Below are 72,089 nucleotides of genomic sequence, written 5' to 3'. Positions count from 1 at the left end.
GATCACATTTGTCAGGCACTGTAATTATGTTTACTTCGTTTTACTGGGTGGTGACAGTGTAATACATGGTGACTCTATGCACTGTGATAATTCAGCAAATATACCCCATAATCCATATTTCAATGCAATACCTTTACAAGTAGGAACTAGATACTAAATGAATGGGACCTTGAACATTTGGAAGGAGATGTATTTTCCACATGCACATATTAATTGTCCTTATAATGGCTGGATTACTGTAATGTCATCCACATTTATTCCCCATTTGCATGTGTTTCTTGTTGATCCTCTTCAACTTGGAAGGTTAGGCTACTTTCTTAACAAAGGGCCAACAGAGCTAAGGGCAACCATCTCTGTCTTTCTCTCTATCTATGTGTGCCCCAGCTAGTCCTACTTTGTCACTGCGTGTCACTAACATAACACAAAAAAAGCATACACAAACAACATAGAGGTCAAACTCCATCACAGAACTCCACTGAGATGTGTTTTTACATACACATGCATTCTCATCTGCCATCCTGCACCAGCACACCCTCATGAAATTAAACCACATCACCCTACATACTCCAGACATGTTCATTCTCACAAAGAGATTACACAAATCTTACCACACGCCTATCATCTCTGGTATGCTCTCCCACAATGCCTCATCCACACCCAGACAGCCCAAACAAAACAGGTGGTGGGATTGCCATCATATACAAAGGCTCACTCACACTCAGCAACCCCACACACCTAACATACACATAATTTGTCCACTCTCTCAGTTTCTCCCCCACAGCACACCCACAAACCAAATCCATCCACCCTCACCAAGTGCATCTGGGCAAGTGCTGTTTGCTGTCCTTGCTGTTCTTGTTGCTGTGCTGCCGTGCTGAAGGAAGAAGTGCAATTTTACAAAATTACTGGTGCTATACTTGGCTCTGCCCCTGACCCCAGGGACACAATTAAAGGCACAGCCCGCACGCATTTGCCTGCGCACATTTGAGGAAGTGCTTTTGGGCCAGTGGTGTTTGCTGTTCGCTGGCTTGCTGCCCTGCTAGCTGCGGCATAATATTAGGTAAAACATTAGGCACATATAATTAACTATGGATGCCCAACTACAAGGCCTCTATAAAAGAATGTCCCTACTTGTAAGGTAATGTTTTATGTTGCTTGTGCTGACTGATGCTTACAACTGGAGTATATTATAGAGAGTGGAGATTCCCACTGTGTTGGTAGTGTACTGTGTTATTAATGTGACTACTGTTTGCCTTATCGCAGATATTTTTATATATTGTATTTATTTGTTATTTCCCCTCACCACTTATTTTTTGCTATTGCTTCTACACATGCTTTGTATAACTGCGGGCCTTGACGCCTTTGAACTCTGTTCTTAAATATACCTATGGTCTCCTTTGGACAAAACAAAGGATAAGAGAACAACCTGCCATTTGACCTCAATACATATCAGTAATTGACTGTAGAGCAACTGTGGGCCTTGAGCCTGGAGCTCTGCTTGCTAGTTCCAACTAATACATTCAGCTGTGCTGCTGAAACACACGGTTTACCACCATAAAATTACTAGTGTCTACGGATCCTCAGTGGCGTGCAGCTGAGTGTTCAGGTCTGTTGACTGGATTGCCTTATTCCATCATTTACTACTATCATGTAACAGGACTATTAGAATGATGCTGCAAAAAGACAAAAATTATCGGGCCTGAGGAGCGAAGCCACGTGGCGTGGTAAGAGGTTGCAGAGCCCTTCTACACCTCTTGATAAACTGAAAATTGCCCCGAAAGTAAAAAAGGACAGAAATGATACGAAAGAGACAAAGCAAGGCACTGATAACCTGTTTCGTCCTATTGCAGGTTTTTTCAATCTTAAAATGCCATCAGTAACTGTCATCTCTGAACAGATGGGAATCAATATGCAGAATATCACCCTGAGCAAAGTAACCATGAGCGACACTTTACACTCTTTTACCATTGACAATAATGTCTCACTACTCAACCTTTGTAATAATTTAAAAAGGAACTCACTATGTCCACATTATATGGACTTGGACTATATAAAACAAATACACATATCTGCAAGCCCAAATTTGATGGGCTTGATATCTGATTCAGACGGAACTGACTATGAGACATATGAAGATTTAAATGATCAGAACCTGAAAGAACTTGATGTGAATGATAAAGATACATTGGTTAATGTTCATTCAGCCATACTCACTATGGCTGCCAAAATTGAAGCCTTATTTCAACTTTGTAAAATGCTAGCGGTAGAATAAGAGATAAAATCATTAGTAGTCAGAATGGTGGATGTTACGGGACCTATCAGTGTATATGTACCTTTGACTATTAACCCTAGCAGTCCCAGTGATGCCGATAACAAAGACTCAAACATAATTAAAGAACCACTCATTCCTCAGCCCATAGAACTAAATATATTGGCTGACAAGATGAAATTGAGACCTCCAACTAGAATGACAAGAGATACCGATGAACAAGTGGTAGTTTACGCTGCTAATGAACCGGATGCTATTGACATTCTATGCCAGGAAATCTCGATGATGGAAAAATAAATGTTGCAAAAATCCAAAACTTCCATTGAGAAAGAAACCCAATGCACCCTCCTTGTGTACACACATTCCTACCCTACAAAGAGTGGAGTATAATATTAACAACACAACTGCAGATGAGTGTGATGTTATACTTGATTCGCACACCCTACTGAAAACATCCAATACTATCATTACACGAGTTATTGGAAATAAAGAAATCAGAAAGGTTGACTTTCGAGGTCCCCTTAATAAGTGGGATACCGATTATTCTGTTTCTGGTAGATCAGCGCAACCACTGCAAAAGACAGTTAATTAAACCCTAGAACAACTGCAATCTAATGTTTATTCCAGTCTAACGCCTATTTCTATGGAACCCACTTCTGTAAAAACTAAGAGTACAATTGAATTGTGTTCTTTGGACACAACTGATATAAACATTGAAAGAGATGACACTGTCTGGGATAAGTTGAGTCTGTTTGCAAAACCTTAGGAACTTCACCCTACCAATGATGGCCCTTTCATAAATAGAACTTGGTTGTTAGCCCTATTGAAATGTATTCCCTGCCTTTCTATGATTAGGAATGGTGATATCTTGAGACCGAAATTACCAAAATGGTAAAGTACCACCAATTTGTTGCTGATGGAATTTTCTACCCCGACAGTTACTGCATGATTATATCCCTGCTCTGATTTACTACTAAAGTTCGGCAATAACCTCATAACAAGATACAAAGAGCCATCCCATGTGTAGAATGAACATGCACATAACATTAAACCCCCTATGGTAAATCAAATGATTATGAGTTATAAGAAGTCCAATAGCTATCCTAATGGGAGTTGGTCCACCTCTTGTACCAACTGACCTTGTAGCAATATAACTTCACTTAAAAGTCTAAGTTGGAACACAAGAGGCTATAACTCATTCCTTAATCATGTGTAAGGGCAGGCTCTTATTGAATATAGTCATGTCTTTTTGTTACAGGAAACCTGGACAGTGGATGATTGTATTGTTGATGGTTATACTGTTATATGTAGCCATGCAATTAATGGACTTTGAGGCAGACCAGGGGGTGGCCCAAGGGGTGGATTAGCCATAGGTGCTCAATCCTTTTTCTCTATTACTCCCTATTGCTTGGAAGTAAATTCTCCATATGTATTATCGGTTGTTTTACACTCTTTATTATTTCCAAAAGATACATTGAATGTAAATGTTTATTCTCCGCCTGGTGAGGAAAGTGTTAATGAAATCTTATTAACTATCGACAATATAATCAATGCTTGGCACTCTGACCATCTGAGAGATAATATTTTAATTGTGTGTGATTTGAATGCACGCAACCTGGAGAAATGTAACCATTTGCAGAACAAATGGCCTGAGTCCACTAGACAATACTCATCAGTTCTAATGGAAAAAGATTGTGGAATGAAATGGGCCTGATTTTTCGATACCTGGGACATCTCATGCCACAATTGAAAGGGAGGAGCCCCCAATTTAAATAGCAAGACATGGACTAATGGAATTAGTGAATCCACCCTAGACTATGTATACATTGATCATTTATGGAGTAGATGTTAACCTATGGCTGTCTCATTCGATACTTTATGTGACCATGCAGTATTGACGTGGACACTTATAACATTTCAAATACATAGGATAGCCCACTATAATGAACCAATTCATGTCAACTTTGCAGGGAACTCTGTTACATGGAGCAACAGAAATTTGGAGAAGATGAATTAGTTCATACAGGATAACCTCACCTTGCTTTATTCCTGGCTCCAGTATAATCATTGGAACCTAAGCAAAAGGATGATGATTTTGAAGACCCACCTCAAATTAAATGTAGTACAGGGTAGGGGGAATAATGTACATGATGGATGTTTTGATAGAGAGATTATGGAAACCAAGAAGTCCTATCGACGACAATGCAGAGCCATTGATAAAAACTTTTCACTCACTAGAGAAGTAAGGCAGCAGTACAAAACTTTTGCAACAACGAGATATAGAAATTGGAGGAAAATGCATATATCATCAACCAATAACACTAACTGGACATATATCTTGAAATTACTGAACAAGCGGGACCAAAGACGATTCTGGACCATGATTAGAATGTATAGTCACTCTCAAACTAAAATAGAGACCAATTCAATTAGTATGGAGTATTGGGCTCACGCAGTGAGCACGCTTTATTATTTGCATGGCATGATAACTAATCAAATCTGCTTGTATTTACTGACCAATAGTTTCTTAGAAGGTTTTGACACTGATTACATTATGGTAGTGTTAACCTCAATGAATAGCTCACGAGCGCCAGGTCCAGATATGATGCCCAATAAAGTATTTAAAGATAATCCCCACTTTTGGGCATCAATATTAGAATAATGATTTAAGAAAATACTGAGCGAAGTTGCCATTCCATCTAGTTGGCAGAAGTCCATCATGGTCCCGATCTTCAAAGGCACGGATCATACTAAAACAGCCAATTACAGACTCCCTTCCAAACAGGCTTTCGCAGTGGTATGGGTACTCTGACTAATATTAGTCGATTGAATTACTTTGTAGCTGCCACAAAACAAAAGAAGCATGATCAACACTATTGACTTTAGCTAAGCCTTTGATACGAGATCTAGAGCATGATTCTGGAACAAACTCAGGAATTGGGGATTGGCGTACATTATTGCATTTTATTACTGAACTCTATTCTGATATGACAGTAAGGATTAAGTCCAAAGAGAAGGTGTCCTTACACCACATATTGACAACAATACTGGTAATAAGCAGGGATGCTGTCAATGAGTAACTAGAACACCTCAATCTGAATCTGGATGAGATGTTATTCAACCCCAACAGAATGAATATATTAAAGAAAAAAGCCAAAGAGTATGATCGCTGTTGGAACATTGAATATCTGTCCAATCGAATAATGTATGAGGAGTATAGCACACAGGCCTTTAGACTGGGGGCTCCTGGCTCTTATCTTACAAAAATGCGCTCCAAGGAAATTAGAAGGTTTATTATCTATCTTCAATACAATATTTTACCAACCTATCAGCACACTGGGTGATGGGCACAGATTCAGAGAGAATCAAGGCTCTGTCACTTGTATGGGTCCAAAATAGAAATTGGACGTCAAATTCTTACTCAATGTAGACAATTTGGAAAAGGGAATATATCCAAAGTTATGGTAAATTGGTATCTAACAGCATGCACATTGAAGAACATCAGTTCTGGGCTGCAATTATTTCGGCAGAATTGATTGTCATCTCAGGGGCCGCCTTCCATGTTTAGAAAAAGGCCAATTCTTGCATAATTCCCCAGTAGCTGAATTATATAGATGGATACCACTTCATTTAGTGTCTATATTTTCTCTTTCTCTCTCTTTTCCTTATTTTTGATCTGTATATAAATTGGACCTTTTGGTCTTGATGGGAAATATTATCCTAATTTTATCTGATGATATTAATTGTTTTTATTTGTTTTGTTTTGTCATCCAATATGATCTATTTAACTGTATTGTATAATGTTGTAATCCCTATGATGTCATGTATTCATGATTTGTATTTTACCTAGTGTGTAAAGGTTTGAATGAACCATAAAGTTAAATTACTAAAAAGAATTTTAAAAAAAGAATCCCAAATTCCACACTTCATGGTCTGACTGCACTACCAACAGCCACAGATCCACCTGCGTCAACAGCTACCGTGGCAATTTCAATCCAAATAGTTCCCAGCCAGAGAGCAATCCCATACTGAACAGTATCCACAATCCACTATCCCCCTATGAACCTACTCAACACATCACTTACTCCGAGCATACATACAAACCATAACCAACAGCACAAGCCATGGTTCAACCACTCCCTGCTCACAATCAACCAGAAAACAGACACCTAGAAACAGCCTGGCAAAGGAACACGTCTCTCCATCATGCCACACATCAAACAAACACTGCCACTCATAATACAAGAGGGCCATAAGCAGCACCAAAGCAGCCCACTACCTCCAAGAGCTGCAATCCAACCCAAGCAAACACAGAAACATTTTACCATCATCATCCCCACAAACTACCACTCACTTTTAGCATGCCTACATCCTACTCAATATGTAAATCCCTCCTGGACGGCATCAACTCCAAAATACATAACATAGACAGTCCCTCTTCCATCCCAACCCCAGACCTTCCAACACATGGGAAGCATTCCACCCCATCATACCCTAATCACCTTCACAGCCAAAAGAAAACCAGCACACTTGCTCTATGGTGCATGCTCACCTCAGGCTGCAAAAAAGGTGGTGGAATTTCCATCATATACAAAGGATCACTCACACTCAGCAAGCCCATACAACTGCCATCCACATCCTTTGAAATCCACTCAGTTGCTCCCCTTGATCATGCCCATACCCCAAATTCATCCACCTCATTTACCCCTCAAACTGAATCCCAAATTCCACACTTAATCGTCTGACTTCACTACCAACAACCACAGTGCCACCTGTGACAACAGCAATCCTATAATGAACAGTATCCTCACTCCACTCCCCTCATTTCCTCACCCAACACGCCTAAAAATGATCCACTTCCTCCACATATTTTTCTAATCCAAGGTTATTTCGTATTAACAAATGACGCTATAAGGATTCCCTTGACTCTTTTTTTTATTTATTTACAGAAGATAAGATACACCCTTGCCCTCTAGTGCAGGTACTAGTTCATAGCAACCACTTGCTGGTTAACATGATTTGATTTGTACTCATTTCTTTATGAAGTCACACTCATGAGTTGATAAATAAGCAAACATTTATGTAAGTATGCCTATTTAGCATACTCTTGGAATTTAGCAGAGGAAAGCAGGACTCAGTCTGCATGTTACTGCATATTAGAAATGCAATGTAGCGTGTTAACTACCCGTGGCAATGCCATAATAATATTGACCATTGTTTTCTTAAAAACAAAGATTTGGGTGAAAACAGAAGGTCTGATTAAACTGCTCCAGGGCAGTGACCACTGCAGGGAGGCGCTACGGTACGGCCGGTCATGCGTTGAAGCAAAGGGTGTACAAGTGGGGAGAGGTAGGCGACCGGAGGTGCCTGGGCGGTGGCCGCCAGATCAGATACATGGAAGTCCAACAAAGAAATGAGGCTCGCCGAGAGAGAGTGCTGCTGCTGGAGGCGGTGCTCTGGCTGCACATAGGAGTGGAAGCCAGGTTGTATTTCAAAGGGAGCAAAGATGGGTCACGCAGAGACATGGCACACTATACAGAAGGTGATGGGAACATCGGCTGTGAGGCAGGAACTGGCATTATAAAATAAGCAGTTGTTAGAGCCCACTCCACCACAAGTCTTGACAATGTGAAAGCCAACACTGCAATTGTATTATGCCTGTTATTAGATTCATCTTTTTATTACATTGCTTAAAATGTGTGTTTGCAATACTTGCACGCTATGCATCCATGCGCTTTTTCAACTAAAAAAGATTCTACATCTATTCAACATTACACAGACGTGAAGCACGTTTGTTTCTGAGGGACCAAGAGATCGAGTGTTGAAGGGGGATGAGATATGACCATGTATTAGGAGGATAAGGATATTGCAAGTCACCTCAGAGTTCTGTGTCCTCATGAAGGAACTCACCCTTCGACCTCGACCTCCTTCCTCTATGTTATCACGTGGATTTGCAGCCTCCTTATAACGTACACATGGATCACTTTATACCATGTATTATGTATTTTGTTTAGAAGTACACTATTGCGTAATGTATGCCTAAAGTAAAACGTGATAGCATTTCATGTGTTCTTGATTTGTTTAGGAACATTGACTACTCGCCTTTTGGAACATGAATGATTTGGTGCATGTGCTACGCACTCGTAAACGACATCCATGTGTTACTTTTTAATTGAGCGAACACTTCTAAAAATACGGCGCAATATGGAAGCCCATATTGCTATTTATAATATTTCCAAAAAGAAAAAAAAAAAGGCGGATGTCTCCTTGAAATGTCCATATGTCGTAGTGTAGCTACTGGCAGGTGCAGGAATGATGCCCAGTTTTTTATGCTTACATCAAATGGAATCCAAGTGCCTTTATCAGTCATGAGGATCAAAATCTATGTGATAATGTATTGAATAATCCTGCAAGCAAACTGAGCTAGAAGGAGACATAGTTCTATCGCGTGTCGCTTTCCGGTTCCATATTTCCCCATGGACCTGCCTCTAAAGGCCTCATAAATCCGGTATTGGGAAAGGTGTGAAACAGATGACAGCGCCGAGCAGCCGAAAGAGCCCTGTCCTATGGCTGCGCTTAATGGGGCTCTCGTGTGATTTTGAAAACACCTAATTGCCAAGAAGGTTATTGGCTGGCAATGGCTGAGGGGCACGCAGCTAAGTAAGAGTAACAGCGTTTCCATGGACGAAGAGACGTCTCAGATATCGGCAATGGCCCCCGCGCGGTCACAGAAATCTCGCGAGGCAGCTTGTTTTAGACAGCACATTTTATATGGATCATTGGTGGGGCGGGTGTGTTGGGGGGTCGGGGGGGGGGTGGTGCAAAGTGCCCATCATACCGTTTTCCCATCGGACTTAAAAATGCTGTAGATATCTAGGTAAAACGAAAAATAGAAATGCTATCTTCATATATGTTTATTTATTTCGAATATTAATGGTAGAAGATGACTAGTTATAATTGTACAGTCTTGAAAAATATTAACTGGGTGGTTACTAGATAAAGTATGCCCAGGATTGGAGGAAGGACATTTTAGTTTACTGGACTCCACACAATATGGTCTATGGCCTGGGGTGACCGAAGCAGAATTCACTATTATGTAAACCAGAATCAGGACTATTAGAATAGAGTTAAATAAAGATGACACAATTGCCTTTGGTTTGTATTAAAAAAACAAAGGTGTATATATGCCAATGAGTGTGCCTTAATGTGTGGTTGTGTTGTTGTTATTGCACAATAACCAAAGTTTCACAATTATCCCCATGCATTATTGTTTAGCAAACGCACGCCTTGATTAAGGAATCTAAAAGCTACCGTGTTATTGATAATAGTACCCCTTGTACCAAAATGATGTGGTATTGCTTTGAGATCCCAAGAATCACGAACCAAGAATAGCGAACTGTACACGCAATGGGAAGAGAAGAGGACATCACCTAGGCAGACAAACATGGCTGACTTGTCACACTTGCTGCTGGCACTCGCCCCTCTGCTGAGGGACCATGCCCACCCAGAAGCAGCCCTAAAACATCTTCTATGGTCTGTATCTGATTCTTGATGATGCCACTTACCCATCCAAGGCACTTGCAGGTCTGCTTGTCCCTTGCCTCTATTGCCCACTCCTACCGTGCCCACCACTGCAGGCCTTCCAAAGTACAACTTGACCTGATGACAAGAACATAACCTGATTACTACAGCTACCAGAAGTCCTTGCAGCAGAATCATCATTGATTGTGAACACCAGGACTTGCTGTCAGCTCCAAGCTAAGACTGCCTCCCTGATGATGTGAATAGTACAGAAACCGGTAGGAGGACAACATCAGTGGCTCAGTACGTCAACTGTGCAGGGATCTAGAGTACGCCGCCTCTCTCCTGTTCATCATATACATGGATTTCTGAAGGGTGGAATCTTCACATTCCAATAGGGTGATGCACCGGGGTGACGTATGCCCTGCTTTGGAACATCACACTGTGGGCTACTCCCTCCTTTTCCCACTGTGGGTCTGGGTGTGAGCATGTTCCTTGCTAACCCGATTACTACTGAACTGGGGTTATCGACCCAGCCCTTTAAGATGAGGTAGCAATACTTTGAGATGGATGGGGATGCAGAAGATACTCAAACTTCAATAATCATACTAACTCAGGAAGTTGGCAAATCACATCTGTTTTGTATGCAATTGTCTAAAACGGAGTTGCAACGAACATCGACAATTCTCCCGATCCTCTCGTTCAGCAAGTTTCATAAAAAAGCAGGTTAAAAAGTAAAACATCATCATCACTGACATCATCCTACGTAGTAAACTACAGAAACCTATTTGGAAAAAGTGATAGGATTAGAGGGAACATCTCTCATACTTGATGGGAAAGTGTTGGGAAAGTGAACCACCCTGCGCCCAACTCTACCATGCCAACAGGCATATTACCTTCCTACAAGCCAGTACCTGCGCCGCTACGCTAACAATTCAGCCCCATTCCATTGCCACCTGTTCTGACGATTATGGCCAGATAACCAGCTAACCCAATAGCGCCCTCGCTACATACAGGCCATTAGCCCTCCCATGATCTTGCAGATCCTGTTTGCACACTATTCTGCTACTATTTAGTGCCTATACTGTATCGCATGAATACTGCTGTATTAGTATTGTGTCCTAATACTTGAGCGTCGATATTACCATTGGTTATGGTAATCACTACTGTTACATTGCTGTTGAGACTATGATGTTGCCTATCTTTAATTGAATGCATATGTGCGTTCTGAAATAGCCAACTTGCGACACTATTATGCTGCTGTGACCATGATTTTAACTATCTGCTATTATATCGTGACTGTGACATTATCAAATAGCATATCTACAACTCTGATGTGCTGAGGAGATTGCGAATCAGCCTACTGGCAACTTTAACATACCATATCAATGTGCCTGAGTGCTCTAAATTCGCCTCTACCTCCTGTATGCACAAGACGTTGCCTTAACTGGCATTTTCCAATCTGTCTCTGCACTATTGGCACTACAACCCTTTTATTTCGACGTGATTGCAACCATGATATTTTTTTGTGACATATGATCTGACTAGCTGAACATAAATAATTGCAAGACTAGCCTGCCCTCCGTGATACCAATCAATGTTAGACTAGCCTACCTACCCAACTGTAGGCGAATAGAGTGATCAACTGCATTTACTAGCTTTAAACAAATGCTTGTTCCACGTTAGCCTATTGTTGCATTTATATTTTGAAGTAGACTACTGTTGCATTTATATTCCGAAGTAGCCTACTGTTGCATTAGCCTACTGTTGCATGGTACTACCATCAATTGCCAGCATACTACATATCATCCTACTATTGTGTATCCCAGGTACGCTGAAATAGCTATCTGCTTATAACATATTACTTCCCACTGCCTGCCCTCATCTTAGCCAGCCTGTAAGACCTCAGGATAGATTTTGCACCTAATTATCCCTTTCACCTCTCCAGGATTATACTGCCAGCAGCACACCTAGCGGTCAAGCCTCCTACCGTGGCCTCTTTAAGAAGAGTGACACTCGCCATGGCTACCTTCCTTCCTTTATTTCACAGCATCTCACCTTTGAATTATCTTCCCTCCACAGGACATAAACCTCCCCCTACACAAACATTATAACTACCTCCCACCTAGAACCAGCCGTGTCACTGGAAGAATGGATCACCAGATTTGCCACCCCCCCTAAACCTCTCATCCCATGTCCTATGCCCTCAAGAAACGCAAGACTAGGTTCTCGCCTTAACATACCCAACGCCACTAGTCCCTATATCATCTGCCCAACACACTTGAGAAATGCTAGACTAGGCTACCGCACTAGCCTCAAGCTTAAGCTTCCCAGGATGCTCACCCAACTAGCCAGGAACAACAAACTGCCGCTGACCCAGACTGACACCTTTATTAACCAGGACATTTCCACATCTCAGGAGACCCCACCAGACAACCACACAGTACCTACCTCTACTACAATCAAGGGCACCCTCATTAGCGCAAGCCCCGGACATTGCAGACTTAATCATTGCAAATCACCTAGACTTCATTGCGGTCACAGAAACATGGCTTCACCAAGCAGCTGGCCCCGCACTCTCTATTTCTATTCCAGAGAACTACAATATCATCCGCACTTATAGAGGGCTGGCCCTCATTGCTAAAACCAATTTGAACATTAGAGAAGTCACCAACACAACTCTAACATCCGCTGAACTTCTATCCCTCAAAATACTGCTATCCAACACCCAAACTATACTTCTACACCTCATATATAGACAACCAGGCCCCATGTCCTCCTTCGAGGAGGACATCTCTCACTTATTGACAACCAACATTAAACCAGTCTCACAAATTATTCTCATGGGCGACTTTAACCTGGGCCTCAATGACCCTAATGATACTAACACCACCTCACTGAAAAACACTATCACTCACTTAGGTCTTACACAACATATCAATAAGCCTACACATTAAAAAGGGGGATGACTGGATTGGTTAGCCAACGCCTACTGTGACTTATCTCTGACTGACATCACTCCTTGTGCATGGACAGACCACCATCTCATCACTTTCTCCTTACACAAAGACTCGCCTAAAACTGCTACAATTATTAGGACACCACAAACTGCAACTAGGAACAAACGCAATATTAAAATCGAAAACCTGAGACTCCTCCTAACGCCAATTACCAATAACCATCCTGCACCGAATGCAAATCCGATTGCCCTAGTAGAACTGTATAACAACACCCTGGAACAAGCCCTTAATCAAAGTGCTCCCCTCAAATTAAGGAAGGTCAAACCAACTTCCCACATGAATAAATGGTTTTCAGCAGAATTAAAAGCTCTTTGCAATATTAAGAGAGCAGCGGAATCCAATTGGAGAAAAGCCCCCTCTCTTCTTTCTAAAGACAAATACTTGTCTGCAGCCACTACTTATAAAAGCGATATCACAAACATTAAAAAAGAGATTAACACTCTTTGTGGAATTTGCAAAGGAACATAATCTGACCCCAAATCCGGCAAAAACTGCCATAATAAAATTTGGAGCGAAACAGAAAAAAGGCAATTTCAGATGGCGTAGCATGGACACACAGATAACATGTATTAATACTGCTGTTTATTTAGGGTATCATCTCTCGGCCCAGAGTTCTATGAATTCATGGACGGATATTATCAAGTGCAAGACCAGGCCACTTCTCTCGAAAATGAAAAAGATTTACTCACGGTTTTGCAAATTCTCGTTAGTACCGTTAATTGAATTTATGTCACTGAAGACCGAGAGTGTTATCCTTTATGCACTTGATATTTGTCTGTGCGATATGACTATTATGCTGGATTGCTTACAAGGTTCACTCTTGAAAGCTGCAATGTTCCTACCAATGCCATACCAAACGCCATCATTCGCCATGAACTGGGGATGGTTGCACTATCGACCCGATGGAAATGGAGACAGCTTTCCAATTATGTGAAAATGCACTATCCACCCACAAATTCGTTGTATGTGGACATGAATAAGATGCTGGGCTCACATACTCCTGTCTCATTTCATAATTACCATCTAAAAATGCAACAACTTTTGAGTTAAGTAAACATTACAGTGCATGCCGTTTACCATCGCCCTTGTTATGCGAAAAAAAACCTTTTTGATTTAGATTGGTGTTTAACCATCGATCGGATTAGGACCTATAAACTATATAAGGAATATGGCGCATTTGTCAAGCAGCGCATCCCGCGATATGATCACATTAATCTATTCCCCTGCGAAATTACCAGGAAAGCATATATTCGATTTAGATTGAATCTTTACCATACAAGAGAAAGGACTAAGAACTGGAAAGTAAACGACATAAAATACTCAGTGGGATGTTGTTTTGATGACTGTAACAAGCCTTATGAAACATTGAAGCACCTCATTCTCTACTGCCCTCATTTTAAAAGAATTAGGACTGATAGACTGATGAAATTTGTTCATATTGATTTTGAGGACTGCCTAGAGTTTTTATGGTCTTGAATGATGCAAGGAGTTCACAACTGCTTAATCTATGAAGTGGTAAGCTTTTGTAGGCACATTGAAAAAGAACTTGCATTGTTTTGAAAATGGAATATTTACATGGTAAATTGATTAGTAAATATCTGTTTTAACATGTTATCGCGGAATTGCACTGAAAGTGGCCTATTCATGAAATATGTAAATGATGATTCATATGTGAACATTTTACAAACCCTAAAATGCACTTTGTTTTAAATCATTAATTTTTCGTATGTTGAGGTAATGACATTTTTGTCCTTGGATTTTATACTTTTGCAAAGGTTCTACATGAATTCATTCTTGTAAATGAACTAAAAGCAAATAAAGAAAAAAAAAGAGATTTTCAACCTGAGAATACACAATGCCAAATTGGGCACAAAATAATTATTCTCCATTTTAAGAGCACTAGAATTACCAGTGCCACTCATAGATGACTGCATCAAGGATAAAGCCTGGTGCAATAACATCCAACTAGCACTATTGAATAAAGTAGCCCTTGTACAAGCTAAAATAGAGTAAAAAAAAGCTAGCCTTGTCGCCAAAGACTACTCTAATAGTAAAAAGAGCTCTGCCATTCCTGACTGCCCTTCCTTCCACTTCTCCCCAGTCACTGAGGATGAAGTGGTGAATATAATTGCCAGCCTTAAACCTGCAAACTGCCAAGGTAACCTGTGCCCTGTCTCAGTCATTAAAGATGGAGCCAAAGATCTAGCCCCCTTCATCACTTCACTGATTAATACCTCTTTTAGACACTCATCAGTACCAAACAACCTTAAAGAAGCCTAAAAATCCCAACCTAGACCCCAACATACCCACTAATTACAGGCCCATCTCGAACGTCCCCTTTCTCCTAAAAATTCTAGACAGAGTGGCATACCTCCAAATACAACGACATCTGGAAGACAATAATTTCCTAGGCCTGCGACAATCCGGCATTAGACCCAGGCATGGGACCGAATCTGCCCTCCTGGATCTAAAAATCCAAATGGATGAAGCCAAAGACAAGGGCAATTTGGCCATCTTGCTCCTGTTGGATCTACCCGCAGCCTTTGACTTAGTTGACCACCAAATTCTCACCCATCACCTCTCATCGGCTGCCGCATTCTCACAGAATGCTACCAATTGGATTCGGTCCTTTCAGTCTGATAGGTCGACTAGTGTCTTCGCTCCTTCAGCAGCAGCTGACCCTGTCCCAATCCAATGTGGAGTGCCCCAAGGTTCTTGTATCTCACCTACGCTTTACAACATCTTCACCAAGCTCCTCTTTGACCGACTTGATGAAGTGGGTGTCACAAATACCAATTACGCAGATGACACCCAGGTCCTCGTTACACTCACTGGGTGCTATGAGAGAGATGTTGCAATACTTAATGAAATCTACCTTGAAATTCAAGCATGTGGCCACCCACAGCCTCTGCTTGAACAATGACTAGAGAGAACTGCTCATCGTAGGTTCCCAGGCCCGCCTCAACAAACTGGACACTAGGTACCAATCATTCACTATTGACAGTAATATCATAAAAGTCTCAAAAGAAGTCAAAACATGTATCTTGACTCCACACTATCGCTCAAAAAACAAATAAATGCCACCACCTCATCTACGGCCTATACGAATAAACTCATTAATGCCTGTAGACTATTTCTCTCAACCACAAGCTGCCTCACATTGTCCAGAGCTCTGATATTATCCAGACTAGACTATTGCAATGCCCTTTTGTTGGGCACCACCAACAGCAATTTGAGTAGACTCCAGGTCTTACAGAACAGTGACCTTAGATGTGCACTTAACCTCACTCGTAAGGCCCACGATTCTACCATCAGCAAGGAAGTCCACTGGCTCCCCATCCTGGATAAAATTAAACTAAGACTGCTTGTCATCACACACAAATGCCTTTCACTGACTGCCCCCAGGTACTCATCAAACAAATTCTCCAGACATAGCACCTGTAGACCCACTAGAACACCTTAAAAGTACCAAAGGAACATTCCCAAATTCAATCGGAAAACAGCTAGAGATCTAGCTTCCCAGTGCTAGCAGCAAAGTGTTGGAATACACTCCCCACGACAATCAGGTCTGAGAAGTCATTCTGGTCATTCAGAGCTATGTTGAAAACTTGACTGACTTCTCAGTAAGAATATGATACCTGCATGCTTATCTATACTGAATTCTGTACATCCATTGTAACCTTCAGCCTGTATCACGACATGGACCACATTGTAACCCGGTCCTTATGCTACACATTGTATTGCCCTTATACGCATCTCGCATGTGCAACATTCTGTAACCTATGTTTTGCTTCAAGCCCAATGCGCCCAGTTACCTGAGGGTTTGGCCGTGCTATATAAATAAACAAACTAAACTAAATTAAACTAATTGGGTCTCTAACGTCAGGTGGGACAACTAAGCCCTCCTCTAGTGCAGGTTACTATGAATGTCATCAAATACACAACATCCCATTGGGTACACAAACTATAGGGATCTTTACTATGTGGCCCTCTATAATTGTTTGGTTTCCTTGTATCTGTCAGTACTTTGCCACACACGCCAGTAGCACACAGGCTGGCATCCAGGTGCTCGTGGGTTGTTCTTGATTATGGCTTCCCACCAATTAGCCTACTATCCATCATCACTCTGCTGTCTGCCAGTCAATGAGCCCTTTGAAGATTGGCTTAAGTTCGTTCTTCGTGCCTGGGAATAAGAGGGAATATAGCATACTTTGGGCCTCATTACACGGTAGGCGGTAAACCATGTTGCTATTAGCACCATGGTTCCCGCCGGTACCATACCGGTACCACCATGGAGAAAATGGGAATTACCACCCCATTCGAAGGTTGGCGGTGTGGTAATTCCCCCTTTCTCCCTGGCCCTTCCTCATTCCCATTTTTGCCCCATAAGGCATAATGGGAATGGGGAAGGAGCTAATTACGGTACCGCAAATTGCGGTACCGTAATTAGCAACAAGGTCCCTTTGCGGGCCCCAACTTTAACGGCTGGTCTACACCAGCCGTTAAGGTCGGGTCCCGCCTTCCGTGTAATGAGGCCCTTTGTCTCCTGGAGTTGGTGTAGCACGTCATGATTATCTATTTCCACTCATCCATTTGACTGAAGACCATGGTTTAGAGTTCTACTGCATTTAAAATACTCTTTTTTAATGAACCTCTGACATCTTCATTGTTCTCGTGCCCATCTTCTGAACAGGAGTTTGTTCTTTTCACAAACTTGTAACCACTGTCTGATCCTTCAGGCCCGGAGCGTCCTTGGCTTCTTGGTGCTAGTCCAGCCTCACCTTTCTTTGATTCACCTCTGTAATTCAATTGCTTTTCAACTCCAACACACTGGAAAAACCTTTCTTTCTCTGGGTCCAGCTCTGCTAAAATGTGTAGTGGAATCGTCCATAGTGAATTCATTCCTATACATATATATATTTGGCGCATCCTGCAATCTATTCACTATATAGCTGGCCTTAAGAATACTTTTCTGCTTCCTTTTTTTGGCATCTGTACACATGTAAAAGGACTGGATATCCTCATTGTTTCTGTAGCATAAACATCTTCATCTCGATATCTCAAATTTTGCTTATCTTCGACACTTTCTTAAGACTCATAGAATGTTTATGTTCTCTTACTTCTTCATCTCTTCTGGGTGCATCATCCCTGCTTCGTGTGACATCACCAATCTTCCCTTTTGCTCACTTTTCCCACTTCTTCTGGGATTTCATTCAAATGCCCATCATATTGCCGTGTATGCAGGTATGGTTTTCTCAATGGGAACCTTGATTCCTGGATTGTCCTTGGTATTGGTATCTTCACTGGCCCTGCACGTATTTCACACTCTGGTTCCCAACATATAGACAACATGGGAACGGTGCTCGAGGTGAGGGCACATGGCTCCTTCTCTACACTACAGCTACCAGAGGTTCGTGCGGCATAATCATCATTGATTGTGAACACCTGCAAATGCCGTAAACTGCAAGCTAAGACTGCCGCCTGATGATGTGAATAACACAAAAACCGGTAGGAGGAGAGCATCAGTGGCTGAGTAGTTTAACTATGCTGGGAAATAGGGTGTACCCCTGACACAGCCCTCTCTAACCTTCATCTCTCTATCTCTAACACTCTGGATGTCCCCTCTCATGAGGATCAGCTTGAAGCCCAAATCCAAGTACAACTCTTAGTATGATACTGACCTTGCCAACCATAAACAAAAGTGTAGTATGACAGAGCGGACATGGAGGGTCTTGGGCGCACCCCTGACAAACTGGCCTGCCTCCTGCTCCAAAGGCAGTACAGACTCTCTGTCCTTCTAAAAAGGGAGCCTACACCCAAGCCCGTGTCTCCGCGGTATCTAACAACTCGGCCGAAAATCTCTAACTCTCCTGTCCCCTGCCAGGCAGGTGCTCTGCACAGTCTTGGCCTCTCATTTCACTACTAAAACTCAGTACATCCTGCCCACCATCTTTTCCTTTACCTCCTCAACCTCCTCCTCTACCACTCCTGACCCATCTGAGGGCATCTCACCTCTTCCTTTCTCCATCTTTCCCCTGTTCACCCCTGACAATGTTTCTAGACAAGTCCGATCTATGAAAGTCTCATCAAATCAGGTTCTCCCCTGCTCATCCAGAACTATCAAGGAACACATCAACACCTTTGCTACAGCCTTGGCTGACTTCTGCAATCACTCCTCACCACTGGAATTTTCCCATCCCGCTTTAAGCACTCTCTTGTTCACCACCTTCTGAAGATGCCCTCGACCGATCCTTCCTCTCTGGCTAATTATCGACTAATCTCCATCACTCCTTTCCTGGGCAAACGCTAGAAAAAGCTGGCCATCTCTCAGCTTAATCGACATACTAAATCTTTTGGTTACCTCTATGACCATCAGTCTGGCTTCAGAGCTGCCAGAAGCAAGGAAACTGCTCTCCCGAACACATGTGAAGACTTGCTCTCCAATCTTGACTCTAATCTCCCTTCTGTCCACTTTCTCCTTGATATATCCTCTGCTTCTGAAATGATCAAACATGCCATCCTGCTCAATTGTCTCACAAACAAAATTACTATTGCTGATCTCACACTGGCCTGGTTGACCTACTTTTTCAGTGACCGCCCCTCTCAGGTCCAACTGGGGTCTTTCCTGTCTTCTATCTCTCTCTCTACTTGTGGTGTTCTCCAGGGGTCTAACCCCTCTCCCTGGCTTTTCAACCACTATCTGGATCCTCTTGCCCACTGCATTGCTACTTTCTGCTCCAATTTTCAATTTTATGTGGATGACACTCAGCTCTCTTTTAGGCTCCCCTCAGCCACCTGTGCTTCTTCTCTTACACCAGACTGTCTGGCCGCAATTCAGGGATGGGGTGCCGCCAGTGATCTCTGCCTTAATTCCAGTAAGACTGAGATCCTCCTCATTGGGACACCCACTCCCTCATTTCCTCTCTCTCTATCTGGCCGGCCTCTCTGGGCCATCGTCCTGCTCCTTCCTGTGAGTCTAAGATCCTTAGTGTCATCTTTGACTCCACCCTCACCTTCTATCCTCACATCTCTGACATCTCTAAGAAGTCAAACTATCAGCTGCATCTCCTCAGAAGTATTCTTCCTTTTCTCACTTTCCCCCAGAAGATCACTGTCTCCAGAGCCCTGGTCCTCTCTAGGCTGGACTATTTCAACAGCCTCTTTCTAAATCTTCCTGCCTCTACACTTCAACCTTTACAACTTATTCAGAACAGGACTGCAAGACTTGCTATGGGTATCAAGCCCAGGGATTGTATCTCTCCAGCTCTGAAATCTCTGCACTGGCTCCTCATGGCTGCAAGGATCAACTTCAAGACACTCTGCATTGTCCACAAGGCTTTCTGGGGCTTGGGACCGCTCTACCTCCAACTTTCTCTTCCAAAACATCTTTGAAAGAAGCAACTCAAGACCTTCCTTTTCACTTCCACTTTCTCTCTTCCTCTTCCCTGCTGATGCACCTTACTGCTCTGTGCCCTGGTCACCTGGTCACCCTCCGAAGTCAGGCCCAGGCTCCTGCATGACCAGTTGCCTCACACTGCCTCCGGGCTCCCCAGCACGTAAGGGTCTGTATCTGCAACCCCACAGTCCCTTCTCTCTGCACTTATGAGCCACCCACTGGGTGCACTTGTGAGTTAAATGCACTTCCCGCTTCCCTCCCGCCTGACCCTCGCACTACTCCCCTTCCCTCTTCCACACACTTGAGCGAGCAGAATGACACAAGGCTTAGTAAGATCGTTATGTTGTCCTCTCTTATTTCCCCTACCTTGTCTTGTTGTGCCTAGAAACACTTGTGTACAGGCGCATTATAAATGCCACATCATATTATTTATATATATCTATTACACGTCCTGCAGTAGCGGCAGTGTAGTTATGGTTAAGTCGCTAAACCCATAAGAAGGGCACTTTTTGGGCGGCTTATTGTGTTGCTCCCCCTGGACGAATCCTCACCAAACCTTGCAAAAAAAAAGTAGATGGCCCACTCTGAATTTTTTTGGCAAGTTTGGTGAGGTTTCGTCAAGCGGGGTCAAAGTGTTAGGGGGGGTCCCACATTTTGTTTTCTCCAGAGAGTGAATGTAAAAGAAATGTGCTGACGCCTACAGTCCAAGCCCCTGGACGGGTTTTCACCAAATTTGAGGCAGGAGCAGCGGCTTGGTCCCGAAAGCATGCTTTTGTAAATTTGGTGAAAATCTGTCCAGGCAAAATGTTGGTCAAAACAATTTGTCATATCATTTTCCGCTATGTGGACCCATTTCCCTGTTTGGTCTGAGGACAGGAGTACGATTGACCTAGAGGGCGACGTGATGTCCGCAGACATCGGACGCGCCCCCTGATTGGATGGTGAAAAGCATGAAGTGCGTCAGATTTATGGAAACGGCCACCATGTTGGATTCATGGGTATCCGCCGGTGTCTGTGGACATAGCGGTAAAAACATTTTAAAAAATGCAACATTGCACTTGTAACACGTATCAAACAATCTCGGGAGAGGTGAGGGGTGATGAGGATGTGATGGAATATGGCCATAAGAAGCCAAAAAATGTTTGTTTTTCATCCCCGAAGTCCGTGAACAGTCCGGACGTTCTGGGGGTGTGGTACTGTGGTGGTCACATCTGGGCCTATTTCTCCATTACAGGGTTGGTGAAAAGCAATTCTTGGATGGCTTGTAACTTTGACACCACTCATTGACTCTGCATGACATTTTGGAATGTTAATTTAGACTTGATTCTGAATGGCTATGAAAAATGTGGCGCTGTTTTGTCAAGAGGGAACACATTTAGAGGTGGGGTCCCAAAATATTGCAAAGGCTTATAAATGTGGTGCCATTTGACAAATCTACACAAAGGTTTGAAAAAAGATTTATATCTAGCTATAAATGTTTTTGTAAAGTTTGGTGGGATTTTGTCAAGAGAGGGCTAAATTAGAGGGAGGTCTCAACATTTTTCGATGGCTTATAACTTCGTTGCCGTTTTACGAATGTGGACAAATATTTTCAGAAAGATTATAGACCTAACCTCCAATGTTTGTGCACAGTCTGAATGGATTTTGTCAAGTGGGGGCTAAATTATATGACTATAACTTATATATATATTGTACATGCATTTTGACACTTTTGAACAAATAAAACATGGGCTAATTTCAAGCAAACCAGTGTAAGGAGCATTGGCAAGACCTTAAAGCATGGTTTTGCTAATGTGCCCTTGTTTTATTTTTTGACAAGTGTCATTATGTATGTACAAAACATAGTGATATACCTTTGTTGGCTGAGGTATAGCCTGTTGCCATGGGCAGTGGCCAGATAGTCCAGGTCATGGTATAAGGTCATGACACGGACAATCTGGCTACTGGCCATGACCGTGAGGGACCAAAAGTGGGTTACAGTGGCCATGTCCACTTTGGACCGGCTATGTGGTAAAGTTATTCGATAGTGGGATAAGTTTGAAAGGGAAAAAAATGTGCTCTGTTAATATGCTCATAGGGTTCTGTCTTTGCCTTCTGCAGGCTGCCATGGAAAGGGAAGAGGGTCTCTGTATGGAGGGCCTACAAAGTTGCACCCAGTGCATTTGACTTTTGTAGCTTTAGCCTTTGGTACATTCCCAACAGTGGTAAAGAACTGCCACACCCATGATTCTCTCTGGGTGCTAGAGGTAGGCACTTCCTCTACCCCATCTTCTTGGCCCTCTTCTTTGTCAGGAGTTGAGGTAGAAACTGCAGAAGAGTTAGCTAGTTTCGTGCAGATTTTAAAGAGTTCAGTCGTGTTGTTGGATGCCCCAGAGACATGAGCCTGAATATGGGCCCTTTTCTTGGAACAGATGGAGAGTCGGTATTGCCTTTGGAGAAGGTGGCAGGCCAGTGTGTCAGAAGGTTAGCCACTTCCATTCTGCAGCTCCACACTTGAGTTTTCGAGCTGCAAGTTCAGAATAGTACCAGTTGTTACGATTGGTGGCATGTTTTAGGTGGATCCTTATGACTGGGGCGAGAATGTTGAGAGTGTTACGGATGGCAAGATGAAGGTTGCTGAGTGCCGAGTCAGCAGTAGAGTCTGCAGTGGGAGGAGAGGGGGGTATGAAGGTGGATGCAAAGGCAGTGGCTGACACTCATTTCATTGGGTGTATGTCCGTGAATGAGATTGGCAGAACTGGGGGAGGAGTGGTCAGGTAGCAGAGAGTCCCCAGATAAGAGGAGAGGAGGGAGTGGTCAGACAAAGGAGAGTGGGGTGATGAGTGGGTTGGAGAGCAAACTATCAGTGTGGATAAGGCATCAAGAGTATGTCTAGCCAAGTGGGTAGGACCAAAGGGGAGAGTGGAGAGGGATGCGAGATACAGAGGTCACGTAAGAGAGTGGTTGACATGATTGGGGAGTCAAGGTCGATGTTGAAGTCACCTAGGAGTTTAGAGATAGATGTGAGGAGAGAGGAGGAGAAATCAGCCCATTCTGAGAGGAACAGGGTGATGAGCCAGGTGGCCTGTAGAGAGTGGCAATGGTCAGGGAGGAGGTGGGAGAGATGACTAGCTTTTGGACCAGGCTCTCAAAGGAGTATTGCTGGGTGGGTATGAGGGAGGAAAGGACCCACTCTGGGAAGATCAGGGCAACTCCACCACCAGCATGGTTGGGGTGAGGTTTGGAGATGATCTAATAGCCATAAGGGAGAAGGGAATCAAAAGCAGTGTCTGAGCTGGCACCGAACCATGTCTCAGTAAGAGTGAAGATATCTTCAAGGAGGAGGCTGATGATGGCAGAGTGTTTGACAGCAGAACAAGCATTAAGTGTGGCTAGGTGCAGCAGGTTGCTGCCTTTTAAGATTTTCAGAGGAGAAGTACAGGGGCGTGGTACACCAGTTGGGAGAGAGGCAGAGACAGAGGAAGAAGGAGTAACAGGTGTAGGGAGGAAGTTGAAGAGAGACGGCAAGCACCGGTCAAAGAGGAGGAGGTTGGGTTGAGGACCCTGAGCCATGATAGTGCCATTGCAATAGACATTAATGATACACCTGGATGAAGAAAAGCCCACCAAGAATACTTCCCATCTTGTGCCACCATTAATGGCTGAAGATGTGAAAGGAGAGAGAGCATAGATAAGATGAGGGGTCCAGAGATCTGGAGAGTGGACAGAAAAGAGGATATCAGTGAGAGTCTGTCTATAAGTTGCATTGACATGGGTGTCTGCAATGGGTAGACCAGGGTTAGTTGTTAGGATGACTTTTAAAAATATTTTCCTTCCAGAGTTCGTGAGAGAGGGAGGATAGGTTATAGTGTAGCAGTAAGAGTAGATAGGTCAGATGGTGAGGGCCATAGAAGCACTTGAGTACCAATAATGAGGGTGTACAGTTCCTCTAAAACACACCAAGATTCAAATTTGCCAAAGAGCACAGAAATGAAATGCAAAAAGGAGGTGTACAGTTGCTAAAACACACCAGGATTCCAATTTGCCAGGTAGCACAGAAATGCATTAATGAGAAGGTATATAGTGAGGCATAGAAAAGCAGAATCGCGTATGAACACTTAAGTTACACAGTTTTGTGAGTTAGTAGAAAGGCACAACCAAGTCCAGGACATGACTCACAGGAGGTGGGAGAACAATGCTTCATGGACACAAATTTGTGGGGTGGCCGGCTACTTGAGCTGATCCATGAGGCTGAGAGGTGCAGGGGGCATGCTAGGGGGCCCTCCAAGTCCTCCCTGGCCCAGACAGGCCCAGACACAGTTCTTTGTTCTTGGGGTTTGGTGTCAGGGGGCTAGCTTTCCAACTGCCGGCTCCTGATTGGTTGACAAGGAGGAGGGGGATGTCAATCGGCAGAGGGCAGGGCAAGGCAGCAGAGCGCTCCGGTAGTCAGGGGAGGCGGGAAGTCATCTTGAAAGGTGCTGGTCACAAAGCACCCAGTTGGCAGTATGGCCTAAAAATTATTTTAAGCAGGCCTCAAGCCTTGAAGGTGAAGTGGAGCACTCAGGCAGTGAAGGAATTCCCTGCAGGGCGGGCAAAGCACATATAGCATGCTTTGTCGCACCCGGGGCAATTAAACATAGCTCGTGATCTCAATGTCACCTAGCCTAGTAAGATCGTCGTCTCTGTCCTCCCTCTGTTCCCACTCCTTTGGCTCATCGCACCTTGAAACCCTTGTGTGTAGGGCCATTATAAATGCCATATCAGTTCATATCATATCATAGCTGCTGGGTGTTTGTCTGTCCCTATCCCTGTTTCCCTGTCGGGTACTGCTGTGGCAGACACCCCTCTATGATCACTCCAGCGAAGTACCTGCTGCTTATTCTACTCCTTTTCCTAGGTGAGAGGTATTCTCAATTCACCTAACTCATGTTTTCCGTCCCCTACATGGGGCTCAACCATCAGTGGTTCTTCTGGGCTGCTATTCATGATGACTGCTTATGTATTTACTCCACCTAACACACCCTGGGGTGGCGTCCCATAGTTTCTGATACTTGGCCAGGTAGGGAGATCTAGAAAGGTAGTTGATGTTGACATGTAACCAGACCCGTTGTTGCAGGGTAGTGAATGAGAATAGCTATTGGGCCAGTTACCATCAAAGAATGTGTGGTTAGAATCCTTTTGTCGGAACAGCCAGGGGAGAATAATGTGGTCCATGTACAGGGTGAATGCCCTCCTCAGACGGTAATACCCTAGAATTTCACCCACCCATTTCTTGGACATGCTCTCCTTTTCAATGGTGGAATATCAGGTTCTCTGCCGCTGCTTTCTGACTAGACCCATTTACCTTACCTTTTTATGTTCAAGGGACTTTATCTGTTTCTACACGCTCAAGTTGTTTAATCTCATGTCTGGGGTGGCATGGTTTAATTTGATTCACATGAACAAACTGTTCAATTGCTGTTTCACCTTCAGTCTTCAACATTTTATTAACCACAGGAGAGACCTTATCTATAATTCGAAAATGGCCCCTGCCAGGCTGCTAGAAATTTAGAATTTTTCTGTTTACCTTTTCCAAAATGAAATTTATACACCTGATCGCCCACACAATATTCCTTTACTGATGTCTTTTTATTATAATATGACTTTGCACTGTCAGCAGCTCTTTCTAGATTTATCTGTACAAAAGCAAATGCATGTTGTAAATGCTTCCTCAGTTCATCAATGTATTCATGAACTGTGGATGCACTCACAAGTGTCTGCTCATTTGTTCTGTATAGCAGGTGTTGTGGTAACACCATTTTCCTACCTGTTAAAACCTCATGGGGACTAATACCTGTTGATTTGGCAGGAGTTGATCTGATTGCCATCAAAACCAAAGGTAAACTTAAATCCCAGCTGGAACCTGCTTATGCCACAAATCTGCCACAATTTCCTTTAATATGTCCACAACAGACCTATTACTGCGTTCAACTCCACCTGAAGAAGCCGCCCGATATGCAATATGCAGTTTTCTTTTCACACCCAGTATTTGCCATAACTTACTCATTAGAGCACTTGTGAAATGACTTCCTCTGTCTGATTCTATTCTTTGTGGAAACCCAAACCTTGAAAACACATGATTCACCAGTAATGTGGCTGCCGTTTGCTCACTACAATCTGGTGCAGGAATACACTCAATCCAATTCGACATCAAACACACCACACTTAAAATATAACGGTTCCCCCTGCTCAACCTCTTTACAGGCCCTACATAGTCTATTTGCAAATCTGACCATGGAAGCGTTAGGCCTATTTTCATTAATGGAGCTCTATGCATTGGTGAAGCAGGTTTAAATTGGGCGCATACTAGACATCCTCTAGTATATAATTCCACATCTTGGGGCATATGTGGCCAGTAAGCATAATCCTTTAGTAATTCCAATGTTTTTTGTGAACCTCTGTGGCCTGGAGTTATTGCATCATGTGCATGGTGTAGCATTAGCCCTCTGAATGAAAGGGGTAGCACCCACTGTATCTGTCCTGTTATGGACTCTCTAATCATGAGTCCATCCTGTAGTCTAATTCGTTTTTTATTCTTTAATAGCACCCTAAACTCTTCTTTTCCTATACAATAATTTTCTGTTAAAGGGCTTTGTTCAGGGTTTATCAAATCATTATAATATATTCCCAAAATTAGATAATCCTTTTGTTCCTCAATCAGATCTTGGTCTGGTGTATCATAACTCCATTGGGCTACTGGTTGATCTACCTCCTTTGGTGCTTTAGAACGTGTTACTGCATCAATTTGTATTTCACCAAGTAAATGTTCAATAGGTAGCAATTCTCCCATCACAGCCCCAATTTTAGCCAGGTGATCTGCCTTATCATTCCCCTCCTTATCCTCTCCTGGTGTTTTTAAATGCCCACACATTTTTCTCCAGTATATTGTTAAATCATTTTCTGACACCAATTTGTCTATGGCTTGTATCATTTTTCCATGTTTAAGTGGTTTCTTGTTGTATGTAGTCATGCCCTTCCGCTTTCCAGCTAGGTACATATTCCACAAAGCTATTTCGTGCATAGTCAGAATCAGTCACCAGGACAATTTCACCTAATTTATTATCAACTGCAGTAGCAATTGCCTCATAAATGGCTGCCAATTTGGCTACTTGACTGCTCCTAGCTCCAATTCTCATCCCTATACTAGGGATGCCTTCACATTTCAACCAGACATTTCCTATTCCCGACACTAATTGGGCCTCATTACGACCCTGGCGGTAAGTAGCCGACATTACCGCCATTACGTAATGAACGTTTATGCCGTGGACCGATGGCGGAAAGAGCGCCACATTCCGACCCATCGCGCACGAGCATTACGCCATGGCGGTAATGTAAATAACGTCATGGCGGAAAGGGCCCCTACCAGCATCGTAGGCCACGCAAGGTGCACTACCGCCACCCATCTCAGCGGCCACTGTAATTAGCGGCCACCGTAATCAGCGGTGGCCGCAATTAGCGGTCACCGTAAAAAGCGGAACCGGAAATAGGGTCATCGCGGCGGAACGGGAAACAGCACGGCGGACATCTTTAAAGACACAATCCATTGCCATCCTTCCCAACAACACCAGATCCAACCCTGACACCTGTCCCAACCCATCACCCACCAACTTAACCACCCAAAAATGCCCAAAGTTGTCAAGAAGGCATGCGACCGCCAGTGCCAGGACAGATTCTCCCGGGAGGAACTGAGCATGCTCGCGGAGACCCTACAAGACAATGCAGCCATTGTTTTTTCGCCGCAAATGACCAGGCCGGCGATAGCCAAAAAGAAGGCCATATGGGCCCTGGGGGCAGAGCGCGTCAGCGCGGTGAGGACCGTACCCCACACCCCACAGCAGTGCAGGAAGTGGTGGGATGACCTTAGGCTACGTATAAGAAGCATCATCTCTGCCAACCGCAACCTTGCCCTGGCTACCGGTGGAGGTTCTGAATCCCCACTGAAACTCCAACCGTGGGAGGAAATATGTGCCAGCACGATTGGCATGGAAGGCATTGAAGGCGTCGGAGGGATGGAAAGAGGAGTACCGAGATCAGGCGATGAAGGTAGGTGCCTCAAATCAAGACAAAGTCCATTCATGTGTAGCACAATCTTGCCCTAGAGTGTAAATGCAACACATTAGCTGGACACTGCCCACAGCCACATGCGAGCTCCACCCTGTATACATGTAGCATGCACACCCTATCTGCCGGCCCCCACATACCTCCATCCTCATTCCACACAAAAAGGAGACAACCTGCATGCCCCTGCCTCAAATGTGACTCATCTACTGACCAAAATCATGTCAATCATTGTCATTCCAATGTCCGCAGACCCATCAATAACGCTCTCCCTCCTTTGCTCCACCACAGGCTCAGAATCACACCCCGAGGACGAGGACACCCCTGCGACAAAAAGAGCCAAGAAGGCCAAGACAACCATTCATGCACCCTCAATCTCAGCTGCAGTGAGCCAGACCCCACAGCAAGCACAATCCACTGCCAGCAAACAGGACGGCCCAACGGCAAGCACCCCAGTAGGCAGCAGGCCAGCAGCAGCAGCACCACCTGTTCCAACATTGCCTGCCACAGAAGGCACCGGTTCTGCGGCCAGCAGCACCATTGGAGAATCAGCTGCCATTGCAGCATGCTCAGACTCCGACATTGAGGAGCACGACGTCAGACGCCCCACTGACCTTCCACATTCCCTCTGTTTGTCCCATGCCAGCCCCCATTAGGATCCCACACAGGGGCACACAGAGGAAGAGGAGTTGCCATCTACCCCATGCCCATCTCTAAGTCCACAGGAGGGGAGCAGCCCCTCCATCACACCACCGGCAATGGGCATGGCCCAGCAGGGGCAACAGTCCCTTGAGGACATCATTCAACGGCAGCAACAGCTGTCCACGCTACTCACCGAGCATGCTGTGGAATGTGTGGGGGCCAGGACAGCCATCGAACAGGCTACAGAGACCCTAAGGGCCGAAATTGCGCGCAACACTGACACCCTGAGGGATGCAATGCTGTCCATGTCAAGGGACATTTGTGGCAAACTTGCCGGGGTGCGCCGTGTGCTCACAGAGCTCTCCCACACCCTACAGGACATGCATGCACGGGAGCAGGCAGGGACATCCTCCGCTGCCAGTTCCGTCCAGAGCAGCCCCGTCCGACGTTCAGGACGGAACCTGCGCTCCACAGGCAGGGGTGCCCCGGGGGCCAGGAGAGGGGGCTTGTAATAGCCTGTGCCCACTGTTACAGGCACCTGTAGACACTCACAGGGGGTGTGTTGGGGTGTGCAAGGGGGAGGGTGGAGGGTGGAGGGAGGAGGGGGTGTGTTGGGGTGTGCAGGCGGGAGGGGGTGTGTTGGGGTGTGCAGGGGTGGGGGTGTGTTGGGGTGTGCAGGGGGGAGGGGAGGGTGTGTGTCACGACAATTTATGATTGAAATACACTTTTCTTTTTCATTTTTTCGAAATGAAATGTGTGGACATTTTCATTGCATATGTGTGCTTTATTGGTGTACAGTCCACAGTGTGCATGTCCCAGAGACACACAGTGCCCCAAGTGCCGTCTCCATGTGATACACGCCAGCCGTGTGTGCTAGAAGCATTGGTCGATGATATTTTGATGCATTACACGTCCCTCCTGTGCATCGCCTCCTCCATGAGGTGCGGCCCCATCTGCACCCTCCTCATCCTCATCGTCAGGTGGTTGCAGTTCTGCATCAGGGGGCAGGGGCACATTTCATCTGACGCACATTTGTGTAGCATGACACATGCCATGACAATCTTTGCTACCTTCTCATGGCGGTACAGGAGTGCCCCACCAGACCTGCTGAGGCATCGGAACCGTGCCTTCAATAGGCCGAATGTCTGCTCAATGACCACACGGGTACGTGTATGTGCACGGTTAAAGTCCTCCTCGTGCTGGTTCTGCGGGTTCCGGACTGGTGTGAGGAGCCACCTCTTCAGGGGATAGCCTGCATCACCTGTATGCAGGCGAGAATGTATGTGTCAGTCATGACGTCTGATCAAGAACATGATGTGCCACCATGGCTTGCATCCAACTGTTACTTTGGACCACTTCTAAATGCACTAATTGATTCACACAATGCAACCAGTATATGCTCATGGCTCTCATGGCCTGTTTTGCATGCCATCACCCAATGTATGCAGAGGGGTGGAGTGCATTGTGAGTGCCCATCCACTGTGTCCGTTCATGCCGTTTGTTTTGTTGGCCTGGGCGTGTCCTTTGATGTCAATGTGCACATCATTGCAACATTGCTGTGGGCCTCATCATGACCCCAGTGAGCAATGCTGATGTTGATAGGGACATTTTGGGGGCCCTGCTGTCTGTGTAATGGTGTGTTGATGTTTCTGTCCGTCATGTGCCTCCTTCGTGGGCAGTTATGGGGGACAGGCCTTTCGGTTGATGGTGTTTGGTGACGTGCATGTAGGTGCATTTCATTGTTGACAATGTGGTCTGAATTGGTAGAATGCACTTGCAGATGGTTGTGTCATGGTTGGGACACAACCTCATTCACATGGTAGGGCTGCCTACATTGGGTATTGGCTTTACTGGTGTTGGGTGGAGTTTGGGTTGCTGTAGGGTATCATCTGTCTCCGTTCTCTCTGCTACTCACAGCCAGGTGGAGTATGCATCATTCCCCCCCTCTTTCAGCCAGATGGAGTATGCATCACCCCCCCCTTTCAGCCAGGTGGAGTATGCATCATTCCCCCCCCTTTCAGTCAGGTGGAGTATGCATCATTCCCCCCCTTTCAGCCAGGTGGAGTATGCATCACCCCCCCCCTTTCAGCCAGGTGGAGTATGCATCATTCCCCCCCGATTTCAGCCAGGTGGAGTATGCATCATTCCCCCCCCTTTCAGCCAGGTTGAGTATGCATCATTTCCCCCCCTTTCAGCCAGGTGGAGTATGCATCACCCCCCCTTTCAGCCAGGTAGAGTATGCATCATTCCCCTCCTTTCAGCCAGGTGGAGTATGCATCATCCCCCTCCCCCTTTCAGCCAGGTGGAGTATGCATCATCCCCCCCCTTTCAGCCAGGTGGAGTATGCATTGGTAAGTCATTCACCTACCCACTTCACATTTCCATGGTCATGACATTAGACTCACCGAGTAGCCAGGATCTTGGGCCTGCATGTCGCTCCATGTAGCATGGTATTGTGGAGTTCCTCAGGACCATTGAATCATGGGTTGATCCGGGGAATCGGGCACAACAATGTGCGATGATCTTGTTGGAGTCACAGACCATTTGCACGTTGATTGAGTGGAATTGTTTCCGGTTGCCGTACAGTACCTCCATGGCACGTGGAACCACCAATTCCACATGGGTGCAGTCGATGGCACCAATGCAACCAGGTATGCCGGCTAGTGCATGGAAACCCACTTTGGTGTTTGCAATCTCCTGGCCAGTCCGTGGTAATGAGATGTGGTCGTCTGTGTGCTTGAGGAGGGCATCGAGCACTTGGATAAGTGTACGTGAGAATAATGGTTATGAAATGCCATGCAAGTGCCCCACTGTGTGCTGGTAGGTGCCTGTGGCCAGGAAGTGGAGTACAGTCACTACCTTCAGTAGGGGTGGGATGGCGGTTGGACTTTCTATCATGCTGACGATGTCGTTGTGTGTCATGTCTACGATGGCGTTGATGGTGTCCCCGTCCAAACGTTACAGGGTGTGGATCTGCTCAGCAGTGAGGTTGAATGGACTGGCTCTGATGCGTGGGGTTGGGGGCTGCCTGCGTGGTGGCACTGGCTGTGCTGGTGGGGCTTGCTGGCCCTGCCTTGCCCTCCTTCTCCTCCTGCATCTCCTCTGTGCTGCCTGTTGTTGTTGTTGTTGTAGTAGCACTTGCATTGCTATCAGTTCCTGCAGCCCCAACATTGCAAGTCGTATTGGTATCATTGTGGAGTGTGACTGGGTGTGGGAAGGGGTGGGGTGTGCTCTTTTTGTACTTCCTGAGTCTGTATTGCCTCCACCTGTGCTGTTTCTGTGCACCTGTGGCAGCTGGATTCACTTTACATGGCCATTTACGATTGGTTCGCAATGGCGTACTTAGCGCCATGGCGGTAAGGTACTTAATGGGCTGGGTGATGGCGTTAGGTGCATGTCCGCTTGGGTCGGCATTCGCGTACCTTTCCACCATGGCGCTAAGTACGGTGTGGGAGGTCGTGTGCGCGCATCCTTGGCGCAGATAGCGGCAGCGTTGACTACAATGCCGCTAATGTCATCGTAGTTAACGGTCAAGGGTCATAATCGGACCTAGCGGAAAACGATGGCGGTAATCATTTACCGCCATTGTTTTTCGCTTAGCGCCAGGGTCGTAACGAGGCCCATTGTTTATTACTGTCATTTTCAATGTGAAAAGCACAACCATCAACATATACACAGTTGGCAAGTATGTGCATGTTTTTTCATCAAACGCTTTGTGTGGTGATTGTTCAAATGCCTGCAAATTAGGTTCCACTTCCATTTCGTTTGATACTTGTTCAGCTGCACATTCATGTAAATCTGCTAAACCTTGAGCAATTGGGCTTCTTTTATTTTGGCCATATCTCACTTCTACAGGAAAGCCTTGTAATGCCAGCGTCCATGAAGTGATCCTGGATTGTGCCAGATTACCTGACCTAATTCTTTTAGTCTCTAAAAACTGCAAAGATTGATGATTTGTCTCAATAATCACCTTTTCTCCCTGAACAATGGGGCGGAAATGTTGTAGCGCCCACACAGTGGTTAATAGGGCCTTTTCACATTCATTGAATTTCATTTCAACTTGGGAAAACGCCTCATTTGCATAGGCAATGGTTTTGTGATTCAAGTCATGTTTTTGTGATAACACTGCTGACATACAATGTTCAGAGAAACCTATTTCTATAAAGAAATCCCTGTCCTTTATGGGATATGCTAAACCTGGTGCCTTTACAAGACATTCCTTTAATTTAGCCGCTGCCTCAGACTGCTCTTTTTCCCATTTCCAGGGTGTATTCAGTTTAAGCAGTTTAGTCAATGGTTGAGTGAGTCTAGCATAATTTTCAATGAACTTTCTGTTATAGCCTGTCATTCCTAATAAACTTTTTACCCCTTTCACATTTGTAGGGTCTTTTAGTTTTTGTATAGCCTCTATTTTTTTCTTTTGTGGATTTAGTCCATGTTCAGTCACTTCATGGCCTAGAAAGTTCACTTTTTTCTTGCACCATTGTGCTTCTTGTAAAGACACTTTGGCGCCTGCTTTCTGCAATTGGCCAAGCACATGTCTTATTTCATCAAAATGGCTTTTCAAGCTTTCATTTTTTATCAGCACATCATCCGCATAAACTATGGTTCCTCTTTCTGCTGCATCAGGCATAGCTTTTCTCAAAAATATGCCAAATTCACACCCACTATTGACGTACCCGAATGGAGTTCTAACCCATGCGTATTGAGCCTTATCAAAAGAAAAGGAAAATAAATTCTGCATCTCCTCTGCAAATGGCACGCACCAATACCCAGAGGTGAGATATAATGTGGTAAATACTTTTGAACCATGTATCTGAGCTAATCCCTGATCAATGGCAGTGGCCATCTGGATACTGGCACTCTTTTATTTAACTCCCTCAAATCTGCACACAGTCGCCATTGACCATTTGGCTTTAACACACCTAAAATAGGTGTATTAGATGTGCTATGAATGGGCCTGATGATTCCCTGCAACTCCAAATTTTTATTAATCTCTGCCAATGACTCTAAACACGCCAATGGTAGTCTACACTGGCGCGCAAACATTGGACTTCTGTTACACCCTTCCGGTAGCGTGGCCACATGTAAATCAGTTAGACCGCAATCATAAGCATCTTTTGCAAATACATCTTTAAACTCCATAAATATCTTCCTCAGTTAATTTCTATCCTCATCGTTGTCACATGCATCCGCTGATAAAATCTGCTCCTCTACCATTTTGGAGAATTCTGGAAAATGTTCTGGCATGGGAATCTCGGCGCTTTCCTCTAATTGTGTAGGTGTGTCCCTTTGTAAAGCAGCCACTTTTAAATGTTTTGGCATATCAGCTTCCACTTCAATGGGCTGATTTTCTATTTCATTTTCATTTAAGTTAAATGTTATGCAATCCTCTTGATGACAGCACACTGTCTCGCTTGAATCATAAGGGTACATAGAATTAATTTTAAATATCCCTTTGGGCTGAGAGTCCAGGTATTCTGGCAATTCACCCTTAGCATCTAAATACTTTTCAGGGATATTTCCAATCACCATGTTATTTAGATCTGCTGTGTAATGTGATTTTTGTATGGCCATTCCTAATGGGGAGTTTTCCTCTAAATGAATATCCTGACAACCTTTATTATTCACCATAAGACCCTTCACCCACATCTATCAATGGAATGTATTCATAATCCAGGCCTTGCAGTTTTATGGATTCATTCAGACACACAAATGCATCAGAATCTTTCATCTGCTGTCCATTTTTGCATTTCAGTGTTATTGCAAACTGCTTTGTGAATGCAGGGATAATAGTATCTTTCCTCATTTGTAATTCAATTGCATAAGGGACCAGCTGTGCGCAATGATAAGCCCTTCTTTTGTCTTCAAATTCAGGTGCCGGCCCACCTATGCGTGACCATATCTTTTGATTAAGGAAATCTAACACCATACACATTCTGTGCATGATATCATTGCCCATGTAAAAGTCAGTTTGTGTTCCACTCACTATCCAAACATTATGGTAAATTGTTTTTTGTCCAATGCTAATTTTCAGCATGCATCTACCTGCAATTCGGTTTTCAAAGTCTGGAACGTCCAAACCTGAGACATACTGGTTTTTAATCCTAAATTTCGGGATCTCCTCCCTTTCCATTATTTTTTGCAACAATTTCTCATTAATGAAGCTCCTTTCCTGTAAAAGCGCTAAAGTGGCTTTTATTGTTTTAGAATAGTCATTTATCCCAACATGAACCCATGGTTGTTCATCTTCCATGTGTATTTCAGCAAGAGTGGTAATGTGTTTTTCTGAACCTGCTCTAGGAGCAGTATTCTGTTTGCATGTCTTCTCTTTTAAATAAAAACGTAAGGTGTGCTCATCTATGGCAGTTTGTCATTCTTTCCTTGGGTCTAAGTATATTTGTACAGGTAATTTTTAATTTTCACTCTGCATTTTGTCTTGACACGTTAATATAACAGTGACGCTAGGTATGCAACTATTCTGGAGATACACCTTCACTGCATCATTTGTTTTTGCAACGGTGTGACATTCATTTATATTGCTGTTTTGTGATTTTAGTTTCTTAGGTCTCAATGGTTTTTTAGTTAAGGACCACAGTACTCCATTCACCCCATCTATTAGAGGAGACAATCTTTTTAGGCAATCTGTTCCCATCAGAAATGGTATTTCACAAACGGATGTAACCAATACCTCCTGTTTTATTCTGTTTTTTCCTATCTTTCTGTCAACCTCGGTGACGCCTATAATAGGCACCTCCTCCCCATTAAAATTATGCACTGGACCTTGATTTTCCTTCACTGTGATCTGATTCTGCGGGGATCTCTCTTCATTGATACTCTTTACTAATTCTTTAGACATAATTGTGGCCTGTGCGCCAGTGTCAATCATTGCAAATGTATGGCATTTTTCTTCCACAATGATGGGAGCATAATACCTGTCTTCAACTTCCTCTAACACACATAAAAAATGCAAATTCTTACTGATTTCAGGCCTTTTTCATTTTTGGCTAAGCACATTGGCAAATGGAAAGACATTTTTCCCTCCTTTTTGCTCATTCCTGTGTGAGAGACTTTATTCATTTCCCCATGTTCAGAGGTTTTTTGGAGTGTGGCCACCGTTCGCCCATCCATTCAGGTATCATCAGAGGTCACACTACAACCTTCCAACTGAACATGTGTAACAACATCACTTGGCAATTTGTCATTGTCTAATTCTGTGCATTTGTGATTATTCAGTATGGTACCAGCCCTTTTAACCTCTTCAAAAATATGTGGTTCAAAGAATTCTTCAGGTGATTGACCTGTACCCTCCTTTTGAGCATTTCTTTTTCCTGCCTGTGTTTAGTCACTGTTTTGATTGCTCAGGGAAGGAGTTAAAGCATCTCCACTTACTCCCGTTCAGTGGTATTCCCCATGCATGAGTCATTTTTCTTAAACCTGTCGCTTTGTTCTTTTGGATTTTCAGGTTTTCCTATTTCATTTGTACAAATCGCCAATGTTTGATTTAGTTCTAGGTTAAACCGTACCTTTCTTTTAGAAGTATTTGCATTTTCTGTTACATGTTCTTGTACTAGTATTTTCACTTTTAAATCATTAGGCATCTCAGAGTCATTATGCAAAATTACATCAGAGCAAACTGTCTTTTTGGCGCTGAAGGTATCATAAGTACTTAGTCAATTTTCAGAAGCCCCCCGGTCATTGCTATGGCCTTCTGTCCCCTCCTTTGATGACTGTTTTTGTGCTGTACAGAGCTTTCCTATTTGCTCAGCTAACATTTTCACTTGGGCCTCGAGGCACTGGAATCTTTCCATCTCTCTAGAATCCTCTCTCTGTGGCCTAGATCGATATTGGTTGTTTTCTCCCTGATTGGATTTATTCTGATACCTCTCAGGAGAATGATTTCTATTGGGATGGTTCCTGAACTCTTGATTCATTTGCGGAGGGGAGCGGGGTGCACCCATCCTTTGGTTGTAGTCCCCTGGTGGGCAATCATTGTACTGACGTGAAGTGTAGTTCATGTTCTGCCTCATGTCCTGCCTCTCAGGTTGTGGGTACTGGCCCCTATGTTGATTCCCATTATCAGCAAATCGATCCACATATCGGGGTCTATCCTGATTACCATATATCATGGTATTGGGATCAAATCTGCTTTGTGTCCCCAATGTCTGATAAGGACCATCATTTCTTTGATCCTGATTTTGTCTCTGGTTATTGTTCATACCTGACATATCAGGTCGATAGCCTGCCCGGGGCCTATCTCCTAAGTACCTGGGGCTGATGTAGCTCTCCCTATTACTAGGATCATGTGATTGGAACATTGGTGCAGGGTGTGATGACCTTTGTTGATTACCCCTCTGTTCAGGTGCCAAATTATTTTTACTTGGACTTTGAGCAGACTCAAGGGACATTTTGGCCGACCTGATTTCCATCACTGTTTCTGAGGGTTCTTTAGATTTAGGTCTAGTATCTTTCATTGTATCACTTTCTCTACCCTGACAATAGAGTACTTCACATAGTTTTGTGCTTTGGTGTACAATCCATTCCAGGGACTTGTCACGGTCAAATTCACGGACCAATTGGGATATGATGTCTTTCTGTAGCCCATAGAAGTAGGCAGTTTTAAACTCATTGGAATTGGGGTCAAAAGATACATCAAAGCGAGAAAATGCTCTTGTTAAGTCTTGTAAAACTGGCGAGGGGATGTATTAAGCCCAGCAGTGATTGTGTAAGCGACTTTCTTTGCCTCCTGCAATGACTGGAAAGGAGAAAAATGACCCCTAATCTCTTTTTCGAACTCCACCCATGTCATATTCTGCTGCTCATTCAATCCTCTTATAATACTAGTCGTCGGGGCATCTAAAGTTAAATGAAAATACTGATTGTACTGTTCCTTAGGTATCTGGAGGGCTTTAAAAATGTCATGAACCGCTCCTAAGTGATCCTCTATGCAGCATTCCCCTCCTTTTTTAAATGGTTTGATCAGGGCTTTAATAGACTTTGTTATCTTTATGGGGCTACTTGTTGCAATGCATGGAATTGCGCTACTTGGTGACTCAACCCTGGTTCCAGGTGTATGGGATTGGTGGCGGCCCCCAATGGGAGTATCGAATCCCCCAAGGGCGCTGCAACCAAGTTGAGTCATCAGCCCAGTCACTGGGGCACTAGCCCTTTGGGTAGAAATAGAATTCACCTCAACTCCGGTGAATGTGGTACCTTGCCGCCTCTCCTGGGACCTGGGTGTGCACATTTGCTGTTCTAAGTCCTTACACTTTTTAAGGAGCCTGTCTGCTTCGTTTTGCAAATAGTTGTTTTCATCACTCATTTTATTAATTACCTCTTGCATGTCACACATTTGCATTTGGCATTCATTAAGTTCTTTATTTCTCTTGTCTCTTTCTTGAAGCATTTTAACCATTTCTTGTTCCGTATTTTGGAGGTCACTTTCTTTCTCATAATGTTCTTTTTGTAAAATCTGCATTTCTGACACAACCTCATCTTTATCTTGTCTAATGTGGTCCACCAATGCTTTTAAGTGTACCAATTCTTGTTCACTGTCCTCAAACTGTTTCTTGCTTTTGGACACTTGAACATCAAAATCTCTGCATTTTAACTGCATGTCTTTTTCGCATACATGAAATTCTGCTCTTAACATTTCCTCTTTCTTACTTGCCCCATCTAAGTCAATCTTTAACCTGTTAATTAGCTGGGTGTCATTTTCTTGCATTCACAGGGACCTATTCAAAATAAACCAGATTTTGGCGCATAGTCGTATCAAACAGTCTTTCTCTGCATTTTTATTGGCTGCATTTAATAACCTTAGAAGGCAGACCTGAATTATGCTGCCTTCTGCAAAAATATTGTCTAGTTTTTCTTTCTGCACCTCACCATGAATGCGGTCATGCCATTGTGAGGTACTATTCGATGACCACGTCCCATGTGCAAATAACTTTGCCTCTAAGTATTGCACTAGGTCTGAGAATGTGGTTTCCCTTTGAAACAGTCTGAAATTCGTTTTTAGTGACACACTGCTATTATGAAATGGGTTCCTTTTAATGTACAGATGGCGGTGTGAAACACACTTGCCACGCCCAGTAGGTGCTCTATGATCACTTTCCCGGCCTGCAACGCACGATAAATATGTTGGGTATTTTGTGTAGATTTGGGACCTAGCGCTATTTTCTTACTGCCAAAAACAAACATAGTTTAGTAATAACCACTCCTTGTATTTAGATTGGGTTTGGTATTATAGTGGTATAGTGGCTATGCATTATTTCAGTACACAGATACATTTGGTTGGTATACATTTCATTGTGGTATAGTGATGAGCATAATTTCTTTGTTTAATTTGTGGCCCCAACATACAAAACCCCTTTCTTTTGTTTAGACTGTTCTTGTGATCTCTAGAGGCCTCAGGCTTCTACATTATTCAATAACATCACATTTTCATATGGATTGCCACTTATGGCTGTTATCACTGATTTATCTACACCAGTGAGCTATGCTTCCATAAAGTATTCACAATAACATGTGGTATTATCACTAATTTATTTACATTAGTGAAACTATTTCCAGAGGCCTCTCTCTCTGCTGATTCATGTACGCCCAGCAAACTATCGGATTGTGTTTCACTCAGAAGCCACACACACATATACACTGAGTGGAACCACGCACACAGCTATTTATAATTACTCATAACATAACATTTTCCACATAGGATGCTTGGCATATATTACCTAATAACCTCCCCTATTATCATGTGATATGGGCTAACTGCACCAAAGAAAAACAGAAGAAAAAAGAAGCCTTTACACAGATTGTGATTTACATCAGTTTGATTTCAAAAATCATACATTACCAGCTTTGCGAGGCAGTCTTTTCTGAAATAAACATAAGAGAAACAATTGCAACATACATGGCATTTCATTGGATTCTTTGCAACAATAAAGATAACAATGCATCAGTGGACTTGCATTTAGATGGCAACATTAGAGTGTAGCATTTAAATACAGTGATTCTTCAATAGAAGCTATCGCTACGCTGCCTGCCTGAAATAGATTTCATTCACACACAGCACTCTCACTTTGTATAAGATAATTGCCAGTAATTTATAGCTGTTCAGCACGCGGAATCTCTGGGCTGGTCGCTTTCTTTGAATGGCTCAGGGCTTTCTTTTAGAGCACCCCAGCGAGAACATGCAGAACAACATGCAGTTCCAATCTGCAATTTTCTATTCTCAAGCCGGTGCTAATCGACTAGAATCCCCAGCCTGTGAAGGCCAACGGTGCACTGGAACAACGCCTCTCAGCCAGGCAACCCCAAAGCCACTTCAGCCAAGTCCTCACCGAAGCTATGCAAAATGGACACTGCCTTTCTTCCTCCCCGAGGTGCACCAAGAAACCTCTGTTACAGCCCCTAACGTGACACCTGTCCAATAAAAATCCATCATGTCATACCCTCCTTCTTCAAACAATAGCTCACTTTTACAGTAAGCAACTGTAACAAAATTGATTTCCTGCTTATTCAAGTTTTGTTTCCTGAGCAAGGACCGTGAAAAGCACAGAGAAAAAGAGAGAAAAAAAAATCTGAATGCACGTTTAAAGTGAGCCCCAGCCTGCCTCATTTTGCACATTGAGAACACATTACAATATTAAGAAGTTAAAATTGTGCTAGTACTTGTTAATTATATTAGTTCATTAATTATCCAATGTGTCTCCTGCAATAGAGGCATTTCAGGTGAGAAAAGAAAAAAAATGGTGTGCTTTTAAATGAGAAAATGGTTTGTTTTTGACCTGTGTAGCCTGTCTTCATTTACATGTCCATATGTTACACCATTAAAAATGATGTGCTTTTACAATGTGTAACCTGTCTTCATTTGCATGTCCATATGTTACACTGGCAACACATGGCTTGCTTTACCGCATTATAGCAATACATTGATCCCATGCAGTGGCGCTGCACTCCAAAAACACGCTATACATTGATCCCGTGCAGTGGCGCTGCACTCCAAAAACACACTAAATAATCCTACAATTTCCCCCTAAGGCTGTATAGTATGGTCCATGGATGATGACCAAACAGGAGCTCAAATTCAGAGAACCTTGAGGAGGACTGTGGCCTATAACAGAGGGTCATCAATATTAATGGATGTATGCAATCCTACTCCTTTCCAGTTGGGCCTAGGAATGTTTAGATAATTTGCTTAAAACCTTGATTATATCGTTCTACCCAGTGATCTTCAGTCTAGACATGGAGCCGCTGTGAGCCCTCCAAGCCACACACAACATCCACATCTACCAATACGCCGACGACAAACAGCTATACCTTAAGATCGACTCCATCAAGGACATCCATAAACTCAAAACCTGCATCTCGCTGATCCAGTCTGGAATGTTCCGTACATACTTGAAGCCCAACCCCTCCAAGACCGAATTCCTACTCCTCACCAACAACACCGATCACCCAGGCATACAGACCTGGCTATAAACCATGAACTCTGAGGGCTTCACTCCAGAGTTCAGCTACTGTGCCAAGTCCCTTGGGTTCTGCATCAATAAACACCTCTCCTTTTTCAAGACAAACATAGCGACGAAAACTCAGTCAGATTGGTATCATCTCTCCCTCTTGCGAAAAGGCAACCCATTCCTCCCTCTGGACAGTTTTAGGTCCACTGTTCAAGCACTGGTCCTATCCCACCTGGATGGAGGCAATGCACTCCTCAAAGGCCTCCCGTCATCCTCCTTTGTGCCCCTGAGAAGTGTCCTACATGCGGCCACACGCCTCATCAATGGTCTATGCAGCTACAACCACATCACCCCAGCCTTCATCGACCTTCACTGACTCCTACTGCACGCACAAATCACCTTCAATACTTGCTGCATCATCTATAATGCAGTCGCCCGCAATTCACCCCGCAACCTCGTGAGAAACTCTGTATCTGCGGTAGACAGTGCACCACGAGAGGCCAGGACCCATGCAGTCTTGATATATGCCGCTGGCAAAAAAGGATTGGACCAGAAAACAAGCCTTCTCTGCCTACGCCCCAAGACTATGGAACCTCCTCCCCATCAGCATCAGACTTGCCCACACGCCCCTATATTCAGAAAAGAACTCAAGACCCATCTCTTAAAGGAGTCTCTCCTCCTCAACACCTAGGCTATCATGTCATCCATCGCACCAACTGAATCGCTAAACGCTGCCTGTCCCTCCCTTCCCCACCACCGAGTACAGCTGTACTCCTTCTCTGCCCCCCTCTGTATCCTACCTCCCACTGTATTTCTGTTCTGTTACCACTGAAAAGCGCACTGTTATGCATATGTAATGTTGTACAGCTCTGTAACACGATCAATTCTGTATCAGTATTGGTGTATACCTCTGTAAATCGCTCTGTTGCTTCTCTAAGCTAGGTCTGTGCTCAATAATAATAATAATAATAATAATAATAATAATAATAATAATAATAATAATAATAACCCATCAGTTTGGGTATGATATACTAATGTTCTTAGTTGGTGCATTCCGAGGAATTGGCAAACCTGCTAGAGAACTTCAAGGAGTCTCTCCTCCTCAACACCTCGGCCATCATGCTGCCCCTCGTGCCACCTGACTCACTAGATGCCGCCCGCCCCTCCCCTCTCTGCCACCAGGTACACCTGTGTACCCCTCCTCTGTGCCCTACCTCCCGCTGTATGTCTGTGCAGTTGTTACCACTGAAAGCGCACTGTTATGCATATGTAATGTTGTACAGCTCTGTAACGCGATAAATTCTGTATCTGTATTGGTGTATACCTCTGTAAATCGCTCCGTTGTTTCTCTAAGCTAGGTCTGTGCTCAATAATAATAATAATAATAATAATTGAGCGGAGAAAGCAATACCTGGACAATTGCGACCACTCAAACTCTAAAGGCTATTTTGTCTTTATGAACTTCATTCTACTGTTCTTCTTCAACTATGTTTTGTAAAAATCATTAATTTGATTAAATCAAGGAAATACATAAATAAAATAATAATAATAATAATAATAATAATAATAATAATAATAATAATAATAATAATAATAATAACCCATCAGTTTGGGTATGATATACTAATGTTCTTGGTTGGTGCATTCTTGTGGAAACAGAAAAATAATATGAGGCCGGGAAGCCCAACAAGAAACACACCAACACAGGTTACAAAGAACATACAAGTGCTTTATTTAAAAGCTACAACAGTTACCAAGTCAATTGACAAACGGATAGCTATTCGGCTCTCAGAGTAACATAACGAACTTCAACTAGGGGTCGATGCGTTAGTGAGAGAGAGAGCACATTGAAATTCTCGGGCTCTTTATATGATTTGTCCAGCCCTTGGCCAACCCTCTCGCGGGTTAACCATTCTGTGAGCCGGGCCTATGGGTTCTTTGCCAGGTCAATCCTGTAATATATGCATTTTGATTAGTTTTGCTGATATAGTTGTACATTTACACATAGGTCAACGGTAGGTTAAGGTCTCAGTTCGTGACCCCGACAAGTGGCCTGCAGGCATATTAATTATTCATGTGTACAGAGGTCACAACGGCCAGAATCTTACTCAGAATGTCATTCGGCCTCCATTCTGATGTTCAGGGTGACTTTCATATAACAAGAGAACCTAAAATGGCAGCTTAATCCAAGATGGCGACTTACATTACTTTCTCTAAGGTCAAGACCTTGCCGTGCAGTTTGTTCGCATATGATGTTTAGACAACTTGGCGTAGGCCAATACACATACAATTGTTACGATAGGAGGCATAATATTGTTTCAATTCCGACAAACCCTCCTTTTGGCCTATGCCAAGTGGTAATATCATTTCTAATACCTCTGTAAATAACTCCATGCACTGTCGTCCATACATCCTGAATCATTATCTGTAATATCTATAGCCATTAGGTCGTTTATCAGAACCTCTTGTAACACAAACTCTTTAGATGCTGTATCTGGGGCGTACATTTTGTGCCCTATTGTGCTCACTACCTGAGCACAACATCCCCCTAGCATTGCACATATATAAGGTAGACATTGGAAACAGCAACAAAGGAATAGCAGGATTCCCAAAATAACCAGTATAACAGAAAGCACCTTCCAACCCCAGGATCGTAGAGAATCCCAGAACCAAGCGCTAATATTCCAATCTCCCACAGGAACATGCACTGCAGAACTAAGGATGTGCAAGTTCTGTATTGCTTTGAAAATTGTCGGTGAGGAATCTGGTACGAAAACACAGCAAGCGGACCCCACTAACTTGCATACTCCACCACGTTCTGCCAGGATGACATCTAATGCCATCCGATTTTGGAGTGCTACCAATCTTATTGCTTTCTGTTCTAGTGTCATATTGTAGAGTATATCCATGGTCCGGTTGATGGTTCTCTCCAGTACCCCCTAATAGTTTCAGAATTTGCTATTTGTCCCCAAAATGGCACAACTGATTTTGCTATATCTCCCAATACTTGCCCAGGGGTATCTCCGTTCTCGTGCCGCCGTGGGCGAGCCTTAGAAACCTACAATGTACTAGCTATGAATACCCCAGGTAACAGGATTCCTAAATAACAGGTTCCCTGCCAATACTTGGGCAACCAGGGAAATTCTAAATTACCACAAATGAAATAGACAGGCCCCCCGATATACAGAGGCCTGTTCTCCCCGGTCAAATTTACAATGTTCACACAACCTTCAAAATCTCCCATTGACCGAGTGCCATTTCTTTGTACACAAAAGGGGACTGAATCGGGGCTTTGATTAATAGAGTAGGAAGGAGGCACAGCGTCCTTATTGCCTATCGGAGCCATTTTAAAGGAAATTAGAGTTTGAAAAGGAAGAGATAGTTTGTCAGATGGCCTAATAGAAGCAACATTAGGTCTACTTCTATTTGCAAAAAGCGAGCATCCCAGGGGAGTCAATTCACGTTTCTCAAAATCATTTAAATTAGTTCCATCAAAGTTCCCTGAGATGCTATCATTCCAACGGCCAAAGAATAGTGCTCTGAGAGAGGCATAGCAAGCAGTCGTTAAAGGTAAAGAGTGAATATACCATCCTAGCCCCTTGTTCCCATGTTGCGGTAAATGGGTGCAAATCCAGCAATTACTCTTATTAAAAATGGCATGCGTTGAATTCATTATTATCATTAAAGTGTTATTATGGTACTTTCGTCTATGCTGGGAGTCTCTAGGTGACAAAGTATGAAGGTGTACAGAGGGAGTCAAGGCAGTAGGTACAATTTCAATTGGCAGTAAAGGTTTTAGAGGGTCCCACAGCGGTAATTATACAAATTCCTATTACTATTAACACAACACAGCAATACGTTTTCGGGGCCCAGGCACATTGTTCGTTGTCCGAGTTGGTCACCCCCTTATTTACAAGTCCAATGCGAGCATCAGCAGTGGAGGTGGCAGGCATCGTAGTTTCTCATTCGACGACCCCAATGTTCGTTGCTGGCGACGCTACGGTCGCGCGATTTCTCAGTCCTTCCCCAACCCTAGCCAGCAGAATCCCTTTTTTCCTTTTGTTCAAAAGGAACTTTCTTTTACAAGAGAAAACTTTCAATCACTTCTTCTTTCCAGATGCACAGGAAAAACCTGTGCCGTAGTTCTATTTTCTTCGTCGAAGGTCGTACCTGGTGGCACCCAGTACTGTTTGATCCGGAAATAGGGTAACGTCACTTCCTGAGGGAAGCAACGTATCGGAGGCGACAGAAGTCGCAGAACTTGAAACAGTGTTTTCCGGAAGTGACCTTTTCAAAGAGTGCGAAGACGAAATGGACTGTTCCCCAAGCTCCACGGGCTCAGAGAAATTCTCCGACACACTCACAGCGCTGTTTGCTACTCCAGGATCTGAGATTGTAGCATCAGCGAGGGGTTCTGCTTCTTCTGTAACGTATGGCGCCGGGTGAGAAAGTTTCTTGACATGCGTCGCGAGGATCCAATGCTTCTTTCCAGCCACCCGCACTGCTGTCTGGGTGCCCAACAGCACCTGGTAGGGTCCCCTCCAGTGAGGCGCGAGACAGGAAGACCTTTCGTAGGCCTTCACTAGGACCCAACTTCCAGGCTGAATATCATGTCCTGGGCCCGTAAACCGTACAGGTAAAGCTGGTTGGACCTGAAGATAAATGAGATACAGATTTTTAGTCAACTGGTTACAGTAGTCTACAAGCAATACATTCTCGACCTCCCTCAGGGCTTTGGGCTTCGGAAGGCCCCAAATGTTAGCTGGTCTCCCCATCACTACCTCAAAGGGGGAGAGCCCAGTCTTAGTTTGAGGTGTGGTATGCATGGCTAACAATACAGTAGGTAAGGCATCTGGCCATTTCAGTTTGGTGCCGGCACATGTTTTGGCAAGCTTATTCTTTAGGATACCATTATGTCTCTCTACCAACCCAGCATTTTGAGGAGGCCTAGCTGAGTGAACTCGCTTTTCAATGTGTAACGCTGTGCATATCTGCAAAATTACTGCTGCAATAAAATGGGGACCGTTGTCCGACCAAATTACCCTTGGAAGCCCAAATCGTGGAAAGAATTCTTTTACCATAGTCTTTGCAGTGATCATGGCAGTAGCATCCTTAACGGGGAAGTCTCGACCCATTTACTAAAAGCACAATCAAAGTGGATGACCTCGAAGGGAACAGAAGGGGGCCCAAAGCTACCCCTTGGAGTTACTGTCCCCTTCCCCACATTGTGCTGTAAGCAAATCATACAATTCTGAACATGTCGTTGTGCAATCTTCAAAATGTTATCATTCACCCAGACTTGTTCTAACATTTTCGTGATCTGCTGAGCACACACATGCGTGGGACCGTGTGGCATCGTAACCATCACCAGCACATATGAATCAGGGAGAAACCATTTCCCTTCAGATGTATCCACCCAACACCCATCATCATCTAATTTCCCCATTCCTTCAGCCCACTTTTTAGGCTCTTCTATTGTGGCGTCAGTTTGGATATCTCGCACAGACCCGATACCCTCATCCATTACATAGGCATCTTTTGTTTCCCTTAGAGCATACATGTCTGCGCTAAGGTCTGTGGCCGTTTGCCTGGCTATCTGGTCAGCAAAAGTGTTCCCTTTTCCCACATCATCTATGACCTTACGATGTGCTGCACATTTCATGATCGCTAACTGACTAGGGAGTGAGAGTGCCGAGAGCAATTGCACTATCAGGGGACCATGCCGAATCTTGGTCCCATGTGAGGTTAGGAAACCTCTTTCTGACCAGAGCCTCCCGAAGTTGTGAGCCACCCCAAAGACGTACTGGCTATCAGTATATATGTTTACTGTAAGCCCTTCGGAGAGTTCGCAAGCTCAGGTCAACGCTATAATCTCTGCGGCCTGCGCGGAGTTATGCGGAATTCTCTTAGTTTCAACAACCGTACTCAATGTAGTAACTGCGTAGGCAGTTGTAGATGTTCCATCGGGGAGTTTGAAGCAGGAGCCATCACAAAACAGCTCCCAGTCTGCATTGCCCAAAGGATTATCTATAAGGTCTATCCTGCCCTTTGTTTCCTGTTCAGTGGTATACAGGCAGTCATGTAATACTTTGTCACTGCAAACAGTATTTTGTGGGAAAGGTAGGAGTTCAGCCGGATTAAGAACACAACACCTCTTGATTTGAATGTGAGGGGAAAACAGAATTAATTCATACCTCGTCAGTCGTGCAGAGGTGAGGTGTTGCGTTTGGGTTTTATTTAATAGAACATCTACAGAGTGAGGTACCATCAAAATTAAATCATGGCCTAGGACCATTCCCTCACTCTGTTTTACAGACGCGGCAGCAGCAGCAACAGCTCGCAAACATCTTGGCAAAGCGCATGCGACAGGATGAAGGGCGGAAGAGTAGTAGCCGCACGGCCTATTCTTCCCTCCGTGTTCCTGTGTTAACACAGCCAAAGCACATCCATCACATTCATGCACAAACAACACAAAGGCCTTGTCATAATTTGGAGTACCCAGAACCGGTGCAGAGCATAACGCGGTTTTGAGAAGCTCAAATGATCGTTGATGTTCCGATTTCCATGGCAGCGGCAAAGAAATGCCCTTCTTTGTCAAAGCCAACATCGGTTTTATCACTAGTGAGAAGTTCGGGATCCACAACCTACAGTAAGAAGCCATACCTATTAAGGCTCTGACTTCCTTCTGTGTATTTGGAACAGACATGCCAGAAATGTGTTTTATTCTTTCAGGTGTCAATCTTCTCCCCTCCTTTGGCAGGAGGTAGCCTAAATAGGCGACCTCCTGACAACAATATTGAAATTTCTTGAGCAAAGCTTTATGACCGTTTTCGGCCAGATGAATAAGCAACAATACAGTGCCTTCTTTACAAGCACTTTCAGAATCTGCAGCTAAAAGTAAGACATTGACATACTGAAGCAATGTACAAGTAGGTGGCAATTCAAGGGTATCAAGCTGCTCTTTCAAAGCCCTACTATAAATGCTTGGACTTTCAGTATACCCTTGAGGCGCACGAGTAAATGTGAATGAACGTCCCCCAAGGTGAACGCGAACAAATATCTACTCTCCTTGTGTATAGGAATACTAAAGAAAGCATTCTTTAGATCCACAACACTAAAGTGCGTAGCTGTAGCAGGGATCATTGTTAGTATTGTTGTTACATCAGGCACAATTGGAAATTGTGTGGTGACAACTTTGTTAATAGCATGCAGGTCAATTATAAAACGGTATGGGATTGCATTGTCGCCTTTCTTGTATACAGGCAAAATCGGGCTGTTACATAAACTACCTGCAATCTCTTCAATCACTCCTCGATGCACAAAATCGGAGACATTGCACTTCAAAGCACGCTCGCCCTCAACTGATATTTTATATTGCGGAATGCGTGGTAGTTTAACTCCATGTTTCAAAACAATTTTAACGGGTTCGATCTGTAGCACCCCGACATCATTGTCGTCAACCGCCCACAAACATTCCGGAACAACGCTAAGCTCAGGAGGCAATGGTCGAGTCAGAAACTGGGAAGTGTGAAGTTGCTGTGATGAAACCGTCAGTCGAACTCCGTCAGAGGAACAATGAATTAATGCATTCAATTTCTTCAAAAAATGTAACCCCAGCAAATTCTCTCCACGGTTCGAAGTCAGAAGAAATCGAAAATGGTCGTAAAGGGACCCAAAGAAACAGACACCGGCGAAGAAACCGGGCAAGCAATTGGTATACCAGAAAACCCTACAGAAACATTTGTTTGCCCTGACAGTGGAATGTTTGGAACCCGGGAATGATCAATGGAGCACTTCTGTGCTCCAGTGTCTATCAAAAACTGATGTTTCCTATTCCCCACTAACAATTCAACGTAGGGACCTTTCTGATTAACGGGAATAGGTGAAGGTTCCAAACCCTGCTTCGGGCAGTCCTAACAAAATAAAATGTCAAAGGAAGGAAGCTCTTCAGAAAGGTAGGCAGCAGAAGGGTGTTCAAATATGTTTCTCGTGTCCACACTCAAAGTCTAATTTTCCCGTGAAAAAGGTTGCTGAGGACCTTGCGAGAACTGACCTCTATCAGGGCCCCCCATTCCGGGGCGACCTCTAGGTCGTCTACCCATACTCCCAAATGCATTGTTTGACCTTTGGCGAAGGACGGGGCACTGTGCTCACCAATGACCTTCCTGGCGGCAATAGGCACATTGATTAACATTCACAGGACCCAAAGGAGCGTTTCCTTTCGGGACATACTGACCTCTAGTCTGTGAAGTACCTCCTCTGGGATTTCTAACAATTTGTTGTAACAATACTTTAGTCTTCAAATCTCCTTTCCTCTTCTCTATTTTCTCTTTTTCATTATTAACACGGTTCTCATAATACTGAGCCATGTGCAAAACTTCAGACTGGGATTTCGCCTGCCAAGCGCTCTCAGAGGACATAATCTGTGACTGGATGTCGGGCAACAATCCACGTACAAATTTGTCCACAAACAACCTTTTCCCAGCCTCTGTGCCCAAGTCCTGTCCACTGAAGTCAGAGAATACCTGTTCGAATCTATTAAAGAACTCAGTGGCACCTTCAGTTTTTCCTTGAACACAGGCTGTAAGCTTGTCCCAAATAATTCTTTTCTCAGGAATTATGGTTTTCAATTTTGCGACAATTCTATCAGGCAAAGTAAGTATTACCTGAGGTGGTTTCTCACCAGCTGGTCTTTCCCCATCAAACCTAGTCATGTTAGCCCACATATCTCCCAACCCTGGCACATCGTCTATTGTTCGAACCTGCTTCCATAAATCTACGGGCAGGAGTACAGGGAATAGCAAGTCAATATCACTTAAAATACAGAGGACTGCAAAACGGACTCTATCTCTTTGTAGAATCCTGTCGGGTTTTTCCTAATATCGGGAATTGATTGTCAAATAGTGTTCACTTCCTGTCGTGAAAACGGGACGTGAACAAATTGCGATACATAATGTGCTGGAATGTCGACAGCGGGCGCACCAGCGTTAGCAGGAATCTCAACCTTTGGGACAAATGTCGGAGGAACCTCTCTCATAGGCAACTGAGATATAGGTAACTCTGACCACTTACTAAGCAACAGAGCCAGGTCGAGCGCTAAGGCAGCTGAAGAAGTGTCGGGCGAAAAAGCCCTCTTACAAATACCCAATAACTCTATTGGACAACTAACCTTCTTCCTTACACATTCATCTTGCAGGTACTGTACCATTACCTGAATCACCTTCCTCTGCATTTCTACTGTATACTGACTATGAGGCCGATTCATGGAATAATTAGCGCGGCGCAAGTGGGCAAAAACGTGCGAATCGCAGTGGAATAGCGAAAATCGCAGTGCAAGTGCGAAAATCGCACGAAAAGCAGCGCACGTCGATTCATGGAAGGCCGTGCGCGAGAAAACCAGCGGATGTGCGATAAAAAAGTGCGCGGCGCACGTTGGCGCACGTTGGCGCACAGGCCATCTAACAGCGTGCGCCAGGTCACAGCGAAAATCGCACAGGCCACAGCGAAATTCGCACATAGCGCGGCGCACGCAATAAAAGTAGGCGGAACACGGGCGTAACACTCGGAATGGGGAACAACTTGCCAAAACGTGGGCATCACGGGGGAAGTACAGGGCACAAGTGCGCGGAACGCCCACACGCTCGCCTACAACACGTATTCATGGAATAGAATAGGGGAAAAAAGCGCACGCTCAAACCAGCGCACAGGCACAAACACGACCGCCACAAGAAAGGAGGCGGTAGCGTCTCTGCGGCTGTAAGAAATGTGCGCCAAAAGGTGCGCCAACAAATAGCACCTATATACTGCCATGATGAATGTCCCATACTGTGGCCCTCCAGGAAAAATGACGTGCAAAGGGGTACCCACAAACACGGACACCCGCTGACAAAAAATACGTGTGCATGTATACCGGGGTGCGCGGGAAGTGTCACACGCGATTTGCAGGGTACGTGCATCACAGGGGTTCGCGTGAAGTTATTCACGCGATCGGGCCTGGGGGAGCGGGCTACGTGTATTACAGGGGTTCGCGTGAAGTTCCTCACGCGATCGGGCCTGGGGGAGCGGGCTACGTGTATTACAGGGGTTCGCGTGAAGTTCCTCACGCGATCGGGCCTGGGGGAGCGGGCTACGTGTATTACAGGGGTTCGCGTGAAGTTCCTCACGCGATCGGGCCTGGGGGAGCGGGCTACGTGTATTACAGGGGTTCGCGTGAAGTTCCTCACGCGATCGGGCCTGGGGGAGCGTGCTACGTGTATTTCAGGGGTTCGCGTGAAGTTTCACACGCGAATAGCCTGGGCGCGTGAATTTGAGGGGTGCGCGGGAAGTTCCACACGTGATCGGGCCTGGGGGAGCGTGCTACGTGTATTTCAGGGGTTCGCGTGAAGTTTCACACGCGAATAGCCTGGGCGCGTGAATTTGAGGGGTGCGCGGGAAGTTCCACACGCGATCGGGCCTGGGGGAGCGGGCTACGTGTAGTACAGGGGTTCGCGTGAAGTTCCTCACGCGATCGGGCCTGGGGGAGCGTGCTACGTGTATTTCAGGGGTTCGCGTGAAGTTTCACACGCGAATAGCCTGGGCGCGTGAATTTGAGGGGTGCGCGGGAAGTTCCTCACGCGATCGGGCCTGGGGGAGCGGGCTACGTGTATTACAGGGGTTCGCGGGAAGTTCCACACGCGAATAGCCTGGGCGCGTGTATTTCAGGGGTTCGCGGGAAGTTCCACTCGCGAATAGCCTGGGCGCGTGTATTTCAGGGGTGCGCGGGAAGTTCCACACGCGAATAGCCTGGGCGTGTGTATTTCAGGGGTTCGCGTGAAGTTCCTCACGCGATCGGGCCTGGGGGAGCGTGCTACGTGTATTTCAGGGGTTCGCGTGAAGTTTCACACGCGAATAGCCTGGGCGCGTGAATTTGAGGGGTGCGCGGGAAGTTCCACACGCGATCGGGCCTGGGGGAGCGGGCTACGTGTAGTACAGGGGTTCGCGTGAAGTTCCTCACGCGATCGGGCCTGGGGGAGCGTGCTATGTGTATTTCAGGGGTTCGCGTGAAGTTTCACACGCGAATAGCCTGGGCGCGTGAATTTGAGGGGTGCGCGGGAAGTTCCTCACGCGATCGGGCCTGGGGGAGCGGGCTACGTGTATTACAGGGGTTCGCGGGAAGTTCCACACGCGAATAGCCTGGGCGCGTGTATTTCAGGGGTTCGCGGGAAGTTCCACATGCGAATAGCCTGGGCGCGTGTATTTCAGGGGTGCGCGGGAAGTTCCACACGCGAATAGCCTGGGCGCGTGTATTTCAGGGGTGCGCGGGAAGTTCCACACGCGAATAGCCTGGGCGCGTGTATTTCAGGGGTTCGCGGGAAGTTCCACACGCGAATAGCCTGGGCGCGTGAATTTGAGGGGTGCGCGGGAAGTTCCACACGCGATCGGGCCTGGGGGAGCGTGCTACGTGTATTTCAGGGGTTCGCGTGAAGTTTCACACGCGAATAGCCTGGGCGCGTGAATTTGAGGGGTGCGCGGGAAGTTCCACACGCGATCGGGCCTGGGGGAGCGTGCTATGTGTATTTCAGGGGTTCGCGTGAAGTTTCACAGGCGAATAGCCTGGGCCCGTGTATTTCAGGGGTGCGCGGGAAGTTCCACACGCGAATAGCCTGGGCGCGTGTATTTCAGGGGTGCGCGGGAAGTTTTACACGCGAATAGCCTGGGCGCGTGTATTTCAGGGGTGCGTGGGAAGTTTTACACGCGATTTCTGCACGGTACGTGTATTTCAGGGGTGCCGGGGAGTCCCACATGTGATTTGACAGTGTGGGTCCTCCCAGGTGTACCCTGTACACCCTCCACGGCCCCTGCAGGCAGCCCACACCACAGGGGACTACCCTGCATCCCTGGTCATGTCCCGCAGGCAGCCCACCCAACATGGGCATGCCCCCCAGCAAAGGCACATGTCTCCTTGAACTAATGAACACCAACACATGTCCCCTTGCACCCCCACCCCCCAGCACTGTGGGGCACATGCCAGCAGTCCCCCACCCATGTCCAACTCATGTCCCCCACCACCCCCACCCCCCAGCACTGTGGGGCACCTGCCAGTAGGCCCCCACCCATGTCCAACTCATGTCTCCCACCACCCCCAACCCCCAGCCACCAGGGTCACCCTCCACCAGGCCCCCACTCATGTCTCCCACCACCCCCACCCCCCAGCAGTGCAGGGGCACCCTCCACCAGGCCCCCACTCATGTCACCCACCACCCCCACCCCCCAGCCACCAGGGGTACCCTCCACCAGGCCCCCACTCATGTCTCCCACCACCCCCACCCCCCAGCACTGTGGGGCACCTGCCAGCAGGCCCCCACCCATGTCCAACTCATGTCCCCCACCACCCCCACCCCCCAGCACTGTGGGGCACCTGCCAGTAGGCCCCCACCCATGTCCAACTCATGTCTCCCACCACCCCCACCCCCCAGCCACCAGGGTCACCCTCCACCAGGGCCCCACTCATGTCTCCCACCACCCCCACCCCCCAGCACTGTGGGGCACCTGCCAGTAGGCCCCCACCCATGTCCAACTCATGTCTCCCACCACCCCCACCCCCCAGCACTGTGGGGCACCTGCCAGCAGGCCCCCACCCATGTCCAACTCATGTCTCCCACCACCCCCACCCCCCAGCACTGTGGGGCACCTGCCAGTAGGCCCCCACCCATGTCCAACTCATGTCTCCCACCACCCCCACCCCCCAGCCACCAGGGTCACCCTCCACCAGGGCCCCACTCATGTCTCCCACCACCCCCACCCCCCAGCCACCAGGGGCACCCTCCACCAGGCCCCCACTCATGTCTCCCACCACCCCCACCCCCCAGCAGTGCAGGGGCACCCTCCACCAGGCCCCCACTCATGTCACCCACCACCCCCACCCCCCAGCCACCAGGGGCACCCTCCACCAGGCCCCCACTCATGTCTCCCACCACCCCCACCCCCCAGCACTGTGGGGCACCTGCCAGTGGGCCCCCACCCATGTCCAACTCATGTCTCCCACCACCCCCACCCCCCAGCCACCAGGGTCACCCTCCACCAGGGCCCCACTCATGTCTCCCACCACCCCCACCCCCCAGCAGTGCAGGGTCACCCTCCACCAGGGCCCCACTCATGTCTCCCACCACCCCCACCCCCCAGCACTGTGGGGCACCTGCCAGCAGGCCCCCACCCATGTCCAACTCATGTCCCCCACCACCCCCACCCCCCAGCACTGTGGGGCACCTGCCAGTAGGCCCCCACCCATGTCCAACTCATGTCTCCCACCACCCCCACCCCCCAGCACTGTGGGGCACCTGCCAGCAGGCCCCCACCCATGTCCAACTCATGTCTCCCACCACCCCCACACCCCAGCACTGTGGGGAACCTGCCAGCAGGCCCCCACCCATGTCCAACTCATGTCTCCCACCACCCCCACCCCCCAGCCACCAGGGTCACCCTCCACCAGGGCCCCACTCATGTCTCCCACCACCCCCACCCCCCGCAGGGCAGGGTCACCCTCCACCAGGGCCCCACTCATGTCTCCCACCACCCCCACCCCCCAGCAGTGCAGGGTCACCCTCCACCAGGGCCCCACTCATGTCTCCCATCACCCCCACACCCCAGCAGTGCAGGGTCACCCTCCACCAGGCCCCCACTCATGTCTCCCACCACCCCCACCCCCCAGCAGTGCAGGCTCAACCTCCACCAGGCCCCCACTCATGTCCCCCTGCACCCCCACCCCCCTGCCACCATGTGCAGCCCCCACCAGGTCCTCACAATCCCCAATCATGTGCGTAATGGTCAGCCTCCACAGCCAAAAAGACCTACCAAGTAACCCATTCACCCACATGGAAATGGAAATCACATGTTACACCCCCAATGTACATGAAGCAAATGAACCCATGTCCGTCACACACATATTTTCAAATTGAATGGGAAAACACACAACATGACATGCATGAAACCAATGAGATGAAACCACACAGTGAACAATGGAAAAAAAAATGTATTGAAAAAAATACAAATGCCAAAGAAAGAAAACTAACTACAATGTAAATGTGAAAAAATAAGCTGCATGTCCGCATAAAAACACAAAACTAGAAAATCAAATAAAAAAAATTATGTCCAAAGTGAAATGTAAAAACTCTCCATGCAACAAAGAACTATGTACAAAAATAACAAGGGTCCATCATCACAACTGAACTAAGGAAACCTCCTAAAAAACCTACCTAAATATCAACTATATACAAAAAGTGGAGCAGTGTCCGTCGACTCCAAATAATAATAAGAAGGAAAGGAAACCTAAAACTAAAGAACTATATACAAAGGCGGCGGGCAAGTCCAGCGGCTCACTCTGTGGTGTTCCGGGCCAGGGCATCATCGAACTCCTGTTCGATGTCCCGGAGGCGGTCCAGTTCCATGGCCCCGAGGGTCCGCAGGGACGACGCCGTGTCCTCCTCCAACCCCCTGCGGATTGCCTCGAGGCACTCGGCCCGCCTCAGGGCCCTCCGCATGGAGTTCTCCGCCCTGACCATTGTGAGCCGCGCCTCTTCCGCCCGCCGCCGCTCCGCACCTATGGCGTGGGCCAACCGCTGCCACACGGAAGACACTCTCTGTCCTGGGTCCTCCTGCCCTCCGGCCGATGCCTGCCCCTCCGATGTCGAAGGCCCCGAGCCTTCATGGCTCCCACCATCTTGCTGCTGCTGCTGCTCTGCCTCTGCCCGTGCACTGCCTCCTGCTGCCTGCACATCCTCCGCCGGCTGGGGTGCACCTGTTGATGAGGCCACCCCTGCTGGACGTCCGACTCCCGACTGTGGCAGGGATGCCTCCTCCACCAGCCTGGCCGCACTGTCAGAGGCAGCTCCACAGGGCACCCAGGTGACTGATGGGTGGGAAGATGGCACAGAGGACGACTGGCGCGTAGGGGGTCCAGTTGAGGAGGGGGTCGGAGCAAGCCCCATCAGACAGCGGAATCCGGCCTGGGTGACCTGTCCCAGCAGGCTGACGTGGTCAACGAGCCATTCGAGATGACGTGCAGTCTCTCCATGAAAAGACTGCAGGTCACCTCGCATGGCCCGTTGACGCAACGCCACACCAGCCAGGACAGGCTCAACCTGGTCCTGGATGGCCACGTCCGCAGGCAGAGGAAGGCCAGTTGACGTCAGCTCATCCCCTGCCTGAAAACGGGTCTGGACGTAGGCATCCCTGCTGGTGCAAGATGATGCAGGGACAGGATCGGGGACAGGATTGCACACAGGCACCTCCGCGGCCGCCTGTGCTGCCTCCTGTCCCTGGTCCTGCACTGCACCACTAGCACCAGTGGGATCCCCACCTCCAGACCCTGTCTCTGGTGCTTGCGCGGCCCCCTCCTCCACCAAACCCCCCACCAACCTGGATGACTCTGTGCCATCTTCCCCTGTTGGGCCCTGTGGGGTCCCAGCTGCCCCTTCTGCTGCCGAGGAGTCCAACTGCAACCTCCGCCTCTTGGACCTCCCCCCGGCAGCTGCGGCCTGGGACGCGGCACCGGACTCCTCACTCCCCGACGAGATGACAACACGGGAGGGGAGCCGGGCCTTGCGTCTCCGGCTGGCGGTCGGATCCCCGCCGCTGTGCTCCACAGCACCTTCTCCGCCCTCTTCATCAGTTGACGCTGCAGACAGGGAGAAACAAAACACAGGCATCAGGGCACTGTACAATGGACACATACACACATGACAGTTGCACATGAGCGGCATTGGCAAACCTCAGACATGTCATCACAGTCCCCAACACACATGTCATTGCAACTCGCACACATGAGCCATACCACAGCCATATCGCAACTGCCACCACCATCCCTACACATACAACAGCATGAGCAGCCAAAGGTGACCCAGACATCACATGCAACACAGGAAGTGCACCACACATGTACACACACCACCACACTTGCATGCATGTGTACACCTCTGCCAAGTGTCGCACTGTTCAGACGGGCATCCATGTCACATCTGCCAATCAGGCTTCCACATACCGCTGTCACATGCATCCATGTAGCATCACTGTTGCACCTTTGACAAATACACACACATGCACATGTACACAGTGCTCATACATGCAGCCGAAAACAACATACATGCCTGACATCACGGACATGTCTACTTACATACACATTCATCCAAACATGTGTGCACGCACAACTGCATTTGCCATGCAAGCCCACACACACAAGCACCATCCATGTCTCACACATTACAGCCCTCGCATGTGTCAGCCCCACGGCCCTGTACACCCCCACCCATACTCCACCCCATACAAACAGATGTGCAACCGGCACAATGGGGAATGATCACCACACGCCCTGCTCACAACCAGGATGCATGTACACTCACCGCTCATCTCCAGACGGCTCTGCTTCTCTAGGACCTGGACGTGGAGCGCTGGGGATATGCGTTCCAGGACCCCCATCTGTTCTTCCGACAAGTGGCCCCGGCGCCCCTTGGCATCCGCTGCCTTCAAGAGGCGCCGGGCCTTGTTCAGGGTCCTGGACCTGAAGTCCTCCCAGCGCTTCCTGACATGTTGTAAGTCCCGGACTGCCACCCCCTCCGCGTTGATGGCAGTCACGATGTCTGTCCAGATCCAAGTCCGTCCTTCCTTGTCGGCGCGGGAACTTCCAAAGAGGGCATCATACTGCCCCAGGACGTGCTCCACCAGGACACCAACTTCGGTGGCACTGAAGCTGGTGCCCCTCTGCCTCTCTGGCCGGGGGTTGTCAGTGGTCACAGATGGTGTTAGCCCCGACATGACAACCCCAGAGGCAGGAGTGGGTGGGCAACTGGGTCCTGGGGCTGGGCTGTGGAGCGATGGAATTCCAGTCGGGAGTCTTCTGTTCCAGCAGGGGTGGTCACAGCAACAGCACCCCTGGCTGATGTGCAGGCAGCAAATGGCAGTGCACGTGGGCAGCAGGCAGTCAGGTAGCAGCAGATAGCAGGTGGGAGCGTGCTCGGGGCTCTGGGGGGGGAGTAATTCGGCCTTCTGGGCAGGAGCGTGGTCTCCCGTGTGCTCACGCGTGGCCAGCTTGGTACGGAGTGAATTGGCACGTGAAAATCCTGCACGTCAGCGTGAAAAACCGAGGAAAGGCCCTTAGCGCGTAAGCGCGTCAGCACGCATACGCGATTCCATTGGACCAAAGGCCCTCAGCGCGTAAGCGCGTCTGTGACGTGACCCGCACGGGTGTTTCCCACACAGCACGTGATGACAGAGCACACGTGGAAAGACTGCACGTCAGAGTCTCATTGCGTGTGATTGGTGGAAATGGCCGTACACCGGGATACAGGTGCGCTGACGTACTTGCGTGTGTAAGTGTCCGCGCACACCTCATATACACGTACATAGGCCAATCGCGTGTACACGCACTTTTGTCCAATTACACGCGATGAGACTCTGACGTGCAGTCTTTCCACGTGTGCTCTGTCATCACGTGCTGTGTGGGAAACACCAGTGCGGGTCACGTCACAGACGCGCTTACGCGCTGAGGGCCTTTGGTCCAATGGAATCGCGTATGCGTGCTGACGCGCTTACGCGCTAAGGGCCTTTCCTCGGTTTTTCACGCTGACGTGCAGGATTTTCACGTGCCAATTCACTCCGTACCAAGCTGGCCACGCGTGAGCACACGGGAGACCACGCTCCTGCCCAGAAGGCCGAATTACTGCCCCCCAGAGCCCCGAGCACGCTCCCACCTGCTATCTGCTGCTGCCTGACTGCCTGCTGCCCACGTGCACTGCCATTTGCTGCCTGCACATCAGCCAGGGGTGCTGTTGCTGTGACCACCCCTGCTGGAACAGAAGACTCCCGACTGGAATTCCATCGCTCCACAGCCCAGCCCCAGGACCCAGTTGCCCACCCACTCCTGCCTCTGGGGTTGTCATGTCGGGGCTAACACCATCTGTGACCACTGACAACCCCCAGCCAGAGAGGCAGAGGGGCACCAGCTTCAGTGCCACCGAAGTTGGTGTCCTGGTGGAGCAAGTCCTGGGGCAGTATGATGCCCTCTTTGGAAGTTCCCGCGCCGACAAGGAAGGACGGACTCGGATCTGGACAGACATCGTGACTGCCATCAACGCAGAGGGGGTGGCAGTCCGGGACTTACAACATATCAGGAAGCGCTGGGAGGACTTCAGGTCCAGGACCCTGAACAAGGCCCGGCGCCTCTTGAAGGCAGCGGATGCCAAGGGGCGCCGGGGCCACTTGTCGGAAGAACAGATGGGGGTCCTGGAACGCATATCCCCAGCGCTCCACGTCCAGGTCCTAGAGAAGCAGAGCCGCCTGGAGTCGAGCGGTGAGTGTACATGCATCCTGGTTGTGAGCAGGGCGTGTGGTGATCATTCCCCATTGTGCCGGTTGCACATCTGTTTGTATGGGGTGGAGTATGGGTGGGGGTGTACAGGGCCGTGGGGCTGACACATGCGAGGGCTGTAATGTGTGAGACATGGATGGTGCTTGTGTGTGTGGGCTTGCATGGCAAATGCAGTTGTGCGTGCACACATGTTTGGATGAATGTGTATGTAAGTAGACATGTCCGTGATGTCAGGCATGTATGTTGTTTTCGGCTGCATGTATGAGCACTGTGTACATGTGCATGTGTGTGTATTTGTCAAAGGTGCAACAGTGATGCTACATGGATGCATGTGACAGCGGTATGTGGAAGCCTGATTGGCAGATGTGACATGGATGCCCGTCTGAACAGTGCGACACTTGGCAGAGGTGTACACATGCATGCAAGTGTGGTGGTGTGTGTACATGTGTGGTGCACTTCCTGTGTTGCATGTGATGTATGGCTCCCCTTTGGCTGCTGATGCTGTTGTATGTGTAGGGATGGTGGTGGCAGTTGCGATATGGCTGTGGTATGGCTCATGTGTGCCAGTTGCAATGACATGTGTGTTGGGGATTGTGATGACATGTCTGAGGTTTGCCAATGCCACTCATGTGCAACTGTCATGCGTGTATGTGTCCATTGTACAGTGCCCTGATGCCTGTGTTTTGTTTCTCCCTGTCTGCAGCGTCAACTGATGAAGAGGGCGGAGAAGGTGCTGTGGAGCACAGCGGCGGGGATCCGACCGCCAGCCGGAGATGCAAGGCCCGGCTCCCCTCCCGTGTTGTCATCTCGTCGGGGAGTGAGGAGTCCGGTGCCGCGTCCCAGGCCGCAGCTGCCGGGGGGAGGTCCAAGAGGCGGAGGTTGCAGTTGGACTCCTCGGCAGCAGAAGGGGCAGCTGGGACCCCACAGGGCCCAACAGGGGAAGATGGCACAGAGTCATCCAGGTTGGTGGGGGGTCTGGTGGAGGAGGAGGCCGTGCAAGCACCAGAGACGGGGTCTGGAGGTGGGGATCCCACTGGTGCTAGTGGTGCAGTCCAGGACCAGGGACAGGAGGCAGCACAGGCGGCCGCGGAGGTGCCTGTGTGCAATCCTGTCCCCGATCCTGTCCCTGCATCATCTTGCACCAGCAGGGATGCCTACGTCCAGACCCGTTTTCAGGCAGGGGATGAGCTGACGTCAACTGGCCTTCCTCTGCCTGCGGACGTGGCTATCCAGGTCCGGGTTGAGCCTGTCCTGGCTGGTGTGGCGTTGCGTCAACGGGCCATGCGAGGTGACCTGCAGTCTTTTCATGGAGAGACTGCACGTCATCTCGAATGGCTCGTTGACCACGTCAGCCTGCTGGGACAGGTCACCCAGACCGGATTCCTCCGTCTGATGGGGCTTGTTCCGACCCCCTCCTCAACTGGACCCCCTACGCGCCAGTCGTCCTCTGTGCCATCTTCCCACCCATCAGTCACCTGGGTGCCCTGTGGAGCTGCCTCTGACAGTGCGGCCAGGCTGGTGGAGGAGGCATCCCTGCCACAGTCGGGAGTCGGACGTCCAGCAGGGGTGGCCACATCAACAGGTGCACCCCAGCCGGCGGAGGATGTGCAGGCAGCAGGAGGCAGTGCACGGGCAGAGGCAGAGCAGCAGCAGCAGCAAGATGGTGGGAGCCATGAAGGCTCGGGGCCTTCGACATCGGAGGGGCAGGCATCGGCCGGAGGGCAGGAGGACCCAGGACAGAGAGTGTCTTCCGTGTGGCAGCGGTTGGGCCACGCCATAGGTGCGGAGCGGCGGCGGGCGGAAGAGGCGCGGCTCACAATGGTCAGGGCGGAGAACTCCATGCGGAGGGCCCTGAGGCGGGCCGAGTGCCTCGAGGCAATCCGCAGGGGGTTGGAGGAGGACACGGCGTCGTCCCTGCGGACCCTCGGGCCATGGAACTGGACCGCCTCCGGGACATCGAACAGGAGTTCGATGATGCCCTGGCCCGGAACACCACAGAGTGAGCCGCTGGACTTGCCCGCCGCCTTTGTATATAGTTCTTTAGTTTTAGGTTTCCTTTGTTTTTTCTTATGATTTGGAGTCGACGGACACTGCTCCACTTTTTGTATATAGTTGATATTTAGGTAGGTTTTTTAGGAGGTTTCCTTAGTTCTGTTGTGATGATGGACCCTTGTTATTTTTGTACATAGTTCTTTGTTGCACGGAGAGTTTTGACATTTCACTTTGGACAAAATTTTTTGGATTAGATTTTCTAGTTTTGTGTTTTTATGCGGACATGCAGCTTCTTTTTTCACATTTACATTGTAGTTAGTTTTCTTTCTTTAGCATTCGTATTTTTTTCTAATACATTTTTTTTTACATTGTTCACTGTGTGGTTTCATCTCATTGGTTTCATGCATGTCATGTTGTGTGTTTTCCCATTCAATTGGAAAATATGTGTGTGACGGACATGGGTTCATTTGCTTCATGAACATTGGGGGTGTAACATGTGATTTCCATTTCCATGTGGGTGAATGGGTTACTTGGTAGGGCTTTTTGGCTGTGGAGGCTGACCATTACGCACATTGTGAGGACCTGGTGGGGGCTGCACATGGTGGCAGGGGGGTGGGGGTGGTGGGAGACATGAGTGGGGGCCTGGTGGAGGGTGCCCCTGGTGGCGGGGGGGTGGGGGTGATAGGGGACATGAGTGGGGGCCTGGTGGAGGCTGCCCCTGCACTGCTGGGGGGTGGGGGTGGTGGGAGACATGAGTGGGGGCCTGGTGGAGGGTGCCCCTGCACTGCTGGGGGGTGGGGGTGGTGGGAGACATGAGTGGGGGCCTGGTGGAGGGTGCCCCTGGTGGCGGGGGGGTGGGGGTGATAGGGGACATGAGTGGGGGCCTGGTGGAGGCTGCCCCTGCACTGCTGGGGGGTGGGGGTGGTGGGAGACATGAGTGGGGGCCTGGTGGAGGGTGCCCCTGGTGGCGGGGGGGTGGGGGTGATAGGGGACATGAGTGGGGGCCTGGTGGAGGCTGCCCCTGCACTGCTGGGGGGTGGGGGTGGTGGGAGACATGAGTGGGGGCCTGGTGGAGGGTGCCCCTGGTGGCTGGGGGGTGGGGGTGGTGGGAGACATGAGTGGGGGCCTGGTGGAGGGTGCCCCTGCACTGCTGGGGGGTGGGGGTGGTGGGAGACATGAGTGGGGGCCTGGTGGAGGCTGCCCCTGCACTGCTGGGGGGTGGGGGTGGTGGGAGACATGAGTGGGGGCCTGGTGGAGGCTGCCCCTGCACTGCTGGGGGGTGGGGGTGGTGGGAGACATGAGTGGGGGCCTGGTGGAGGGTGCCCCTGGTGGCGGGGGGGTGGGGGTGATAGGGGACATGAGTGGGGGCCTGGTGGAGGCTGCCCCTGCACTGCTGGGGGGTGGGGGTGGTGGGAGACATGAGTGGGGGCCTGGTGGAGGGTGCCCCTGGTGGCGGGGGGTGGGGGTGATAGGGGACATGAGTGGGGGCCTGGTGGAGGCTGCCCCTGCACTGCTGGGGGGTGGGGGTGGTGGGAGACATGAGTGGGGGCCTGGTGGAGGGTGCCCCTGCACTGCTGGGGGGTGGGGGTGGTGGGAGACATGAGTGGGGGCCTGGTGGAGGCTGCCCCTGCACTGCTGGGGGGTGGGGGTGGTGGGAGACATGAGTGGGGGCCTGGTGGAGGGTGCCCCTGGTGGCGGGGGGGTGGGGGTGATAGGGGACATGAGTGGGGGCCTGGTGGAGGCTGCCCCTGCACTGCTGGGGGGTGGGGGTGGTGGGAGACATGAGTGGGGGCCTGGTGGAGGGTGCCCCTGCACTGCTGGGGGGTGGGGGTGGTGGGAGACATGAGTGGGGGCCTGGTGGAGGGTGCCCCTGGTGGCTGGGGGGTGGGGGTGGTGGGAGACATGAGTGGGGGCCTGGTGGAGGGTGCCCCTGCACTGCTGGGGGGTGGGGGTGGTGGGAGACATGAGTGGGGGCCTGGTGGAGGGTGCCCCTGGTGGCTGGGGGGTGGGGGTGGTGGGAGACATGAGTGGGGGCCTGGTGGAGGGTGCCCCTGCACTGCTGGGGGGTGGGGGTGGTGGGAGACATGAGTGGGGGCCTGGTGGAGGGTGCCCCTGCACTGCTGGGGGGTGGGGGTGGTGGGAGACATGAGTGGGGGCCTGGTGGAGGCTGCCCCTGCACTGCTGGGGGGTGGGGGTGATAGGGGACATGAGTGGGGGCCTGGTGGAGGCTGCCCCTGCACTGCTGGGGGGTGGGGGTGGTGGGAGACATGAGTGGGGGCCTGGTGGAGGGTGCCCCTGGTGGCGGGGGGGTGGGGGTGATAGGGGACATGAGTGGGGGCCTGGTGGAGGCTGCCCCTGCACTGCTGGGGGGTGGGGGTGGTGGGAGACATGAGTGGGGGCCTGGTGGAGGGTGCCCCTGGTGGCTGGGGGGTGGGGGTGGTGGGAGACATGAGTGGGGGCCTGGTGGAGGGTGCCCCTGCACTGCTGGGGGGTGGGGGTGGTGGGAGACATGAGTGGGGGCCTGGTGGAGGGTGCCCCTGCACTGCTGGGGGGTGGGGGTGGTGGGAGACATGAGTGGGGGCCTGGTGGAGGGTGCCCCTGGTGGCTGGGGGGTGGGGTGGTGGGAGACATGAGTGGGGGCCTGGTGGAGGGTGCCCCTGCACTGCTGGGCGGTGGAGGTGGTGGGAGACATGAGTGGGGGCCTGGTGGAGGGTGCCCCTGCACTGCTGGGGGGTGGGGGTGGTGGGAGACATGAGTGGGGGCCTGGTGGAGGCTGCCCCTGCACTGCTGGGGGGTGGGGGTGGTGGGAGACATGAGTGGGGGCCTGGTGGAGGGTGCCCCTGGTGGCGGGGGGGTGGGGGTGATAGGGGACATGAGTGGGGGCCTGGTGGAGGCTGCCCCTGCACTGCTGGGGGGTGGGGGTGGTGGGAGACATGAGTGGGGGCCTGGTGGAGGGTGCCCCTGCACTGCTGGGGGGTGGGGGTGGTGGGAGACATGAGTGGGGGCCTGGTGGAGGGTGCCCCTGCACTGCTGGGGGGTGGGGGTGGTGGGAGACATGAGTGGGGGCCTGGTGGAGGGTGCCCCTGGTGGCTGGGGGGTGGGGGTGGTGGGAGACATGAGTGGGGGCCTGGTGGAGGGTGCCCCTGAACTGCTGGGGGGTGGGGGTGGTGGGAGACATGAGTGGGGGCCTGGTGGAGGGTGCCCCTGCACTGCTGGGGGGTGGGGGTGATGGGAGACATGAGTGGGGGCCTGGTGGAGGCTGCCCCTGCACTGCTGGGGGGTGGGGGTGGTGGGAGACATGAGTGGGGGCCTGGTGGAGGGTGCCCCTGGTGGCGGGGGGGTGGGGGTGATAGGGGACATGAGTGGGGGCCTGGTGGAGGCTGCCCCTGCACTGCTGGGGGGTGGGGGTGGTGGGAGACATGAGTGGGGGCCTGGTGGAGGCTGCCCCTGCACTGCTGGGGGGTGGGGGTGGTGGGAGACATGAGTGGGGGCCTGGTGGAGGGTGCCCCTGGTGGCGGGGGGTGGGGGTGATAGGGGACATGAGTGGGGGCCTGGTGGAGGCTGCCCCTGCACTGCTGGGGGGTGGGGGTGGTGGGAGACATGAGTGGGGGCCTGGTGGAGGGTGACCCTGGTGGCTGGGGGGTGGGGGTGGTGGGAGACATGAGTGGGGGCCTGGTGGAGGGTGCCCCTGCACTGCTGGGGGGTGGGGGTGGTGGGAGACATGAGTGGGGGCCTGGTGGAGGGTGCCCCTGCACTGCTGGGGGGTGGGGGTGGTGGGAGACATGAGTGGGGGCCTGGTGGAGGCTGCCCCTGCACTGCTGGGGGGTGGGGGTGGTGGGAGACATGAGTGGGGGCCTGGTGGAGGGTGCCCCTGGTGGCTGGGGGGTGGGGGTGGTGGGTGACATGAGTGGGGGCCTGGTGGAGGCTGCCCCTGCACTGCTGGGGGGTGGGGGTGGTGGGAGACATGAGTGGGGGCCTGGTGGAGGGTGCCCCTGGTGGCGGGGGGGTGGGGGTGATAGGGGACATGAGTGGGGGCCTGGTGGAGGCTGCCCCTGCACTGCTGGGGGGTGGGGGTGGTGGGAGACATGAGTGGGGGCCTGGTGGAGGGTGACCCTGGTGGCTGGGGGGTGGGGGTGGTGGGTGACATGAGTGGGGGCCTGGTGGAGGCTGCCCCTGCACTGCTGGGGGGTGGGGGTGCAGGGGGACATGGGCAGGTGTGCAGGGTAGTCCCCTGTTTTGTGGGCTGCCTGCAGGGGCTGTGGAGGGTGTACAGGGAACACCTGTGAGGACCCACCCAGCCTAATTGCGTGTGATAATTCCCGCACACCCCTGTAATACACGTACCAAGCCAAATCGCGTGTGATAATTCCCACGCCCCCCTGTAATACACGTACCTGGCCAAATCGCATGTGAAAATTCCCGCGCACCCCTGTAATACACGTACCAAGCCAAATCGCGTGTGATAATTCCCACATACCCCTGTAATACACGTACCCTGGCCAATCGCGTGTAGAACTTCCCACGCACCCCTGTAATACACCTACCCAGCCAAATCGCGTGTGAAAATTCCCGCGCACCCCTGTAATACACGTACCCAGCCGAATCGCGTGTAGAACTTCCCGTGTACCCCTGTAATACACGTACCCAGCCAAATCGCGTGTGATAATTCCCACATACCCCTGTAATACACGTACCCTGGCCAATCGCGTGTAGAACTTCCCACGCACCCCTGTAATACACCTACCCAGCCAAATCGCGTGTGATAATTCCCACGCACCCCTGTAATACACGTACCTGGCCAAATCGCATGTGAGAATTCCCGCGCACCCCTGTAATACACGTACCCAGCCGAATCGCGTGTAGAACTTCCCGTGTACCCCTGTAATACACCTACCCAGCCAAATCGCGTGTGATAATTCCCGTGCACCCCTGGAATACACGTACCCAGCCAAATCGCGTGTGATAATTCCCGCGCACCCCTGGAATACACGTACCCAGCCAAATCGCGTGTGATAATTCCCGCGCACCCCTGTAATATACGTACCCAGCCAAATCGCGTGTGATAATTCCTGCGTACCCCTGTGATACACGTGCCCTGGCTAATCGCGTGTAAAACTTCACGCGTACCCCTGATATGCACGTTACCCGCTTTGCGTTCCTTGTTTGCCAGCCCTGTGGACTGGTCCAGGGTTAGCGCTGCCCTTTGCGATGATTTAGCGATTTTGATGGCTTTTCCTTGCGCGAGGGCGTTCTTGGGGGCGTTACTGGCGCTGCTGCAGGGTCGCTGCGATACTCTGCGCCACGGCTGGTTTGGGAGCCTGAAATCCATGAATACGCTGTGGGCGGAAATCGGTTTTAGCGCACGTGCCTGGCGCAGTCAATCGCACGCGGACACTCTGCGCCAGCCGCTTGCGACACTTTTCTGCGAAATTCTATGAATTACCCTGTATATGTGTCATATACTTCATCTGGTGGTGTCGATGAATCCGAGATCCATTGAATCGCATCTTTGGTACAAATTCGTACTTCCTCAGATGCCGATCTACGACACCGAAGGAACTGTTTCTGTACATACATACTGTCGTCTTCACCATCCTCATCCCGTAATTTTTCAAAGTCCCTCCTATACTCAAACAATCTCTCAACATGACCATGTACTTTCTCCTCTGTGTCCCTCGAAAGTGCTTAAGTATTTAGATCCCTCACCCCTTGTGGGAGATCCACATTATGTAATCTACCCCACATCACGCATAAATGAGTCCCCAAACCTTCGATAAAAACATTTTTCTCAGGAAAATTGCCCATATTTGATAATATGGAAAAAACGTTAACTTGATCACCTCTCTCCATACAGTGCTTAGCCCATGCAAATAATTCCTGTTTCTTGTCTGCAGAAACAGTATTTCGAGTGACAATCTTTCACTCCGCACCCCGATCAACTTCAGTCAGTTCAGGACCACTCGGGAGCAGAGGTGCAGGCAAATTCAATGGGGGTGCAACTATCGGCGCAAGAGGAAGGGGTGGCGGGATAGGTGGAGGAACAACAACTAGAGGAATAGGAACAATAGGTTGTACAGGGGGAACAGGAATAACAGCAGGAATAACAGCAGGAATGGGCAGAGCACCTGGGAGAGTATCATACGGAGGTGGCGCAGAGGCACCAGGCCTGCGTTCGTTTAACAATTTTTCAATAAATTCTTCAGAAGCATGGAAATCTTTAAAGGGATACATTTTCTGGATACCTAGTGAGAAAGCCCTATCCATATTTTTGACTGACTCCGAATGTTTTTCCTTATCATATAACAACGCCTTTTCGGCATTTGTTTTATGACGGTGTGCATGTTTATCCCTACTTTTAAGCTGCTGCAACGCTTCTTTTTTCCAATTCTGCAAAACATCAAATGCTGCAGGTCTGGCCTTCTTTTTTAGCAAGACCGATTCTAGGTATTCAATACGGGGGATCTCGATACTACCATTGATTGGCCACTGAAATTCGTAGGCATGTCTGGTTTGTCTGTGCCAAATATCATTAAATACTATACTTCCAATGCCATACTTACAGTACATAGTACATGCCGGCGACCCCTCCTGTGGTGCCGGGTGGCTAAATTCAGAGCCCTGAAGCAGCTAGACAATTTCCCAGGCATTTCACAAAAAATTGGTATTACCTGGTCAATAATTGTGTCTGCAGATACAATACGCCAAATTCAAATTGTTAGGTTTAAATTAAGAGACGGGTCATGACTGCACCTGACCAAACTTAAGGAGGACTGTACGGTTTACCAAAGAACGTACCTAACAAATTTTACCTTGTGTTTGGTGGTTTCGACAAATCTGCCCACCTCAGAAATGGACCCTCGTCAAGATGCCGTGTCAGACCACACGACTATCGTCCAAGGATCGGATCGTGCAGCGCTGCCGAGGTATCGCGTCTCGTTCGGTTGGGCCCGCAGTATCATACCGTCCGATCCCGGTTCGATAGTCTGCGTCAACCTTCAATGATCCGGCATCAATCTTGAGGGTCCCTATTCGGGCGCCAACTGTGGAAACAGAAAAATAATATGAGGCCGGGAAGCCCAACAAGAAACACACCAACACAGGTTACAAAGAACATACAAGTGCTTTATTTAAAAGCTACAACAGTTACCAAGTCAATTGACAAAGGGATAGCTATTCGCCTCTCAGAGTAACATAACGAACTTCAACGAGGGTTCGATGCGTTAGTGAGAGAGAGAGCACATTGAAATACTCGGGCTCTTTATATGATTTGTCCAGCCCTTGGCCAACCCTCTCGCGGGTTAACCATTCTGTGAGCCGGCCCTATGGGTTCTTTGCCAGGTCAATCCTGTAATATATGCATTTTGATTAGTTTCGCTGATATAGTTGTACATTTACACATAGGTCAACGGTAGGACAAGGTCTCAGTTATCGACCCCGACAAGTGGCCTGCAGGCATATTAATTATTCATGTGTACAGAGGTCACAACGGCCAGAATCTTACTCAGAATGTCATTCGGCCTCCATTTTGATGTTCAGGATGACTTCCATATAACAAGAGAACCTAAAATGGCGGCTTAATCCAAGATGGCGACTTACATTACTTTCTCTAAGGTCAAGACCTTGCCGTGGAGTTTGTTCGCATATGATGTTTAGACAACTTGGCGTAGGCCAATACACACAATTGTTACGCTAGGAGGCATAATATTGTTTCAATTCCGACATTCTGAGCACCCGCCAAACTATCTATCTATCTATCTATCTATCTATCTATCTATCTATCTATCTATCTATCTATCTATCTATCTATCGATCTATCTATCTATCTACCAATCTACCTATCTATGCAAAGATGACACGCTGGTCCACATTTATCTTCTTGGGTAAACCTACTCTCGTGAAAATGGGAAAGCATGCATTATACACTTGGTGAGCCGTGGCTTTCTGTAGTGGAAAGGCCTCCGGGTAACGTGTGGAATAGTCCACAATGACTAGAATGAATTGATGTCCATAGCTCGATGATTCAAGAGGGGTGACAAATGGACTCATTACGGCCCAGGCGTTAAGGGTTAACGCCGTCGTTAACCCTTAACGCCTATTCTGATTTTAACGGCTGCTCTTAGCAGCCGTTAAAATCCACGGCGCTAACCTGCCATGATGCTAATTACGCCACCGTAATTTACGGTGGTGTAATTAGCGCCTTCTCCACTCCCATTATGCCCTATGGGGCAAAAATGGGAATGGGGAAGGGAAAATGGGAAATGGGGATTTACCGCCCCACTCACCTTGGAATGGGGCGTTAAATCCGCCATCCACCATGGTGTAAATGCAGTTTACACCATGGTGGTAAAGTTGGCGCAATTAGCGCCTGGGTCGTAATGACCCCCAATGTCTATCCGTATACAACGGACAGGCTCTTCATTGAGGGGCACACAGATTAAGGGATCTTTGCCTCTGCCGGCTGACTCTTAGTGCACATCAGGCAGAACCTTGCAATATCCCCATAGATGTCCAGGTAATACAACTTCCACAGGGTTTTATGCAGTATTTTCTCCATACCCTGGTGATGTTATCCAAATAAATTAATTGTGAGCCATCTCCAATACAACATTCCAGTATTTAAAAGTAGCACTTGAAGAGATTCTAATTCTCCTTGCGGAACTACCCTGTAGAACAGTCTTTCATTCTTCAAGAATTGTGTCCACTGACATCCTGACTCTTATTCTTTCTCTGTATCAAATCACATGCATTTCATGAATTGGCATCTAACAAATGTGCTGTCCAGAAATCACCATCTTGTTTGATCTGCAATAGATGTGCTTGGTGTTGGGATAATATTCCACTCCTTCCTTCTCTGTTTCTGTTTTCTGCTAGATACTTGGTCTTCAGAGGAGCTCAGGATCTCTTCTTATGAAGATGAGGCCTGGTTCTGTCATTCATCTTCCATTTGGCATATGTGTTTGGTGAACGTGGGAGCATATGACGCTAGAACTGCTGGTTCAGGGAATGATGGATGTATGGCTGCCATGGACTGGATATTTTGATCTAGTATTCTCAGGGATAACGGCTTAGTCACATAAGAGAGCATGACATACTCCACGTGAAGTGTGCTTTCACATCTCCATGAATTAATCTAATCCATACCCAATCTTCCCCATGGCCCTTTTCTTCAATTTGGCTCCCTATGGCAATTTGTACGCTGTCTCTATCGACCATCACTTTTCTCGGTTGTTTGTCTAGAAAGTGCTCACAGATGAATCAATAACATAGGGACGATTAATAGGTGATCTGAGTCATGACCTTCTGTCTTGACTCCTGACTAGCCATCAAAAATCCCAAATTCAATTGGTTCAGACTTTTGGGGACAAAGCTGAGCATATGTCACATTCCCCACAAATGTAGCACTGGGGTTGCCTGATTGATATTTGGGCAGTTGGACTCGTACAAGAGACGTATATTGTGCTTCTGTTGTCTGGAGATTTACCCTCCCTTCCTTGAACCACCACTTTCAGGCTGGTGGTGGACACCTGGAAATGGCCATTTTGCATAGATCCTGTCATTATGGGTGCAGCATATTGCCAACATCCATCCATCCTGAGTACGGGTGTAAGGCACCTTGCAATGGGAGGTTCCTGTTCCCTTAAAAGGCCCTGGTAGGTTCTGCTGCTTTTTCCAGTCCAGTTCCAACTGCTTGCAATGAAAACAGAAAAGAGACGGTAAGCTTGCTTTTCCTTGTTAAACCCACCTCCTAGGTTCCATTGAGCACCACATGGGTAGTGTGCCTGGGACTGACTCACTACCTTCCTGGGTGCCTCAGGGCATGCTCTTCCTTCTCTGGCCTGCCCTTCCTGAAGGCTGTGTTTTAGCCAGTGCTTTAAGTGGGCCGAGGTCAGCCGGGTCCAGGCCCCGGCTGTCTCCAAAAAGTGGGGCTGATGCGGGCCCCTGCCGGGGCCTGGTCCCACCATTCCATATCAGGACACATTATCCCGCCACGGCTGTAGTCGCGACAGGAGATGAGCCTGCCATTTTAATGTCAGGCAAGCTGACAGAAGTGACAGCCAGCCACAGCAACGCCAACGCTGTGGCTGGCTGGCACTTCTGTCAGTCACTGTAACTTCCTCTTGTGAGCCCTCGCGTGGGGGGTCACAAGAGAAAGTTATGGCCCCTTTGTTTGTCCTCCCCAGGTAACTGACCCTCAGTGAATCTATGGGCTCCGTGATCTAATCTGCAGAGGAGATCACAGAGGCCCCAGGTTCACAGCGGATCTAAGAAGCCTCAGGCTCTGGGATCTATTTGCTCTGCAGAGCAGAGCACAGATCACTGAGCCTGAGGCATCTTTGTCCGTTGGCAAAACTTTATAAAAGATGCCTTGAATTGC

Source organism: Ambystoma mexicanum, chromosome 1q (genome assembly GCF_040938575.1).
Source record: "Ambystoma mexicanum isolate Mex_15411 chromosome 1q, UKY_AmexF1_1, whole genome shotgun sequence".
Taxonomy (NCBI): Eukaryota; Metazoa; Chordata; class Amphibia; order Caudata; family Ambystomatidae; genus Ambystoma; species Ambystoma mexicanum.
The sequence above is the reverse complement of the archived record's forward strand: the minus strand, read 5'-3'. Positions refer to the sequence as shown.